This window comes from Choloepus didactylus, chromosome X, assembly GCF_015220235.1.
Source record: "Choloepus didactylus isolate mChoDid1 chromosome X, mChoDid1.pri, whole genome shotgun sequence".
Lineage (NCBI taxonomy): Eukaryota > Metazoa > Chordata > Mammalia > Pilosa > Megalonychidae > Choloepus > Choloepus didactylus.
The window spans coordinates 100,636,461-100,708,549 of record NC_051334.1 but is presented as its reverse complement, the minus strand read 5'-3'; positions in this window follow the sequence as shown (position 1 = coordinate 100,708,549).

The window sequence follows — 72,089 nt, the reverse complement described above, 5'->3', positions numbered from 1 at the left end:
GGAGCTGCAATTTTTATTTACAGATTTTATGCTGCAGTCTTGGGCATTCCTCCCTATTCAGGTTGGTGTATGAGTGGATGGTCATGTTTGTCCCCCCACAGTTATTCTGTATTATTTACTAGTTGTTCCCTGTTGTTTATTAGTTGTTCCAGGGGGACTAACTAGCTTCCACTCCTCTCTATGCCACCATCTTAGACCTCCCCCATCACACTGCTTTCTGCTATCATTGTTTCTGATGCTAAATCATCACATAATCTTATTGGGATTCCTGGGTGCATGACATATTGATTTTCTCTTGAAGCTATCAGGTCTCTCTCTTTGTTCTTGGTATTTCACAGTTTGACTACTTTGTCACTGGGTATGATTTCCTTTGTGTTTATCCTGTTTGGGGTTGTTGGGCTTCTTGAATCTGTATTCATTTATCTGCTCAATTTGAGAAATTTTCTGCTATTACTTTTTTGGATATTCCTTCTCCCTTTTTCTCAGACTCCCATTATGCACATATTGGAATGCTTGGTGGTTTCCCACTGGTCTCTTAAGATCAGTTCACCTTTCCATTCTTTTTCCTTTCTGCTTCTCAGCTTGAATCATTTCTATTGTCTTGTCTTTGTCTCATGCCAGTTCTGAGATGGCATGCCTGAGAAGAGCATCCTGGTCCAGTCTTTCAGGTTGCCACCTAATAATGCTGACACAGATTATTTATTCTGCCAACTGCAATCTGCTGTTGAAACCCTTTAGGGAGATTTTTATTTCACTTATTGTGGTATTCAAATCCAGTATTTCTGTTTGGTTCTCACATTGTTCATTTATAATTCTTTATACATTTTAGTTCTTTCCCCATGTTTTCCTTTTTCTCTTTTAGTATATTGAAGATAATTTTTCAAAAGTGTTTTCCTGATTTGTTCAAAGTATGATCTTCTTCATTGTTTGTTTCTGAAATTTTATATTCTTCCTTTGGATGGGCCACCATTTCTTGTTTCTTTGTTTCTTGTAATCTGTTTTTTGCATACTGAACATTTTAAAAATTATTATGGCAACTCTGTGATTTGTCCCTGAGCTGTCTATTCTTAAGGTTTATATGCATCTAGTAATATGGCAGTGCTATCTTTGAGTGCCAGCAGACAACAAAACCAAATAAATGTAAGAATCACCTTTCACAGTCTTTGCAAATTGGATCAGTGTTGTCAGGTGCCTTCCATCAGAGTCTATCTCTCCTATCAAAAAGATGAGCTGGAGGTGAAAATCAGTGCCCTCTGTATCTTTTCTGAGCCTGTTTTTCCCTGTGCTTGAGCTCATGGCCTTAATAATTCCCCTGTTTGTAGGAGTTTTAATACTCCCTCTACTCCCTATGAAATAGAATTTTGTCCTGGTACTCTATTTTATTTATAAAAGCCAGTAATCCTTTTGCCACACACCACCATAATTTAACTTTTTTTTTACCCTGGATGCATTGCTGGCCACAAGCTTCTTCTGTCTGCAGGACCAGTTCTGAGATGGCATGCCTGAGAAGAGCATCCTGGTCCAGTCTTTCAGGTTACCACCTAATAGACTGGTACCAACATAAAATCTCCCCAATATTCACAGAGGCATTACTTTGCTCTCTCCAGAACTGAGTCAGGGGCCCACAGTAGGGGAAAGGCCAGATTCACACTCTGCCAGGGAGGTGGTGGAGCTGGGACAAGCAAGGGCATCACAAGCTTCTCCTATGGCTTTAATTTTAGTTTTCTTGATTCAGCACTTACCCAGTTACTGCAACCCTTCAATGTTATTCCAGAATTATGAGGAAAGTAGTTCTGCCAGTGTTTTCTAATTTTCAGAGATTCTGTAGAGGAACAGAACTGTGAACATCTTCATCTTGGTCAAGCAGAAGTCTAGCTATTATGTTTTAAAACAATAGTTAAGAACATGGACTCTGGAACGTGAGTGTAGGGATGCAAGTTCCAGTTTTACCACTTACTGTTTGTGGTATTTTCCCTCAGTTTTCTCTCGTTGCCTCATTCCTCATCTATAAGAGAGATACTGATAGTGTGTAACTCAGAGGTTATTAGAAAAGTTATGAATTATATATATATATATATATATATAACTTAAAACAGTAACTGTTATATAGAAAGCACTTTATGCATTAGATGTCATTATTAATAATTTATGCTTAATATTTTTCAAGAATATTTCAAGAATATTATTTGTTCCCCTGCTATGTTCCTCACATGATGGGATACAGTCTGTTGGGGGGTGTAGGCAAATAAACAAGCAATCTGCAGTGGCATTAATGATATGCTGTGGGAAATAACAATGTATTTTGGGATCACACTAAAAAGCCATCTAATGTGTGTGTGGGGTGTAAGGAGGTGGTTAAATAAGTCATCCTGGAGGTGATTACTTTTAATTTGAGAGAAAAAGCATGAATGGGATTTAATATTGAGTGAGAAGGATGGAAGGAAGAGAGAACTCGTGAGCAACAGAGGTTAGAGAAAGCAGAGTAAAGTGCAAGGGAACAAAGTAATTTCCAAATGGCTGGGGCATTGTAGATAATATGTGAAGTGATGGATGAGACTGAACAATGAGTTAGGATTCATATCAGATCATAGCAAGGCCCTATAAGCCATGATGAAGAGTAGAGGGGGACTAGAGAGTCAGTTAATGGTTTTAAGAAAGGGAATAAAATGATAAGATTTATGTTTTGAAAATATTAATTTGGCTGCAATTTGGAAAATAGAATTAACTTGAGGAAGGTTGGAGGTAGAAGACAGTCACAGAAATTAAGGTGAAAGGTGATAGTAGCCTATACTAGGGAAGAAGAAATAAGAAAGAGAGATGCAGATTCCAGAGGTATTTAAAAGATTGATCAAAGTTAGATAATAAATTGGATGTAGGAAATGGGAAGAGTCAGAGATGATTCCCAAATTATTGGCCTGTGAAACCTAATACATGGTGGTACCATCCTCTGAGATATGGAAGACACAAAAAGGAACACATTGTGAAGGTGAGGTAGAGATGGAGAATATCATTTTAATTTTGAGATATTTTAGTAGAGATGTGAGATAAATAGTGGGATATATGGATATGGAACTTAGCTGAGAGATTGAAGTTGGAGATTTTGGAGTCATCAGTGTAAAAGATGATAAATGAAGTCATGGGAAATATTGAGATGATCTAGAGAGAATGCATAACTTACAAGAGAAAATGTTTTAGGATAGAGTCAAGGGTTCTTAACATTTTCTGTCCTATCAGCATTTTTTGCAGTCCAGTGAAGCCTATGGATCACTTTTCAGAATTCTGTTCCTTAATTATATATTTGCATGTATATATGAGAGTATATGATATATACACACATACACAATATATTATAATGCAGTTATATTTATTTGTATATATAATTAAATATATAATAATAATATAATTTCATAAAACAATTATATTAAAGTTATAAAAATATTTTAAAACACATATTTGTTATAAACAAGTATATGTGTCTTTTATTAACACATTAAATGACAAGATCTAGTGAGTCTAATAACCAACTTAATTTCAAAGTAGCAAGGACTATAACTTTGCATTTTGTTATATCTTTACAAACCATAATGAAATATGAAATTATCTGATTTATACTGGTGACAAATTTACAGATACTATTAATACTATTGATTTTTCAAGGTAATGCAAACTTTTCTTTAGACTCTAAGTAATGAAAATAAAGATGCTATTTGTCCCCATCAAAGTTCAAATCCTTCTGATTACTATTCTTAAATTCTTGAGGGGTCTGTGGGCTCCAGGTTGAGAACAATGCTTTAGAGCCTTGAAAAACCAGGGCAGTTAAGAGATGGGCAGAGTAAGAGGAGCTCATAAAGGAGACCAAACAAGTGGCATGAGAAACATAGGAGAAAAAAACAGGATACTGTAGTGTTTTAAGGGAAACCAAGGAAGAGAGCATTTCCAAAAGAATGCCAGAATTAAATGCTACAAGGAGGTCAAGGAAGTTAAGGTCTGGGAAGTGTCTTTCAGATTTAGCAGGAAGGAGGTCAGTGGTACACTTGACCAGAGCAGGCAGTTTCAATGGGGTGATAGTAGTAGTTGGTACTACTGATGGCAGTGGTAATGGTGAGCTAAATTGCACTAAAACAAAGAGTGATTGATGAGTGATGGAAGACAGATGGCAAATTAGATGCTTTTCTGGAAAGGCAAAGATATAAAGAACAGTATTTGTATGGAAAGATTGGGTCAAAAGAAGGAAAATTTTTTAAGATAGGAGGGAGCTCAGCATACTTAAATGCTTTCAGAACAGTTAGTGTGAAAAGGAAGATAATTACTTTGAGTGATTTACTTGAGAAGGGACAGGGAGGGGATGGACTAAGAGAATTTAAAATATTTTAAAGTTTCACAAAGTAAAATGTTATCCAGGACAAATAATGACAATATCTATTTAAAGACTGAGATGTCTGTGATATTACAACCCTTCTTTTATCAGTGGTGTACATCTCCTAGCCCTTTCTCTATGCTCTACATTCTCCTCTGCCTTCTCTTTTGCTCAATATACATTTCTTGAAGGTGACCTTAAACCTACAGAAATATTTTTTCTTGTGTATCCTGATATTACCTCTGTGAGATTTAATCTTTGTTTATACCACCATAGTCTGAAAATGCAAAACTCTACCCTGGGATTCACCTTTTTATAACTGACTTATCTGCAGTTTTCCTCAACTTATGATTTTTTTCAATATTATTGAAGTTTTCCTAAGTTAGATGAAAGTCCAGAGAAAAACAGGCAAGGAGTATATAGGGCATTGCTTCCTTAATTGTTCTGCAAGTGCCACTAGTAGCAAGAATATATTGGTTTTTAGATACTATTTTAGGCATACCTTTTAGTATACTTTTCTACCTCTAATCTAACACAGATTCATGTAATATATAAAGCACATTTTACAGTAAGTTAAATACACACTGCAGTTTTCAAGTACTGTTTGTAGATAATGTACCTTTTTGTCTCTTACCTTAAAAGTTGTCTCCTATATTTTCCCACTTGACATATACATATACTAATATCCTGGGACATGTTTGAGTTACTTGTGTTTGTTTGGTCTTTTTTTTCTTCATGTCACTAGGCATCTTGTTTGACTTTTTTTCTCTGAATTGACTTCCATAGTGTTTTTGGATTGGGTAGAGGGCACCATGTTCAGAGTTATATTATCGACATACATGAAGAAAAAAAAATTTAGATCTCACATTAAGCTTTTTAGAATGTTTTAAATCTTTACTATTATTGTTCAAATCATCATTTTTTTTAGTGGACAAAGAACTATTTGTTTGGAAATTGCACATCATGTGATTTCAAACTTTATTCTTTTGACATAATTGCTTTTCTTAATTCACCTCTCTTAGCTTTTTGGTATATATTGATTTAACTAATCACCTTCTGATCTGTTTTCATTTTGCTTTACTCCTCCACCCTTGAATCCTTTCATTTCTTGTCCTAAGGTGATCAACCACCATATTGTTTTAAACTCTTTTACTGTCTTACATTTCAAAATATTTTCATATAAATTCTAATTTGACCCATATGTTAACTCTGAGGTAATCATATTAGAATTATCATGGCTATCTTAGATGAGAAAATTGATGCTTACAAAAGCAAAAATAGCAGAGATAGGCTTTGAACTGTGTTTAATTTTTTTTCTATCACTTCGAATTAACTGTTTTGGCCCAGTGCTTCTCAAAAATTTGTGGACACACAAATCACCAGGGGAACGTGTTAAAATATACATTATGAGTCAGTACATTTGGGTGTGGCCTGAGATTCTGCATTTCTCTCAAGTTCTCAGGTGCTGCTGGTGCTACTAGTCTGCAGAGCACAGAGCACACTTTAAGGAGCAAGAAGGGTTTAGATGATAGATTTATAACAGAAATTAGAAATCCTAACTGCAAAATTATAAAAAAAAAACTATGGCTTTAAAGCATTTATTTCCTATTTGTGGCCATGTTCATACAGAGAAAGGAAATTATAGATATCTAGATGTCAAAAAATTCAAGCATAAAAATCATTTTTAAAGTGCTCCAAACTTTCCTCTGACAATTTCTTTCAGATGTTGATGAAAGCAGTCCTGAAAAAGTAAGATATTTATCATGTGTTTGTTTATACAAGGCATACTATTAACTGATTATACAATTTTTGAATAAAAATGGATGTGGCATTTAAACCCTTAAAGTGTTTGTAATACAGTCAATGATACTGTATTTTTAAAAACTCCTCTTAACACTGACCGGGTTAGTTGTTCATTGAACCCATTTGCCCTTTATGAAACATTGTGTTAGTATTGCATTAGTTTACATATTGTTTTAGTATGACTTGGAACAGTAGGGTGTATAACTGTTTGAATGTTTCTTTCCACTGACTACACCACATTGCTTCTTCCTGAACCTGAGAAAGTGTTTTCTTCTATCTGACATTTAACAAGCAAATTTCAGCCATTTGCCAACAAATGCATTCAATTTAGAACACATCTCATTTATACAATTAGAATTTTAAATGAAACAGATTGTCAATAGTATTAGGACAGCAGAAATGCAGGGACTTGTTATTCTGCATTTGATTATGCATTCATCTTGTCTTTATCCCATGTCTCACCCCCCATATCATAGAAGTGAATTAAGCCAATGAATCAGTTTTGCTTCTCATCAAGACAGTAATGCTAGCAAAATAAAGAAAATGACTAAAGGTAAGTAACTCTTTCTTAGTTTTCCCTTGTAGTTCCAATTATTTTAAGATGTAATAGAAAGGATCTTGAAATTTGTGTTTAAGTAGGGACTTACAGTACCCTTCAGGATGAAATCAAGTACTTCTGTTGCAACAATAATATATTCACTTGAGAAATGGTGGACATTACTTTTCACATTATAAAAAATAGTCCTTCAAAACATCGATGACTAGGACATCACTCAGCCACAGTGGAGGGTTATGTCCTTGAGTCTTTGTACAAGGGTGTTTTCTTCAACTCAATGTCACTGGGAGAAGCAGCAGTAATAAAACTCTAGTTATCTTAAAGGTTACTTGGGTGTCAATGAATTCATCATATATTTAACCATTCCCAATTTAAAAACACAATCTATTTTCTCATTAGTATTTGCATTTGCTATTTTTATCTTCAGAAGGCCAGAGATTTTTTGTAAACATTTACCTACTAGTGTAGTAGCATGCAAAAGTCATATGAAAAGATATGGTTAAAAGACTTCCTCATATTCCACAAAATATAAAGAGGAGAGCAACCCTCCTTCTTGTACTAAAGAATTCATAATGAAAATATTCTGTCTCCTGAACTAATTTGTTTCTACCTAACTGTTGCTTTGTTCACTTACCCCAGAGTGTTTTGAAAGATGGAAAGTAGGCTTCCTTACTGTTCTTGACATAGATTTGTCTTCCCTCCTGGAAATATCTAAATCAGATGGAAAGAGGAGATAGGACTTCAAAATGTCCCCAATTTAAACATGAACAGTGGGATATGTCTGGTGACAGGAAAAAAGACAGTGATTTGAAATTGATATTGCTGCACAAATTCTAACATGCAAATGCTTATTTCTTTCTAAATATACACAGCTTTGAGTAAAATGCTAACAATTCCTCATTTAATTCTCTTGACCTGAAATCCCTATATTTATAAATTATTAATTTTCCTTCATTCTTATATACTAGTTCATCATATATACATTATTGATAAACTGTTAGTATAATATTTTAATAGACTATCCACTTCACAAGACACTCATTGTAAAACTGGAAGATTCTTTAATAAACAGACTTCTCTTAGCATTAAGCAAAAGTCAATTTCTTGATGTTGTGAATTACAAAAACCCTCAAAATTGTGCATGCATATGGCAAAATAAATGTTTGATATGCTGAATTAAGAGAGAAAGATAAGCATTTTGGTTGATTGGAGACTTTTTCTTTGAGGAAAATATTTCAGAAGATCATTTCATATTAAATTATTTGGGGGTTAGTGTGACAGATGTTAGCCATTGCACTTGGAAAGTAGGCGTTTCTGTAAAATGAAGCAATACATGCTAAACTTTTCTAATACAATTTTCTTCCATTTTTGAAGGCACAACATTGATTGCCACCAGCTCCTTCATCTTTGATTAATATTAAACAAACTGTACTATATACACTGTTTACTATATAGCAAAGAGATAACTTACTATATAGTTAGTGAGACTATATAGAGAGATAATATATACTACATTGTCAATAGTTTAAGGCTTTTATTAATTAATGCATCAATTTTGAGTTTGAAAACCATCCCCCAAATTATAGCCATTCTCTCAGATTGAGCATAATTTGAAGAGATGTTGATTGGGGAGCTTTTCTTAGAATTAATGAGGCAAAGAAAGTAATAGGGATTAATTGAGATGTCTTTCAAACCCCTGGGAGCAAAGTGTAGTCTCTTGTTGTGAAATAAGGGAGCCCACTTCATCCTCTGTGTTCATGCAAAAGAAAGTTTTATTCTACTCATTCCTACAGGTTTTTATAGCATACAAGGTAGTCTCCTACGTGACTGTTTTCAGGTATTTTGGGGAGGGTACATCTTTTCTAAAGCCATAAGGTGTGTTTACATGTCTTTAATCTCAAGGGATGATTTCTTTGGGGCTAGACAGGAAACAGCAGGAGCAGGAGACAGGAGCACAGAAGGAGCCCAGCAAGGAGCCCAGCTACTATTCCCTTATCTAAATTGCTGTCTGCCTTCAGGCATGCAAAGCTTTTAGCCTTCCCCCAGCCTAGTGCCCACCTTCAGGCATCCAGAGCTTGGGAGCGGCCTCCCTGTATAAGTTACCAGCCAGGAAACTTTCTGTGTCTACACATCTCCCCCCTTTTTATTATGATTACAATTTGGTGTAGTGACATAAAACTCATTCGTAGGGATATCATGGGGGTTCTGGGAATGGGTGACATGTTTTCTTAGGCTGGTCCATCTGCACTGGAGTTAGCTTTGGGAGGTATCTTCTTTGTACAGTTGTTATAGCACAGCACCATTGGTTCTCTGGGAAACAGGACAGTGGGCTCCAGGGTTCCATTGGGCTGTTTTTTGACAGATAACCTTTTAAAAATAACTGAGATTATAATTAGCAGTATTACATTGTTGTTTGATGTTATACACATTAGGAGCCAAAAGAAGTTTAGAAGTTTTTAATTTTTATAACATTGTCTAAACATTTTTTTTTCAATTTATAACATATTACATGAATTTAATTATTTTTAGTAGTTTATTTTTCAAGATGAAAGAACAAATTTTTTGTAACTGTTGGGAATAAAAAGATATTCTTTAGGGTTTGACCTTGGGAAAGTAAAATGTTAAAAGTTATTAGGTTTGAAGCAGTATATATATATTTTTTTATTTAGTTAAAGTTAAGGAAAAGACAGCTTTTTTAAAAGTGAGAAGACAGTATTTTTAAACAAACAAGGACATGATGAACTTAACATACGTTGAGTGCAAGAAGTTATTTTGATAAGAGACTTTTTGCATCCTGTACTGATTACTTAGAAAAACACTTCTACAACCTTTTATCAAGAAATAACACCTCAATAATTTAAGGAAATCTTTTTTTCTTAATAAAAACAGCAGGAGACCTTAACATGAGGAGCTTGCAGTATGGTGAGGAATGTTTATATTTTGTGAATTATTAGGCACATACTCACAACATTGAATATTAATTACTGCTTTGGGTGGTGGTTAAAATATTTAATGCTATTTTGTTTTATAAAACCACCCTTTTTCCTTTAAGTTGTGAGGTTCTATTGTTAAGCAGTGCTATTACTAGCTTTTACCATTTTTTAACTTTGACTACAGAAATAATTGTTTTCACAAACTTTTTACAGCTTTTTGTATTTATTTTTCAACCTTGACTACAGAAATAAATTTTCCATTTTACAAACCTTCTATAAAACTTTTTGTATTCATCTTGGCTTCATTCCACATTTCTCAGTTATTTGGGACAAAGCTACTTTCCTTTCCCCCTCAATTAGAAAAACATTCTTTACAGAGAGAGGGAGATAAAGTTCTTATTACTAGATTCCTTAGTAGAGATATTATTTGATGACACTGGTTTTTCACACAAATGCAAACTGTGCAAACTGCACAAAATTTAAAAGGACAACTACAAATCTGGGGTTATAGCTAGTGAGGCTGAAACTCACTGAGTTTGCATGCACAACTCTTGGATTAACTTAATTAGCTTTACTACACAATAGACTAATTGAAACAAATGAAAGCAAAGTGAAGACAATAAACAAAAAATTACACACTTACCCAGCACAGGGAAAGTTTGAATTGCAAAGCTACCTTAAGTCAGATGTGTTTGGTGTTTGTCTGTGGCAGGCACTTTCATCTGGACTTCCCAGTCCTGGTACTCTAGGAAAAATTTCTGGGCAGCTGGTTAAGCATAATGGGGCAAACAAAATCTCTGGCTCATTCTGCCTTGTGAAGACAGCATTGCAAAACTGGTGTGGCATCTCTAGGGAGGGAAGGCAGTGGTGGTGGCAATAAAGGAGGAAAGGGAGGGAGCAAGGCTATAGTCATTTCCCCACTGCCTTTATCAGCTGGTGGTATGGGGACTGAGGACTTGGGAGGTGGGAGACCTTTATCGGAGGGAGCGGTAGTCTCTTTCTCAGGTACTTTAGTTTCCAAAGCCTCAGTTTTGGCAATATGAAGAAGGGCCAGGGCAGTGCAAATAAAAGCCCATGTAGTAAATGTTTTAGAGGAAACTTTCTGTCCTCACTCAAAGTGGTGCTTTAAATTTCATCCAGTGCACTCCCACACATCTAAGTCTAATGTGCCTTCCTCAGGAAACCAAGGGTTATGTTGAACAACATCACACAGTAAAGAGTACAGATTATTTTCTGAAACAGAAACTCCACTAGCCTGCAGCAGCTGTTGTAAAACTAAAACATACCAGCACTGGGGAACACTGAGAGACTGACCCATACCATTGAGTGGCTGAAACTTCTGACCCACCGTGAGACAACTCACTTGTACTTACTGTGCAGCTTCCAAACATTATGGTCAGGACTGGAACACCTCACATGGGGCACCAATTGTGAAAGAAGGGAGCCCACTCCATCCTCTGTGTTCATGCAAAAGAAAGTTTTATTCTACTCATTCCTACAGATTTTTATAGCATACAAGGTAGTCTCCTACATGACTGTTTTCAGGTATTTCAGGGAGAGTACATTTTTTTTCTAAAGCCATAAGGTGTGTTTACATGTCTTTAATCTCAAGGGGCAATTTCTTTGAGGCTAGATTGGAAACAGCAGGAGCAGGAGACAGGAGCACAGAAGGAACCTGGCAAGGAGCCCTTATCTAGATTGCTGCCTGCCTTCAGGCATGCAAAGCTTTGGCCTTCTCCCAGCCTGGTGCCCACCTTCAGGCATCTGAGGCTAGGAAGTGGTCCTGCTGCATAACCTATCAAGCCAGGGAACCTTCCATGTCTCCACATCCTCCCCCCTTTTTATTATGATTACAATTTGGTGTAGTGACATAAAACTCATTCATAGGGATATCATGACAGGCACAATTACCCTTATTGAAGGGAGAATGATGGAAAACATAATATTTAGGGACTTATTCTGGCCACTGTATTTTAGTATGTGACAATTTCTTTGAAGTCCTGGCACAGATGATAGTCCAGAGGAGTAGAAAATGTCACTTTGGGTGACTACACAAGGTCTACATTATTGTTGATTCTGAGTTCTGTGGTTGACCGATGTATCTAGTTTTAGTGAAGTTCTCAGACAGAGAAAATCTTCAAAAGGTAGAACACTGTCTTTCATCATGAAGAGAAAGGATTTTCTTGAAAATGTTAATCATTGGGTCTTGTAGAACACATTTTCAGCCTTTCCTGTAAGATCCTTTTGTTATGAAAGGCTGGCTTATAGAGTGTTAAAAAGACAAACCCAATTTCAGTAGCTTAAGAAAAACTAATTTTATTCATTGCTCATAGACACTGTCCTGTGCAGGCAACTACATAAGAAACTGTCCTCCATATGTTGACTTGGCATTCCAGATGGTTATGGCAACTTTATGTCATGGCATGTTTCTATAGTCACTATAATGTGGAAAAAGCAGGGTGGAAAATCAAGCACCAACACATTTTATCAGTTAAAACATGTCATCTAGCAAAAGCTGTATTGTTTCATCCATGATTTTTCCTAGCTCATTACACTTTTGTGTCACCATGTAACTGCAGCTTAACCAAAGTATGCTAATAAAGCCTAATGTGGCAATCACATAAAACTACTGTATCTTACACAATGCCCATTCTTGCTATTAACTTCCTTCAAGTTCAATATGGCCATGGTCTGACTTGGAAGTGTTTGTTACATGTCTCTTCTGGATTTTTGTGCATTCTGGCCTTGTTTCCAAAACTTAACACATCAAACTCCCCTTAGATGCTTCCATCAATCTGTCTTCACATTTTCATTTTAAAATAAACTCCTATATTTACTGCTGCATTTCTTAATTTATTAAGAGTTCAATGTATCTTTTTAAAATCATTATTTTACTAGGATTGTTATTACTTTCATCTGCTTTTTTAAGGAGTGCTTTTTCAGAATGTGAGGTTTTCTTAGTAATGCATATATTGCTTGTAGCATAAATACTTGTACTGCTGTCAGTGCTGCCAGAATAAGAAAAAGTAGATCTAGCCAGCATATGAAGAGCTTTGCTCCAGCAACCATTCCATCTCATTTTTGAGGGGCATATGCTAGGTTTTATGTAAATCAGAGTCCTTAGGAGTTGTAAATAGGACTAGAGTAGTCCACAATTTTGGCTAACAATGATTTCAACAACTTTTTGAAACCCAATCAATTGTTTTGCTATGCCAGTGAGTGTTTGCCTAATGCAAAATGCTGAATATTTTGTAGTTTTATTTAAATAAAACCTCTTTTCTCATATTATGACCATAGTGCTTATAGTTTGAAAACATTGCATCTTTTCTTAGGCTGTTCAGTATAGAAGTGCCTTGCTCCCCTATTTTTACTGGGAGGCTTATTCTGATGAGGGGTAACCATGTAAAACTTAATGCAGATGAGCTAAGATGGTGGCATAGAGAGGAGTGGACGACTGCTAGTCCCCCCCTGGAACAATTCATAAATGACCAAAAAAGTAGTAAATAACCTGGAATAACTGTGGGGAAACTAACGTGACTGTCCACTCATCCACCAACCTGAATTGGGAGGAATGCCCAAGATCACAGCATAAAATCTGTAAGTAAAACTTCAGACCCACACTGAGAGCTGAGAGCCCAGAGCCCTCCCCACAGAAGCCTCATGGTGCTAGAGAGCAGCACTTTCTCAGCCCAGCTCCAACTGGGGTTTTAGTGTTAACTGCTCAATACAGACAGTGAATCCTCAACAAGCAGAGGCTTTTGGTGACAAGTGACCTTGGGAGAGTTGGGGGACATATCTGTCTCAGGACAGGGAGCCCAGAGGATCAGGTGCTATCTCTGGCTGATGGGTGAACCTGGGAGATTTTCTGTCCCTTTCTCTCTCTGTGGAGAAAACCTCAGCTGTTTTCAGCCCATAGCACTTTGCACTAAATACAGCCTCAGCCATTTTAAAATCAAAACACTTTGATCAGCAGAGTCAGAGAAACAAAGAACTTATTGATATTCAGATGACATTTCTGGAGGGGGCATAGCTTCCCAAAAGGAAAGGGAGGGGCCCAGCTCTACTGCCTGCCTTTCCAGAACCAGACCCCAAAGCCTGGGAGAGGAGAGCCACAGGCCACAACCTCTTACACAGGTGGTGACAGGCTGACAGGTGCACTGGCTGGGCAGAAAAGCACAGGTGTATCAACCCTCTAAGAAAAACCATCAGGGAAACCAGATACTGAATATAACCTCCTTCTGTGACCTGAGCCTGTTCTCATCTGGGAAAACCTGACTGGGGTGGCCAAGGAGGTCAGATGCCTAGACAACAGAAAACTACAACCTACACTAAGAAAAAGAAAGCTATGGCCCAGTCAAAGGAACAAACATACACTTCAACTGAGATACAGGAATTTAAACAACTAAAGCAAAATCAATTCAAAAAGTTTAGAGAATATTTCACAAAAGAGGTAGAGGCTATAAAGAAGACACTGGGCATACATAAGGCAGAAATCGAAAATTCAGAAAACAACTAGTAGAATCTATGGAAATGAAAGGCACAACACAAGAGATGAAAGACACAATGGAAACATACAACAGCAGATCTCAAGAGGCAGAAGAAAACACTCAGGAACTGGAGAACAAAACACCTGAAAGCCTACACACAAAGGAGCAGATGGAGAAAAGAATGAAAAAATATGAGCAACATCTCTGGGAACCTAAAGATGAAACAAAGTACAAGAAAGTATGTATCATTGGTGTCCCAGAAAGAGAAGAGAAGGGAAAAGGGGCAGAGGCAATATTGGAGGAAATAATGAAAATTTCCCATCTCTTACGAAAGACATAAAATTCCAGATCCAAGAAGTGCAGCATACTCCAAACAGAATAGATCTGAATAGGCCTATGCCAAGACACTTAATAATCAGATTATCAAATGTCAAAGACAGAGAGAATTCTGAAAGCAGCAAGTGAAAAGTAATCCATCACATACAAAGGAAGCTTAATGAGACTATGTGCAGATCTCTCAGCAGAAACCATGGAGGCAAGAAGGAAGTGGTGTGATATATTTAAGATACTGAAAGAGAAAAACCGCCAACCAAGAATCCTATATCCAGCAAAGCTGTCCTTCAAATATGAAGGAGAGCTCAAAATATTTTCTGACAAACAGACAATGAGAGACTTTGTGAATAAGACACCCACCCTACAGTAAATACTAAAGGGAGCACTACAGAGTGATAGAAGAAGACAGGAGTGCATGGTTTGGAATACAATTTTGGGAGATGGTAGCACAGCAATGTAAGTATACTGAACAAAGATAACTATGAATACAGTTGAGAGAGGAAGGTTGGGAGCATGTGAGATATCATAAGAAAGGAGGAAAGATAAAGAATGGGACTGTGTAACTCGGTGAAATCTGGAGTGTGCAACAATTGTGATAAAAAGTACAAATATGTTCTTTTATGAAGGATAACAAGCAAATGTCAACCTTGCAAGGTGTTAAAAATGGGAAGGCATTGGGGGAGGGATGCAATCAACATAAACTAGAGACTGTAACTAACAGAATCATTGTATTATGCTTCCTTTGATGTAACAAAGGCAATACACCAAGGTAAATGCAGATAAGGGGGGGATAAGGGAGGCATGTTAGACACTTGACATTGGCGGTGTTGTCTGACTCTTTACTTTGATTTAAGGTTACTTTTCCTTTTGCTACTTCCTAGCTGTCATTTTTTTTTGCCTCTTTCTTTTGCCTCTCTACCTTCTTTGACTCTCCCTCCTGCTTTGTGGAAGAAATGTAGATGCCCTTGTATAGATAGTGGTGAAGTTGGTGAACACATAAATATGTGACCATATAGAGAACCATTGATTGTTTACTTAGGATGGAATGTATGGTGTGTGGAGAAAACCATCTTAAAAAAAAAAATGAGTCAATGACAAAACCTCAAGGGCAATATACTGAGTGAAATAAGCCAGACACATAAGGACAAATATTGCAGGTTCTCACTGATAAGAACTAATTATAATATGTAAACTCATAGACATGAAATATAAGGTACCAAGCTATAGGATGAGGCTTAAGAATGGGGAGTAGTTGCTTAGTATGAGCAGAATGTTCAACTAGGATGAACTTAAATGTTTGGAAAGGAACAGAGGTGTTGGTAGCAAGATGTGAGAATAACTAACAGTGCTGAATGGTGCATGAATGAGGTGGAAAGGGGAAGTGCAGAGTCATATATGTCACCAGAAGGAAAGTTGGCAGTCAAAAGATGGGAATGTATGATTAACTGTACAAATATTAGAAAACTCTTCCATGAACCAGAACAAATGTATGAAAATACAACTAGAAGTTAATAATAGAGGAGCATATAGGGAAGAAATATATACCTATTGCAAACTATATACTACAGTTAGTAGTACTTCAACATTCTTTCATAAACAGTAACAAATGTACTAAACCAACACTATGAGTCAACAATTGAGGGGGGCTGGTTAGGGATATGGGAGGATTTGAGTTTCCTTTTTTTTTTTTTTTTTCTTTTTACATCTTTCACTTTATTTCTTGTCTGGAGTAATGAAAGGTTTTAAAAATTGAACAAAAATTAAGTGTGGTGATGGATGCACAGCTGTATGAAGGTACTGGGGGCAACTGATTGTACACTTTGGATCTTTTGACAGTTGTATGGTATCTGAACAATCCCAATAAAAATTAAAAAAAACTTAATGCAAACAGATTTTTTTGTCTCTGTTTCTCTGATCCAATCATTATATGTATACTTTCATTAGCATTGCTAACTTTCAATAAAAATGTTCTTTTAAATGTGAGATTTTTACACCAAATGTTAATAATATAATAATGACTTTAAGTACCTTTCACAGAATATCTCAAAGTTCTTTAAAATTATGACTTCTTTTTTAAATTCAATGAGACATATAGAAAGAAAAGTAACTTGACCATAAAAGAATGAGAATAAATTAAATGACTGATCATTTGTTTCTAAACTTAGTAATTATTTTCAATGGTCACCTTTATTCTCTCTCCCCATAGTAAGATAGTGTGAATGCATTAATATAGTATTGGTAGTTCTATAAGAGCCATTATTTTTTATAAAGAGGCTTTTGTAAGCTCCATCACATTTCAGGTAGGACCACATTCACAGTGGTCACTAGTCAGCTATTTCTTGGTAGTGAAAATTCGAAGACAATGAAATAGGAAGTATTTGCTAATTTAAAATTGCTTTCAATTAGAACACAAATACTTAAAAGCATGTAATATGCTTAAATAACATATTCCATTTCTTTTTCTAATTTGCTTTTGGTGAAGGAAATGATAAATGCACAAACCTAGGGTGCATTTACAATTATTAGACTGAAGGAGAATTCTTGTAACCCAAATTTCTGTTTGTTAGATATACTGCAGATGTACAATGATAAACCTTCTCAGAGAGATTTATTCTACTTTTGCTTTTTCAGGATTCTGTGACTGAAGGGAGGGGTATAAAAAAGGCTTAAAAATAATTTACTGTAAAATATAGTCCTTGACTACTAAACTAGGTAGTAGCACTAGGAATGTCATCATATTTTATAAGATGACCCTAAAACAGTAGATGAACAAGCTCTGGAGTCTGCATAGGTCTCTTCATCAGTTACTGAATTTATCCTGGAGAAAGTAGTCGTGAATCCTCCAAAGCAGTTATATCCAATGGCTTTCTATGCCAGACTACTACAAGAGTTTATATTGTTGAAATATAGTCTCCTCAGTGGAAAATTATTTGCTAGGTTCTTCTATTTTAAAAAGGATTAGGAACAGTAGTGTACATGAAGAGCTGTTTATTGGTAGTTCTTACTTTAGAGGGTAATTTAATTCCTATTAGAAGTGAACAATTAGGGTTTTAAATGGAAGGTAGTGTAAAAAGTAACAGTGGCATTTGAATATCTACCAGATTCTGTAGAAATATACACTGAATGTTTAATATACAGCGTTTCAACTGTTCTCCATTAGTACCAATCACAGTGAATAAAACTGCAGTAGAAAAAAACATGGCTGAGGCATAGGGGAAGGATTCCATACTTCACATAGCCTTATTGTAAAGTGGTAAAAATATTTCCTCACAGATTTGCTGGGGAACCAAATAAAATAGTATATTTTAAAAGTGCTTTGTGAATTGTAAAGTTATCTGTAGATATTAATCTTAATTCCTATGTCACATACAATCAGCATTATTAGTCTTTTTAAAACTAGTAACTGTCTTCTAATCACCAGGTAGGAGAAAAATACTTTTTTTTTTTTTACCATTCTCTGGGATTTTCATGTTAATCAGGTTTCTGTCTCTGCTCTTTAATCACAGTAAGAGAGTAAATAGAACATATTCTTTATAGCCAATAGGATATCTGTCTTGTGAATGGGAAAGGGAGTAACACTAGAGCTAGTTCCAGGCATCTTAGGCATTGTTCACTAGATGGTCCCATCTTTAATATACTCCTGGAATTTTTGTTACATTGTTCTCTATTTCTGGACAAATATAAGGGAGCAGGAAAAAAATATTCTCCTTTACTTTGGTCCTTCTATTTAGCTTTCTGGATCATTCTCCCCTGGGGAAAATTTCAAAGCAGTGTACAATCACTGTGGCCATATACATGCTCTGCAGAAATATACGAGTTCTCAAGGATGAAAAAGAAAAATGGAACTGGGAAATTTTTAAATTAATATATCTTACAAATATAACATTGTCTTACTGTTGAATAATTTCAGTGAATAATGTATAAAATAATCATAATTCCCAAGACATATATATTTGAATTCTACAACTTCTGTCTTATAAATTTAGCAATTTATTTTATATTTCTTTCATGTGAAGTGTATTATTCTGAATTCAGTCATTATTTGTTCAGAAGCTAGTTTTATAAAAATTATATATATGTAAAGTAGGAGCCATGTATCAACAATTTCTGCAGGGTACCTAATTAAATATCTGGGGATATACTATAGAATATACTACACAATTTTAAACTACATATTCACAGTTTTAAAGAAAGATTTTAATTTTATTTGTGAAATCATGGTTTCAGTTCTTTCCCCCCATCTTATCCTAAATTAGTTTAATCCTTATGAAGACTCTACCAAAATTAGAACCTTCTGAAATTTGCTATCCAACCTGATGATTATATTAAACTATCTATTATTAAAACATATAATTTGTTTACTTTGAATACAAAAGCAAATACTTTTCACTTATTACTAAAGAGAAAGTTGAAATAATTATTGTCTTGTACTGGGATAAGAAACTAGATCCTATGTATTCTTCCTTATTTCAGTATTGGCTAAAGCTGTGATGTTGACCAAAAGCTTTCACAAACACTGACTTCCTATTCACTAGCAAGTGACTTCATACATAAGTGCTGTTGATGGTCACAAGGATGAGAGAGTATGATTTCATAATCCTACACAATCCCATTTTCTGCCTGGGAGAACCAAGCATTTTTATTGGAGGAAGAGGGACTTGCACAGTGCCTTTCCCATTTTAGGTATTCCATAAATTTATTCATTGAACAGATGTAAAATATTTGAAAATTCCTCTGAATTGTCTTATGTCTCATGTTCTGCATCATAACACACATTCTTCTTAATGTATGTATATACAAAAGCATCAATACAATAAAAATACTGCATCTTTATTTGAATTGTTTAATTTTAGAGAAGTAGCAAGCAATCAAGAATATAAATTTCTGGGGAATGATGCATCTGTGGTAAGTTATGCAGTAGAATGATATGTTTGAGTACTGCAAGAAGAAGAGAATTTCAGCAGTTCATATTGGTGTGAAAATGCATGGCTGTGGGAGTCATGTAAAAGTCACACAGAAGGGGGAGGTGGGGCAAGATGGCGGCATAGAGAGGAGTGGAAGCTAAGAAGTCCCCCTGGAACAACTACAAAAAACCAGAAACAACCAGTAAATAATCCAGAATAACTGCGGGGGGACAAACGAGATCATCCATTCATCATACACCAACCTGAATTGGGAGGAATGCCTGAGAACACAGCATAAAATCTGTAAGTACAACCTGCAGATCCAAGTCGTGAGACCCCCTCCCCCATAGCCTGAGCTGCAAAGCCTCGTGGTGCCAGAGAGAAGCTCGCTCCCAGCAAGCGAATATAGCTCAGCTGAGCTCCAACTGGGGTTTTAAGTAGCAAGTGTGAACTGCTCACTACAGGTACACATCCCCAAAAAACAGACAGAGGCTTTGGGTGATGACTGACCTTGGAGAGACAGAGGGTCACCTTGGACTGGGTCTGAAGGAGATTGTCTGTTTCTTTTTTGGCTCAGTGGAGAAAGCCCCAGTCATATTCAGTTTCCAGGGCTGTGATTCGGGGAAGGGTGGAGATAGCACAAGCAGAGAGCGAGACCATTGAAATGCTAGTGACCTCCACCTGGGGGGTCTGTCTTCTCTAGGAGGAAAGGGGTGGGGCCCTTTCCATTCAGAACCAGACCCCAGAGCCTGGGGGAACACGGCCATACTTCCTCACACCAGTCAAGAATTATAGGCTAACAGGCGTCACCTGCTGGGCAGAAAAAGCACAGTGACCTGAGGCATCAAAGGGTGGAGCAATTTTCTAAGACACACCCGCAGGGAAACCAGATACTGAATATTTCTTCCCTCTGGGACCTGAGCCTGTTCTGGTCTGGGAAAACCTGATTTGGATAACCAAGGAAACCATGCCTAGACAACAGAAAATTACAACCTACACTAAGAAAAAAAAAGTTATGGCCCAGTCAAAGGAACAAATATACACTTCAACTGAGATACAGGAATTTAAACAACTAATGCTAAATCAAATCAAAAACTTTAGAGAAGATATTGCAAAAGAGATAGAGGCTGTAAAGGAAACACTGGGCATATATACAGCAGAAATCAAAAGTTCAATAAAACAAGTAGTAGAATCTATGGAAATGAAGGGCACAACACAGGAGATGAAAGACACAATGGAAACATACAACAGCAGATCTCAAGAGGCAGAAGAAAACACTCAGGAACTTGAGAACAAAACACCTGAAAGCCTACACACAAAGGAGCAGATGGAGAAAAGAATGAAAAAATATGAGCAACGTCTCCGGGAACTCAAGGATGAAACAAAGTACAATAATGTACGTATCATTGGTGTCCCAGAAGGACAAGAGAAGGGAAAGGGGGCAGAAGGAATAATAGAGGAAATAATTAATGAAAATTTCCCATCTCTTATGAAAGACATAAAATTACAGATCCAAGAAGCGCAGCGTACTACAAACAGAAGAGATATGCATAGGCCTACACCAAGACACTTAATAATCAGATTATCAAATGTCAAAGACAAAGAGAGAATCCTGAAAGCAGCAAGAGAAAAGTGATCCATTACATACAAAGGAAGCTTAATAAGACTATGTGTGGATCTCTCAGCAGAAACCATGGAGGCAAGAAGGAAGTGGTGTGATGTATTTAAGATACTGAAAGAGAAAAACCACCAACCAAGAATCCTGTATCCAGCAAAGCTGTCCTTCAAATATGAGGGAGAGCTCAAAATATTTTCTGACAAACAGACAATGAGAGACTTTGTGAGCAAGACACCTGCCCTACAGGAAATACTGAAGGGAGCACTACAGGGTGATAGAAGACAGGAGTGTGTGGTTTAGAACACAATTTTGGGAGATGGTAGCACAGCAATGTAAGTACACTGAACAAAGGTAACTATGAATACCGTTGAGAGAAGAAGGTGGGGAGCATGTGAGACACCACAAGAAAGGAGGAAAGATAAAGACTGGGACTGTGTAACTTGGTGAAATCTAGAGTATTCAACAATTGTGATAAAATGTACAAATATGTTCTTTTATGAGGGAGAACAAGCAAATGTCAACCTTGCAAGGTGTTAAAAATGAGGAGGCATTAGGGGAGGGATGCAATCAGCATAAACTAGAGACTGTAGCTAATAGAATCATTGTATTATGCTTCCTTTAATGTAACAAAGGTGATGTACCAAGGTAAATGCAGATAAGAGGAGGGGATAGGGGAGGCATGTTAGACACTTGACATTGGTGGTATTGTCTGATTCTTTATTCTACTTTGATTTAATGTTATTTTTCCTTTTGCTGGTTCCTAGCTGTCATTTTTTTTGCCTCTTTCTTTTGCCTCTCTACCTTCTTTGACTCTCCCTCCTGCCTTGTGGAAGAAATGTAGATGCCCTTATATAGATAGTGGTGAAGGTGGTGAACACATAAACGTATGACCATGCAGAGAACCTTCGATTATTTACTTGGGATTGAATGTATGGTGAGTGAACAAAACCATATTAAAAAAAAATGGGTTGATGACAAAACCTCGAGGGCAATATAGTGAGTGAAATAAGCCAGACACATAAGGACAATTATTGCAGGTTCTCACTGACAAGAACTAATTATAATATGTAAACTCATAGACATGAAATATAAGGTACCAAGATATAGGACGAGGCTTAAGAATGGGGAGTGATTGCTTAGTATGAGCAGAATGTTCAATTTGGATGAACTTAAATGTTTGGAAATGAACAAGGGTGTTGGTAGCAAGATGTGAGAATGACTAACAGCACTGAATGGCATGTGAATGAGGTGGAAAGGGGAAGCTCAGAGTCATATATCTCATCAGAAGGAAAGTTGGATGTCAAAAGATGGGAATGTATAAAACTGAATCCTATGGTGGGCAATGTCCATGATCAACTGCGCAAATACTAGAAATCACTTCCATGAACCAGAACAAATGTATGACAGTACAATTAGAAGTTAATAATAGAGGGGCATATAGGGAATAACTGCATACCTATTACAAACTATATACTACAGTTAGTAGTATTTCAACATTTTTTCATAAACAGTAACAAATGTACTATATCAATACTACGAGTCAACAATTGAGGGGGGTTGGTTAGGGATAGGGGAGGATTAGAGTTTCCTTTTCTTTTTTTCTTTTTTCATCTTTCACTTTATTTCTGGTCTGGAGTAATGAAAAGTTTCTAAAAATTGAACAAAAATTAAGTGTGATGGATGCACAGCTGTATGAGGGTACCCAGGGGCAAGTGATTGTACACTTTGGATCTTTGGATAATTGTATGGTATCTGAACAATCTCAATAAAAATGGAAAAAAAAAAGTCACACAGAAGGTAGAAGAGAGGGAAAATGAAATAAGAAAAAGCCAGCTGGCAAAAACCATGTTTCCATTTGTTTATTAGCTTTATTGAAATAAAAATTAAAGATATATTTTACCTAGGACATTTAAAATAATTTGTTTCCATTACTGTTATCTCAATGACTCTTGTTCATGAACTTATTTTTAATTTAAAATACAAATAGCTAATTTATATGCAGTTACTGAAATCAGATCTTTAAAAGCTTTTTTTTGGCATATTATTTAGTGTGGGACATGGCACCTTTTATTATTTCTATACTGGCCATAGTAACAGAAGGGGTTCACATTTATGTAGATGTCACTGATTGTATAATGCATTTCAATTGATTTTTTTTTCATTTGTCAAATACATCTTGAAATACTTGCTTCATGTGGTAATGATGAAACAAGTTAATCTATGTAAAGGGTTAACCAAGAGCCTAGTGCTGAATAAATTGTAGCTGTCATGATCATCATCATCACTTTCAAAGGTCAAAGAGTACACATTAATTCTATTGTGTTCTTGATCTTTTCTTAAGTTTAATTTATATAGAAAAAAACAACATCCTTTGAATTCCTTCATATGTCCTTTTGATCTTCCTTGCTCAATTTCTGATTCTCTGATAGCAGTCACCAAATCTAATGTGCTTTGCATGCAACTGAAACACTATATTATACAGGAATACTACAGTAAGGTAGAGTTCTTTTTTCCATTATTTTTCAGGTTAATACACAGACAACATTTCTAGGCCTTAAATGACAGCATGGGTAAAATAGGGTCTTTTTTCTGAATTGTATTATATCACTTTACTTATCTTTAAACTTTCCTTAAGGTTTATCTGACACTTTTCTGTCAACTCACATAGCCATGTAGTATCTTCTCATGGTTTAAGACACTCGCATAAATTGGCATTTTTCTCTTGTTCCATTTCACTCTGTGCCATTTAAGTTATCTAGAGGGTAGGTAATAGAGCCACATAACAGTGTACTCTGTTATGCAGACTTCATAAAGATCTTTCCTAAAATAACTTTAGAAGGGGCTGTCATATAAATAGGCAGAATATAGGCCACATTTGTGCTATCATTTGAGGGATGCCATAACTCCTCCCCTGTCCTCAGTCACTCTGTCTCTGTGGTGGATTGAATTGTGGACCCCAGTTTGTACATGTTCTTGGTCTTTGTCTGCATGATGGTAGGTGTGGACCCATCATAAATAGTATTTCAAGATGTTACTTCAGTGAATGCTTGACCCAACTGAATCAGGTCAGACTTTAACCTGGATTACTGGAGTCCTTCATAAGCAGAATGAAAGTCACATTAAAAGAGAAGCCACCAGGGAACAGCCAGAAGCAGGAAATCAATGGAACTGAGGAGAGAAAGGGGAATATGCAAGGATGTGCTTTACCATAAGACATAAAAGCCAAGGACTAAGGATCTCCAGCAGCCAGTCCCAGAATGCCAGTCTTCATGGAGAAAGCATTGCCTTACTAATACCTCAATTTTGGACTTCTTCTAGCATCAAAATCATGAGCCAATAAATTCCCATTTTTCAAGCCAAACCATTGAATCATATTTGTTTTAGCAGCTAGGAAATTAGAACACTCTCACACTCAAGATGGCTCTATACACAACTTTCTGAATGGTGAATATGTTTAAGAAAATTTTAGAACACTTTAGGTCCTAATAGCTTTGCTGGCTTCAGAAGACCTGTACTAATCATTGAAAAGACCCATCTTAAATTTCCTTTTCTTTAAGAATGCTTTATTGACTCCTCCTGGAGTTTAGGCTTTACCTCATTCTCCTACAGATCCCTGTCCACACTTAAGTTGCAGAATCAGATGGATGTATTTGTCTTCACAATAGTTAATACAGTGCCTAGAAGAGAAATGCTCAATACATATCTGTGAACAATTGAAAAGAATGAGACAAATGCTTACTGGAAAGGTTTCATCTGTGTGTGAGTTAGTGGTTCATTAAGAATGAGGAGTTCTGAGGGCTGAGGTGGGTGAAGAATGAGTCTCAAAGAAATGAGAAGAGAGGTCCCTTTTAGTGTGAAATATAGAAAGACAGGTAGATAGCTCTTACAGTTTTGCTTAGAGCCTGCCCTGAACTAAGCCATGTCTCTGTATGCTACCATATCCTTCTCTTCTCCATTACACAATATATTCCTATACCCTCGTCTTACAATCTCTCCCAACTCCTTTTCATAGTATTGCCTTCATATAATAGATTTATCTACCTGTAGTGGGATCAAATGCAGACTAATATTCGCTATTGATATAGAGAAGGTATAGAAACAAGTAAACATATTAAGAAACAAAAAAAGAGTGACAAAATTTAAAGTTTCCATATTCTTATTTGTAAATATCCATTTAGGAGGATTCATTTCTTTTGGAACAAAGCTGCAATTTAACTTTACATAAAGTGTTACATTAAATATTAACAAAATCTTTTAAACATGAATGCTATATAAACAAAATAAAAGGTCATAGTGTTGCCCTTGGATATATGCCTGTCACTCAGATACATGGTTTCATACTAATCCACCCATATAGGGGAATCAATGGATTTTTTTCTTTTTCTTTTCTTTTTTTAGCAGTTTGTCACTAGAATAGAGATGTTTAAGTGGGCTAATATCCTTTGAATGACAAATGCCTTTAACTTTATTACTGTGTGCCCACTACTGTTTTGTTTATAGAACAATTTTTTCTATGAGGTTTTCATTAAATTTTTGTGTGTTTTACTCTATTAGAAATAAAATAAATAACACATTTTTCCACTTTGGGAATATTTTTCAAAATGGGGTTCAATTATAATAAAATGAAAAATGACACAGATGAATAGATTTGATGTTGAATATTGAATATTGAAATCAAGGAAAGAAAAATATCATTAGGATTATGAGTGTGGAACAATGAAGCATGTGTAACAAAAATTTTCAAATGTATATTTGAATATTTCAGGTAAAATGTCACTCCCTGGTACTTAATCTCTCATATGTTTTCTGGATTTTGGTCATGTTTCCCCGAGGAGTGCCAACCTTAACTGAGTCCCTCACTAACTGAATTTCTGATGCTGTCAGACTTTTCAGACTAAATTTCAGTACTAGTGGCATTTTCACAAAGTTAACATACGGAAAGTAGAGTATAATTAGTAGACAATGTGTGCTTTTTTCCTTAGCTGCAGTTATAGAACATCTTTCAAGCTTCTAGCATCAGTCTACCTCATCCCACCAGTAGCAAACAGCCCATTTTATTCTTTCATGACCTGAATCATATGGCCCAGCCTTATGAGTGAATGACTATGTGGCATGGTGTGAAGAATACTGATATGCCCTTTAGTTCCTGAATATCTCCCTTATGCAGCTGGCCAGTATTCCTTTTTTTTGTATTTACTATTTTAATGTAAGTATTTTCTGTTTTCCTACACAGTTCTTTTTTTAATGCAATTTTATTGACATATACACACACACACACACACAATATAATCCATCCAAAGTACACAATCTGTGGCTCACAGTATCATCATATAGCTGTGCATTCATTGCCACAATCAATTTTCAAACATTTTCATTACTCCAAAATAAAGAAAAAATATATGAAAAATAAAAATAAAAGTAAAAAAGAACACCCAAAATATCCCTTACCTCATATCACACCCTATTATCTATTTTTGTAATTATTTTATTACTCATCTGTCCCTACAATGGTCAAAGGGAGTGCCAGTCACCAGAATTTCACTATCACATGGCCACATGAAAAAAGCTATATGGTTATACAATTATCATCAAGAATCAAGTCTTCAAGGTTACTGTTCAACAAATTCAGGTATTCCTTCTAGCTATTCTAATACACTAGAAACTAAAAATTATATCTTTATATTGTATAAGAATAATTTCCAGATTGACCTCTCGATTCTATTTGAGATCTCTCAGCCACTGAAGCTTTATTTTGTTTCATTTGTTTTCCCCCTTTTGGTCAAGATGGCATTCTCAATCCCCTCAATCCCATGATGCCAGGGCCAGGCTCATCCCTGGAAGTCCTGTGTGTCCCTAATACCCAGGGATACTTATAACTCTGGGAGACATGTTCCAAGTAGGGGGGAGGGTAGTGAGTTTGTTTGAAGAGTTTGATGAGAGAAAAGGCCACATCTATGCAAAAAAAGAGGTTCTCTGTGGGTGATTCTTAACCATAATTAATAGTTGGCTTAGCTTCTCCATTGCAGGAATAAGTTTCATAAAGTCAAGCCCCAAATTCGAGAGCTTGGCTTATTAAATTGGAATTCCCTAATGTTTGCAGGAATATCAGGAATTCCCCAGGTGAGGAAATTTAAATTTCCAAAATTTCCAATTTCCAAAATTTCCAAATTTCCAAAATTTAAATTTCCAAGATTTTCCCCAGTCCCTCAATGGGCTTTTTTTTTTTTTTTTTTTTTATGATGTAAAGCACTTGCTTTTATTTCTTTTTTTTATTGTTTTTTTAAATTAACTCTTTTTTATTAAATTAACTAAATATATCAAGAAAATCAAAAAAGAAAACATACAATAAAAATCTTTTCAAACAAATCATAACAAGGGGGTGAGAAAAAGTCAACTAACCTAAAATAACTACTTTACTTCCAACATGTTCCTACTCTACCCCAAGAAAATAACCTAATATAGCAACATTTCTGTCAACTTGTTCCTACCATACCCACCAGAAATTAACAAGCCATAGTATTTCCTGGGCATTCCCAGAACATTAAATTTACCCACGATAGCTTATCTGTTCTTATTGGGTTATCATTCCCCCTTCATTAATTGCTCTCTATTGCTAGTTCCCCCTTTTGCAATTACTTCATTATTTTCTGCCCAAAGTACTTGGAGTACATCAGTATTATATTAACCTGTAGAGAATAACAAAGATCACATTCCCTATTCTAGGTTCCATGTGACCATGAAGCTTATATTAGAAAGTGTGCTATAGAGAATGTAAATTCTGTACCACATGAACATCTCCTAACTAACAGTCCAAACTCAGGAATAGGTGTCATTACCATAAGAACTTACAATCTATGAACCTTTACAACAAGCTTCAATGAACACTCTGCACTACTGCATCATTGATTGTCCAGTCTCTGTGCACAATCTATCCCCTGGTACATGTGCTGTTTGAATTTGATTCTCAGCATTTGCTCATCATAGTAATTTTATATTAGTGAGATCTTACAATATTTGTCCTTTTATTTCTGGCTTATTTCACTAAACATAATGTCCTCAAGGCTCATTCACCTAGTTGCATGACTCACAACTTCACTCCTTCTTGCAGCCATTCAATATTCCATTGTTGGTATACACCACGCTTCACCCTTCTGTTCATCCATTGATGTACCTTAGGACACCTCCATCATTGTAAATCATGAAACTGCACAATAAGCACCAGTGTGTAAATGTCCACTCATGTCCCTGCTTTCAGTTCTTCCAAGCATATACCAAATAATGGGGTTGCTGGATCATATGGCAACCCTATACATAGCCTCCTGTGGAATCACCACACTGCCCTCCAGAGGGGCGGCAGCATTTTGCTTCCCTACCAACAATAGGTATATCTATCCACATTTTCTCCAGCACTTGTATCTCTCTGTTTATTTTGAGACAGTTTTGTTTCCACACCATGCAATCCATCCTGAGTGACCAATCAATAGCTCCCAGTATAATCACATAATTATGCTTTCACAACCACAGTCTCTATGAGAACAATTCCATTTCTTCCACAATAAAAGAAGAGGAAGAATAAAAAGAAAAAGATAAAACATAAGGAATGAAATATAAAATAAAAATGAAATGAAATAAAATAAAGGAGAAGCAACAAAAGAATCCGATATCCCTCCCTTATATTCCCCTTTGCTGACATTAGCTTTGGTGTATGTGCCGGTTTGAGTGTATTGTGCCCCCCAAATGCCATTATCTTTGTGGTCTTGTGTGGGGCAGGCATTTTGGTGATAGTTGGATTTGCTTGGAATGTGCCCCACCCAGCTGTGGGTAATGAGATGTTCCCATGGAGGCATGGCCCCACCCATTCAGGGTGGGCCTTTATCTGTGGAGCTATATAAATGAGCTGACTCAGGGGGAGGAAAGAGAGTGCAGCTGGGAGTGATGTTTTGAAGAGGAGCAAGCTTGCTAGAGAGGAACGTCCTGGGAGAAAGCCGTTTTGAGGCCGGAGCTTTGGAGCAGACGCCAGCTGCCTTCCTAGCTAGCAGAGGTTTTCCGGACGCCATTGGCCATCCTCCGGTGAAGGTACCCGATTGCTGAGGTGTTACCTTGGATGCTTTGTGGCCTTAAGACTGTAACTGTGTAGTGAAATAAACCCCCGTTTTATAAAAGCCTATCCATCTCTGGTGTTTTGCATTCTGCAGCATTAGCAAACTAGAACAGATTTTGGTACCAGAGAAGTGGGGTGCTTTTGCTGCTGAGTCTGCAAATACCAAACATGTTGGAGTGGCTTTTCAAATGGATAAGGGGAAGATTCTGGAAGAATTGTGAGGAGCTTGATAGAAAAGGCCAAAACTGCTTTAAAGAGACTGTGGAAATATGGACTCTAAAGATACTTCTGATGAGGACTTGAGCAGAAATGATGAATGTGTTGTAAACTGGAAGAAAGGCGATCCTTGTTTTAAAGTGGCAGAGAATTTGGGAAAATTGAGTCCTGGTGTCAGATGGAAGGAAGAATCTGGAAGCAACAACTTGGAATACTTAGCTGAGGAGATCTCCAGACTACATGTGGAGGAGATACCCTGGATTCTCCTTGCAGCTTATAGTAAAATGTGAGTGGAGAGAGATAAACTTAGAACTGAACTCTTGGGTTCAAAGAGACCAGAAGCTGATGGCTTGGAAAATTATGAGCTTCCAGGGGGTGGAATCCCAGAAGCTACAGCCCAATGTGAGGATGTAACCAAACATGGAACCCAGCCACCATTTCAGTACAAGCCAAGATTGGAGATGGAATTATCCAGAAAGGATTTGTGGAAAGTCCTATTGTCTAATGGCTTTGATCCCTGTGTGCTTCATGCAAAGCCAACAGAATTTTTGCGAGATCTTTATAGACAGAGCCATTGCCGGTCTGGGCTGGAGGAGACAGACAAGGAACAAATTGAAGGAAAAATTTCTTCAAAGACAGAGCCATGGAGGTTGAGGTCTGGAGTCAAGGGGTTTAGGGCTGGGAGAGCGGAGCAGCCCACATGCATGGAAAGGGTGAGTTTGCCCTGGAGGTCGAGGGCGGGCTTTCCGCCTTGATGCTCTGGAAGAGTTTTGCCACCTCAGGTCCCAAAGAGGGTGGAGCACATTTCCAGGGAATTGAGGAGAGCCTGGCTGCCACCCCACTGTTCTGAAGGGGTTGAGCGTGTGCCCCGGAGATGGAAGGGAATCCGGGAGCTGCCCCGAGGTTTGAGGAGGGTGGAGCCGAGAAGGTGGTCTCCCCAATGTGTGGAAATGTTGGAGCACTCACCCAAGCATTTGGAGAAGAAACAGCTGCCAGAAAGGCCCTTGGGAAGGGTTAGGCTCCCGCTCTCTCAAGCCCCAAGGATGCAACGTTGTTTTGTTAGTGACTCTCAGACTTTGAAATCTAATGGAGTTTGTCCTGCGGGTTTTAGGAACAGTTTTGCTCCTGTTAACCCTGTTTTCCTTACTGTTTCTCCTTATGGCAATGGAAATGTTCATCCTATGAATGTCTCTCCTTTGTATATTGGAAGCACATAACTTGTTCTAGGTTCACAGATCCACAGCTAGAGGGGAATTGTGCCTTAGGACTGACCATGCCTAAATTGATTTTGATGGGATTTTGTACTTGACTATTGTTACTGAGATGATGTAAGTTTCTGTGATGTTGTTGTGGAATGAATATATTTTGTATTTGGAAAGATGATGTCATTTTGGGGTCCAGGGGGTGGAATGTGCCGGTTTGAGTGTATTGTGTCCCCCAAATGCCATTATCTTTGTGGTCTTGTGTGGGGCAGGCATTTTGGTGATAGTTGGATTTGCTTGGAATGTGCCCCACCCAGCTGTGGGTAATGAGATGTTCCCATGGAGGCATGGCCCCACCCATTCAGGGTGGGCCTTTATCTGTGGAGCTATATAAATGAGCTGACTCAGGGGGAGGAAAGAGAGTGCAGCTGGGAGTGATGTTTTGAAGAGGAGCAAGCTTGCTAGAGAGGAACGTCCTGGGAGAAAGCCGTTTTGAGGCCGGAGCTTTGGAGCAGACGCCAGCTGCCTTCCTAGCTAGCAGAGGTTTTCCGGACGCCATTGGCCATCCTCCGGTGAAGGTACCCGATTGCTGAGGTGTTACCTTGGATGCTTTGTGGCCTTAAGACTGTAACTGTGTAGTGAAATAAACCCCCGTTTTATAAAAGCCTATCCATCTCTGGTGTTTTGCATTCTGCAGCATTAGCAAACTAGAACACCTTTGTTACAATTAATGGAAGAATATTACAATATTATTGTTAACTATAGACAATAGTGTTAATTAGTGTATTTTTTCTTAAATACCAACCCATTTTCAATACCTTGCAATGGTTGACATTAACTTGTTCTCCCTCATATAAAAACTTTCTTATATTTCTACATTTAATCACCATCATTGTCCACTCTGGTTTTTGCTAAGTTATACAGTTCCAGTTTTATCCTCTATCTTTCCTTCTGGTTTAGTACATGCCCCTAGCCTTCCTCTTTCAACCATACTTTCACTCATTTGCCAGTATTCTTGACAAGTTCCTTTATTCTCTTTTTTTAAATTCATTTTATTGAGATATATTCACATACCATGCAGTCATACAAAACAAAGTGTACATTCAATTGTTCACAGTACCATTGCATAGTTGTGCATTCATCACCAAAATCAATCCCTGACACCTTCATTACCACACATGCAAAAATAACAAGAATTATAATTAAAGTGAAAAAAAGAAATTAAAGTAAAAAAGAACACTGGGTGCCTTTGTTTGTTTGTTTGCTTTTCCTTCCCCAATTTTTCTAGTCATCCATTCATAAACTAGACAAAGGGGAGTGTGGTCCCTATGGCTTTTCCAATCACATTGTCACCCCTCATAAGCTACATTTTCATACAATTGTCTTCAAGATTCATGGGTTCTGGGTTGTAGTTTGATAGTTTCAGGTATTTTATTTTATCATTCTTTTTGAAATTTTGAACAAACATTTTAACCTTTATTAGCTACAGTTTTATTTGGATAATTTATTTCCTATTAATGCTATTGTTTGAAATACACATGGAGTTGGGGTAAAAATATTTGCTTCCTTATATATTTTTTCTCAGCTTTCCACTTCCTTCCTATACACAGTCACTAGTAATATTTCAGTATATGTTTTGTACTTATTTAATTTTGTTTACTTTGAAATTACAAACAATTGTGCATGTTTTATTACTTTATACAATGTGAAATGTGTAAGGCTGACAGTTTTATCAGGTTAGAAAAATATTCTGCCTCTTGAAATCAGATGTAGAGAGTTCATAAAGAGTATTCACCTCTGTGTCAAACTAGAATAAAACAGTGTATTATAATTTTTGTTTCTGGTTCCATGCACTTATCCTCTGTTTTATGAAAATTGCCTGCAAACAGTAAGTATTGCTAGGCTTTGGATATTTCCAAATTTGGTATAAGGAACCACATATGAAGGTGCCAATATTGTACGTCCATATGACAAATGTAAAATTTAACATTCTTTCCAATACTTCCTGGAAAGACTTTTGGTGTACTCAGTAGAATGTAAAGGGATGCTTATAAATTCATACACTTTTTCTGCCTGAGGAGAGAGATAAATTGATTGATTTACATTATTATTAAATATTTCTTACTAGATTGCACACACCTGTGCTATTCCATCTCATTTACCTGGTAGTTGCTGTTACAGATAGTCATTAAATGGGAAATATGAAACAAAAGGCCATGTACATTGAATATATAGAAGAAAAATAAAGTAAAATATGAAAAATAAATGGACAAGTAGTATTCTTGTCATAAGAAAAAACAAATACAAAGCAAGCAAAACAAGCTTTTAAGGAATTTCAGATTTATATTTTCTATTTAATTATGTTGAAATACATCCAAACTCTCTAAAGTTTTGTTGAATTTTAGATTTAAATATGATTCAGGCTTTCTTTTCCTCTGTAAAACAAAAGAAAAAGTAGGAAATGTGTTCTAGGTGATTTTATAATGCCTTTATTTTAAAATGGCAATTCCTATTAGTAGTATGACTTGAAGATTGTTTCTAGCTATCAAAGTTATTTTTTGTACATCTTTACCTGTAACATTCATTTCAGAGTGACAAAGTTAAAGATATAATCATACACAAGTCCATGAATTTAAAAATAGAATAAATATCTGGAAGACATCTATCTTTTTTATACATAAGAGTAACTTCTTTAGAAACTTATTGATTGAGTGATCATGAGAAGGTTATTTATTTTTTCTAAGCCTCAGATGGAAATCAATAACACTTATCTCATGTAATTCACTTTTATGAGAATCACATATGGCTATCTATTTCTATTTGATGGTTAATTCAGTGTCTGGCTGATAATAGAAATTCTCTCAAATATCAGTATTTTCATTCCAGTTTTCTCCAACCCACAATATCCTAAATCTCTTGAAGAACTAAAAATTCTGGTAATCTTCTTAGTATCATGATATGTAACACTTGACTAATGGAGAAGGTAAGTAACTGCCTATGAAGACATGTGATTATGTTCCAGGTTATATTAGTGATATATTACTTACATTTGATATGTACTCTGTTGCTTCCAGGGAAAAACAAAATGTGTTAGCAAAGTATGCTAAGTTATATATTCATAAATATAACTGTAATTATAACTATAACTATATATATAGAGGGAGCAATGTTATATGGCAATTATCAAGAAAGAACAACTTTGATTAAGTCTCAAAATAAATTTTTATGCCTCAATATATTTCTACCAGTAAATGAATGAATGAATGAAGCCTTATTTCAATCAGTATCTAATATTAACTTTTTTGGAGTTTGATTTTAAGAGGTTTTTCATTATATATTTTTTCAGAATGACAATACCCAGATAATAAATTGCGTCTTTCTTTTTGTTTGAAGTCTGTCTGTTCATGGTTGAAATTGGATTCTGAATTTTAAAAATGGTGAAGCAAGTTTATGATATACATTGTGAGCCTGAAATCTCATCTTATGAGTGAAATGTCAAAGGTATCACAAACAATATATGCTATCCCAAAAGGTGTTTACAATTTACTTACCTCAAAAATCAAAGACTCTGTACATCCTTAGGAAACTCAGCTAAGGATAAAGATGATCCAATAACACCAAGTCTTATTTTATTAAAAATAAAATGATAATAGATTGCACTATTATATTGCTACTTGTCCCCTTCAATACAGTCCAAGCATGGAACCATTGTAGATTTCAAAAAGAGACATAATAAAAAATGGCATAGCTTCCAAGTACAAATGATTCCACAAGGTTTGGATTCAGTACATGATAACTGTCCAACTAATTGTTCCAAGTAATTGTCCAATTACTATGTAAATTTGCATACTTTTACATATTATTTATAAAAAGGGATGAACTGTGAAAATTTTTTGTAAGTGAACAGTACTTCAGTGTTTTTTGTTCTCATCAGACAATATGTTTGGCTTTGCTGACACCCACTATATTATATTTATTATGCTGCTGCATTTAATAGAAGGTATTAGCAGATATTCAAAAGTCAGAGAAGTTTGAAAAATTAGAGATTTAGAAAAGTTTTAGTAGTGGAGGTTGTAGTAGGATATTTTAGACATTATGTAAACCAATGTCCCAGCTAAGAAGATATGCAATAATGTGAATGTTTTAGTACCTTGGCTAAGAAATATTTTAAGAGGAAGACATGATTTAAGTAAAAGTGTTTTTTTTTTCAGATTTCTTTAATCATGAGATGTTATTAACCCATATTTCCAGATTTATTTTTCCCAAAAGTTTAGTGCATTCATTTTCTGTTGCTGCTAAACTCAACCAGCTGTGTAAAAATTACCACAAATGCAGTGGCTTAAAACAATGTCCATTATTTAGTCCAAAATTCTGTAGGTGAGAAGCCTGGAATGTCATGGCTGGGTTCTCTGCTCAAGGTAACAGAAGGTTAAAATCAAAGTGTCAACCATGTTAAGTCTTCCTCTTGAGACTCTGTGGGAAAATATGCTATCAAGCTCATTCAGGATGTTGCCAGAATTCAGTTCCATGTGTTTGTAGGACTAAGGTCACATTTCCATGGTGGCTGTCAGCCAGGAGTTTCTCTTACTTAATAGAAGCCACCCACATTCTGTCTCATGTAACCCTCTCCAGCAACAGTGTCTTGAATCTTTCTCAGGCTTTGATTTCTGACTTCCTTCTCCTTGGTTAGCTAGAGATAAGTATATTTTTAAAGGGCTCCTATGACTGAGTCACACCAACCAAGATAATCTCCCTATTTTATCATCAACTGTGCCATATAACATAACCTAATCATGGGAGAAAAATCCAACAAATTTACAGTCCTGGTGGTGATATGGAATGTGTACCTCAAGGGGTAGGAAATCATGGGGGCCATCCATCTTAGAATTCTGCTGAACTTGATTTAGCTCCTGATGCTTTATATTATTATTTGTTTTAGAGTAAAGAGAAGGGTTAAACAGAAGAAATGAATTAATTATGTTCTTCTTTCTCTTTTATAATGATACTTCTCTTTATTTTATTATTTGCTACATAAAAATATATTTTATTCATCATGATATGTAAATATATGCATATATATACCATACAAATATATACAATCATAATAATAAAATTAACACCCCTGAACACATCTTGCAACCTATGTACTTGAACCTTGATTTGCATCTATTTTATGTGAAGCAATCATTTAAGAGTTTCTCTTCTAAACTAGATTGAAAAGTTGTAGTCATATTTGGGTCTTAAATATGCTGTGATGTGCCATTAATATTCCTTTATGGCCTTTGCAGATAAGATTTGGATACACTGGTGAGAATATTATGTTCAGAGTAGTTCAGGGAAGAAAGATATTAGCTTAAGGAGTTAGGAAATTTTATGATAGAGCAGAGGTTTGATCTGACACCAGAAGGGTGATGAATACTACTTTATGATCAATGAGAAGACAGTGAAAAAAAATTCGCCATTAACTTGGGGAAAACATCATGAGAAATACTGCAGATTTGTGAATGAATATTTCTTTTCAAAAGATAGTTGGACTTCCCTGACTATATTAAAAAGTTTGTGTTGGGTAGTAATGAAAGAGAAGTATGTAAAAATAGTAGAACCTCAAATAGAAAATACTTCAAATTAAAAAATTTGAAATAACTCAAAAAGATGTGGAGGTTGAAATTGTCTCAGAAACAGTGGGACTTCTGGGAGACAGCTGATTAGGGAGTTGTGGGGTGCACTTCTCTCCCAGATTAACCATTATAGGTTAGGCAGAAACTGTCTGGAACAATAGTTCAAGGGCTCTGGAGATCAGGGGGAGTACTGTGAAGCACCAGGAAAATGTAGGATGAAGAGATGGAGAAACCACAGTGACAGATTTTGAGCAACAACCTCAACCCCAGCTCCAGGTTCCTAGACCCCACTCCTGATGAAAACAGCTTTGGGTTGTCTAGTCCCTGACTGGTGGGCAGCTACAGATTGAGAAAGCTGTGGAAATCCACTATCCCAAGTACAGGGCAGGTCACAGTCCAACAATATACCAGCTTTTGGCTGGTGAAATTACACTGCTGGGTTCTCCAGTTTCAAAACACCTGGCCAATTGTTGATTTGCCATTTTTTCCACTGGCATCAGGGAGCCAGCAGAGAGTTAAGAATAGTGTGCTTTTTGAGGGCCAAGGGGAATGGGTTGCTGAAGGGTGCCATCTGCTTGGCAGGCCAGGTAAGTGCATGCTTGGGGAGTGGAATAAAAAAGTTTTTGGCATTTTTACATGACCCTCTCAACAGGGCCCTGTGGAAGTTGTGTGAGTTAGTGGGTTGCTGGCCTTGCCTTGATTGGGTAATACTGACAAACCAAGTGTCAAAGAAAACCATTAACATGAAAACAACCAACAACAAAATATTAGACAAGAGAGAGAATCTGACCTTCAGAGTAAATTCATGAAGATAATCTGATGCCCAGACATCAGCAAACAATTACAAGCCATACTAAGAAACAAGAATATATGGCCCAAAGGAGCAAATTAAAAATCATAGGAGGCACAGAAATTGGAACAACGCATCAAAGATGTTAAAAAAAATCTGCTAAATAAATTCAAGTAGATGGGTAAAGAGATGAAGGATATTAAGAAGACACCAGGTGAGCATAAAGAAGAAAAAATTTGAAAGCCCACAAGAAATAGAACATATTATGGGAATAAAAGCACAATAGATAAAGTTAAAATACACTAAAGGCAAACAACAGCAAGATTTGAAGAGGCAGAAGAAAGGATTAGCAAGCTGGAAGGCACAGCATCTGAATTTGAACCAAAAAACAACAGATAAAATAATAGAAAACATAGGGCAGGGTCTTAAGGAATTGATTGACAACATGAAGCATGTAGACATATGTGCCACTGATGTCCTAGAAGGAAGAAAGAAGGGAAAATGGGCAGAAAACATTTGATGAAATAATTATTGAAGATTTCCCAACTCTTATGAAATACATGGATATCCATGTCCAAGAAGTGCAACATATTCCAAACTGAATGGATCCAAATAGACCTACTCCAAATCACATACTAACCAGAATGTCAAATGCCAAAGATAAGGAGAGAATTATGGAAGCAGAAACAAAAAAGTAATTGATCACATACAAGGGATGCCAAGTAAGACTAAGTTCTGATTCCACACCAGAAACTATGGAGGTGAGAAAGCAATGGTATGATATATTTAAGGTACTGAAAAAGAAAAACTGCCAGCCAAGGATTCTCTATCCATAAAACTGCCCTTTAGAAATGAGGGAGAGTTTAATTCATTTATATGTAAACAGAAACTGAGAGACTTCATTGACCAGGGGAACTGCCCTACAAGAAAGGGGGCCCTGCAGGCTGAATGGAAAAAATAGAAAATAGAGGCTTGGAAGAGTGTAGAAATGAAGGTTATCAGTAAAGTAAAAAGAGAGACAAAAATATAATGACATATAAAACCAAAAGGTAAAATTGTTAAATTCTGTCTTTAGTGTAATAACATTGAATGTTGACGGATTAATCTCCATATTTAGAAGACACAGAGTAGCAGAATGGATAAAAATTTTTCAACCATCTATATGTTGTCTACAAGAGCTTCACCTTAGATCCAAGATACAAATAAGTTGAAAGTGAATGACTGGAATAAGATATTCCATGCAAACAGTAACCAAAGAAAAGCTGGGGCAGCTATAATAATATCAGACAAAATAGACTTTCAATGCAAAGCTGTTATAAGAGACAAAGAAGGACATTATATACAAATAAAAGTGGCAATTCACCAAAGAGTAATTACAATAAAAAATATTTATGCACCTAATCATGGTGCCCATAAAACATGAGGCAAACACTGGCATCACTGAAGGGAGAAATAGACATCTTTACAATAATGGTTAGAGACTTCACCACAACACTCACACCAATATATAGAACTTCTAGACAGAAGATCAATAAGGAAACAGAGAATTTAAATAACATAGATGAAATAGACTGAACAGATATATGCAGAAAAATGTACCCCACAACAGCAGGATATATATTCTGCTCAAGTACTCATGTGTCATATCTAGGAGAGACCACATGTTGGGTAAAAAAGCAGATCTCAGTAAATTCTGAAAGATTGAAATTTTAAAATCACTTTTTCTGATGATAATGGAATAAGGTCAGAAATCAATAAACATCAGAAGACTGGAAAATTCACAAATTTTTGGAGGCTAAACAACACACTCTTAAACAATCAGTGGGTCAAAGAAGGTACTGCAAGATAAATCAGTAAATACCTTGATATGAATGAAAATGAGAACACAATATAGCCAAACTTATAGAAGGCAGAAAGAGCAGGGGAATTTATAACCCAAAATATGTGAAAAACCTCAACTAAATACTTGCAAAGTGAATGCAACAGCACATTTAAAGAATTATAGACCACGATTAAGTAGGTTTTCTCTCAACTATGCATGGGTGGTTCAACACAAGAAAATCACCTAATATAATACACCATATTAAAACAAAGGAGAAAACTACATTGATCATTTCTATTGAAACAGAAAATACATTTGACAAAAGCCAGCATCCTTTCCTGATTTAAAACAAATAAAAAAAAAAAAACACTTCCAAAGATAGGAATAGAAGGAAATTTTCTCAACATGATAAAGGGCATATATGAAAAAAAACACACAACTAACATTGTACTCAATGGTGAAAGCCTGAAAACTCACCCATTGAGACAGGGAACAAGGGAAGAATGGCCACTGTCAGCACTGTTTTCAACATTGTGCTAGAAGTGCTAGCTAGAGCAATTAGGCAAGAAAAAGAATTGAAAGGTATCCAAATCAGAAAGGAAGAAGTAAAACTTTCACTATTTGCAGATGAGATAATCCTATACCTAGAAAGTTCCAAATAATCTACAAGAAAGATACTAGAGCTAATAAACAAGTTCAGCAAAGTGACAGGGTACATGATTAACATGATAAATCAGTGGTGTTTCTATACACTCATAATGAACAATCCAAGGGGGTAATCAGGAAAAAATTCCATTAAAATAGAAACTAAAAGAATCCAATATCAAGAAATAAATTTAACCAAGGATGTAAAGGAATTGTATTCAGTTAACAATAAAACATTGTTAAAAATTTCAATAAGAAATAAATGTAAGGACATTCCATGTTCATAGATTGGAGGACTTAATATACTTAAAATACCAATTCTACCCAAATTGACACAGATTCAATGCAATCCCAATCAAAATTCCAACAGCCTTCTTTGCAAAATTGGAAAAGCCAATTATCAAATATATTTGGAAGGATAAGGGGCCATGTATAGCCAAAAACATCTTGAAAAATATGCAAAAAGTTTGAGGACTCTCACTACCTTGACTTTAAAGCATATTACAAAGGTGTAGTTGCCCAAACAACATGGCACCATAGAAATAGACAAATTGACGAGTGAAATTGAATTGAGAGTTCAGATATAGACCCTCACATCTATGGTCAATTGATTTTTGGCAAGGCTTCAAAGTCCACCTAACTAGGATGGAACAGTTTCTTCAACAAATGGTGCTGGAAGAACTGGATATCCATTCCAAAAGAATGAAAGAGGACCCTTATTTCACACCTTATAAAAAAATTAACTCAAGATTGGTCAAAGTCCTAAATATAAAAGCCAGAATCATAAATTTGCAATAGAAAAGTTAGGGGAGCATCTTCAAGATCTTGTCATAGGAGGTGGTTTCTTAGACCTTTCACCAAATGCATGAGCAATGAAAGAAAAAAATAGATAAATGGGACCTACTCAAAATTGAATAATTTGTGCTTCAAAGGATTTTGTCTAGAAGGTGAATTGGCAGCCTACTAAATGGGATAAAATATTTGTAAACCACATATCTGATAAGGGTTTAATAATTCAGGATATATAAAGAGATCATACAACTCAACAATAGAAAGATGAGCAATCCAATTAAAAAAAAAAGGCAAAAGACTTGAATAGATATTTTTCCAAAGAGGATATACAAATGGCTGAAAAAACACATTAAAATATGTTCAACATTACTAGCTATTAGGGAAATGCAAATCAAAACTACATTAAGATATTAGTTCACACCTATTAGAATGGCCACTATTAAAACAGAAAACCGTAAGTATTAGGATGTGGAGAAATAGGAAGATTTATTCTCTGTTGAGGTAGATGTAGAATGGTACAGCCATTGTGGAAGACACTTTGGTGGTTCCTCAGGAAGCTAAATGTAGAACTGCCATATGATTCATCAATCCTTCATCTAGGTATATACTCAGAAGAACTGAAGGCAGGGACATGAACAGACATCTGTACACTGATATTCATAGCAGCATTATTCACAATTGCCAAAAGGTGGAAATGACCAAAGTGTCCACCAACTGATGAATGGAAATACAAATATGGTATACACATTTGATGGAATGTTATGCCACTGTATGAAGAAACGAAGTCTAAACATGTGACAACATGGATGGAAATTGAAGTCATACTGTTGTGTGAAATGAGTCAAACACAAAAAGGGCAAATATAGTATGACCTTGCTAAAATGAACTAAATAAAATGAACAAACTAATGGAGTTAATATCTAGAATATGGGTCACCAGAAGATGGAATGAGGACAGAGAATGGGGGCTTGATGCTTAATTTGTGCAGAATATGTAATAAGGTTTATTATAAATGTTTGGAAATGGATAGAGGTGATGATAGCACATTATGGTGAGTATAATTAACAACTATGATATATTGGTGTGATTGTATTTGAAAAGGAATGTTTAGGGTCATATATGTCAATAGAATGAAAGCTGAAGAATGAAACATGGGACTGTATAACATAGCAAACCCACTTGTGGTTGATGAGTATGGTCAGTAGTACAAATAAATGAATAGATCAAATTTTCAAATGTATGATACTATAATAAGATGTTAATAATAGGAAGGTAATGGGTAAAAACACACCTAATGTAAACTATGAACTGTAATGAGTAATAGTATATGAATATTCTTTCATAAATTGCAAAAAAAAAACCCCACAGAACATTATGCTAACTTAAAGAAACCAGACACAAGGTAATACATATTGACTCAATTTATATAAAATATAAATATGAATAAATTTATAGAGTTAAAAAAAGTGTTTGCCCTGATAGAAATAGATTAGTGGTGATGTAGGGCTAGAGAAGGATAGCAGGATTGAGAAGCAACTGCTAAGAGGGTATGGGATTTTTCTTTTTGGAGTAGTGACAATGTTCTAAAATTGATTGTTGTGATGAGTGCACAACCCTGTGAATAAACAAAGAGTCATTGTACACTTTGTATGGATTGTAAGGTAAGTGAATATATCTTAATTAAAAAATAAAACAGAACAATAAAAGGGAGATATTTTATGTTTTTGATTTGAGGCATTCTCAGACTATAAACTTCATGAGAACATCAAGCAATGTCTTTTTTGCTTGCCAACATATCCACAAGGCTTGGCACCTAATAATTACTCAATGAATATTTGTTGAATGAAATATGTTAATATGAACCCAATGATGTGAAAGTTATATTAAAAATGGAATAGGCTAGATGCAGTGAGACCAGTTTTGAGGCCATTTCTTAAAGTTAATTGGGCTTTGCTGAGTAATTTGAGGACCAAGTGAGGAGGTAGAGCAGTTTTAGCAGGTTTTGGGATTTAGATATCTTTGTTCTTTCATTTTGGGAACCTGAATGACCTGAAGAATGATCTTAATTATTAGCACACTAAACAACACATTTCAGACTTCTTAATTTTTGTCAGTCTTTCAAATATGAGGCATTCTGGCAGTGAACAGACTGACATTAGTGTCATCCTCATCTGTAAAGTGAGAATGATAATAGTTACTTCATAGGGTTTAAGGATTAAATGAATTAATAAATATAAGGCATTTAGTAGGGTACCTGGTACATAAAGAGTATGACAATTATTTTCTAATATAATAATTATTTTTATTAATTTCTAGATGAACATTTATTTGATCAAATGTTAGTAAAGCTCAATCAGTATTACATATTTTGGGACATCTTAAGTTTGGAGCAGAATATAACTAATTCACACCCTTCTTTTACTCTTTTTGGACTTGGGTTGGACCTATAATAAAACAATTGTTTGGTGTCCTTGTTCAAAGATTGCTGCTGACAGTGCTTGGGGAAAATAAATTAATGCTTTTTAAAATAGTCATCTTATAAATTATTTGTTTGTCTGAGTAGAATGTATTTGTTGTTTGAAGTCATTTAGGCATCATGCCATTGGGTTTTGTATTTCTGCCAACATTGTATTCTGCTTCTCATTTCTTGAAAAATAAAGTAGCCTTGAATCTTTTGAGTAACAATAAACTAAGTTGCTTCCTTTAATTTAAAGGTCTTTCTATTAGAGGAAAACATAATAATTATGCTTTTGGTTATTTTCAGAAATTGAGGCAAGTTTGGAGATTAATTGATATAGAATTTCAAAGGATGATTACACTGTGATTAATGATTTACCTGTATTTTAAGCCATTCTTTGACTTATGCCTAGATATAATTATGAAATTCCTCAGGGGTGATTCCTGTAGTTATTTATTGTAAACTTTGCACTAATGTTTCTTTTATTGAATTTCTCCCCAAATGTTGATTTCACATAAAGAAGAATATATAGCTCAATTTTTAAGTCAGTTGGAGGAGGAAACAGACTGCCAGCTTTGAATCCTGCATCAACACTTTCACTGTGTGTGTTTGGATAAATAGCTTATTTTCTCAGGGCATCATTTTTCTCATTTCAGAAATTGGCATAAATTATAATACCAATCCCCTAGTTCTGTTGTGAAGATCAAGAACAGTAATACATGTAAATCACTTAAAACACTGCTCTGCATACATTAAATGCTTTATGAATATTACCTGCTATTATCAGCAATTTTAGCAAATTATCACCCTTAAGTGTCTTTTTCTTAAAGGTTCTCATTTTATAATATTTGTGTGTGTGTGTGTGTTTGTGTGTATGTGTTTGTATTTGTATGTATGCCAGTAGTATAAGTGGCTATTTCAGGATGTTAATTTTTAAGATCTAGCTTGGTTTAAAAATGCTACTTGAAACATAAGAAAAATTTCTCAATGCTAAAGATTGAATATCCATATACCTTATATATTTGAAAGTTTTCATTATTCATACTAACAACTGGATACACTTGATTACCTCTAAATTTTCCTTACTTCAGAAAATTCTTAAATAGCATAAAAGATATTATTCATAATTGCCTATGGGCATTGAGAAGAAGTTACTTTTTGAAGGTGCAGTCATTTTCTTTAGTTGAATAGCAAATTTCTTATTTTAAACCATCTTATATCTTTTTCTTGTGTATAAGGAGAGCATTTACACTATATGCTGTAGGCCAGAGGAAAGGTTTTTCAATACATCTTTATGGTTAGGAGCAGACATTTACAACCTCATAACAGGGATGATTGTGTAAAAAGTTTGTAATGGACTATAAAATTTGATTTCATAAGTATGACCAGTTTTTATCATTATCCCTTAACATAGTTATGCTTGATTCTTGGCCCCCTGTGGCAATTATACGTCATTCTATGGAGGCTGATCTTTGGTTCTTAGGACATCATCTTCACTGTGAATAAGTGTTCTTTACTATTTACTATGGTTTCCCATATATTTTTTTGGATCTATTATATCCAATTTCCTTCTTCCGTGTATTCTGGATTTTATCAGGCACAAAGACTATATTCATCATCCTTAAAAATTTTTAAAGATAATGCAATTTGCAATGGGTTTATCACCAGAGAGGAAAAAGCTTTTTTTTTTTTGCAGCTGATAGAAATGGATTTACTTTAGTAACTTCAAGTGGAATATGATAGCCACTGACAACCAATGAAAAATGTTCAAGTACTCTGTCATCAACTTTTTATTTCAAAATTTTAAAGTTTAGATATTTTAATTATGAAAAATTCATGAAACAACCCAAAATGTTACATAAAGCTATAAATTTATATATATATATGTGTATATATATACATATATATATGTGTGTATATATATACATATATATGTATATATATGTATATATATACATATATATAGGATTCTTACCCATGACAGTTGCTAAATATGCATAACACATATAAACAGCTTGACTTATATAATATTTAAATAAATTCAAAATGTACCATATTATTCCATGTACTTGTTTAAAATTTCACAACCAAGACCATTGATTTTACATTTAATACACTCTTTAGTTACAGAGTGTGGAAGATTGTTTTTATTAGAGAGCTTGTGGATTCATAGGATAAAGTCTTTTGATGTAGAAAAGCTTTGAATTTTGATGAAGCCTCATTTAACTTTTTTTTTCATTTGTTGCTTGCGCTTTGGGTGTAAGATCTCAGAAGACATTGTCTAGCATAAGTTCCTGAAAAGGTTTCTCTGCACTTTTTTGTAGTTTTATAGTTTTGTTTCTTATAATTAAGTCTTCAACCCATTTTGAGTTAATTTTTTAAATTCATTTTTATTGATATATATTTACATACCATGCAGTCATACAAAACAAAGTGTACATTCAATTGTTTATGGTACCATTTTATAGCTGTGCATTCATCACCAAAATTAATTTTTGACATTTTCATTACCATACACACAAAAATAATAACAATAAAAATTAAAGTGAAAAAGAACAATTAAGGTAAATAGGAACACTGGTTGCTTTTGTTTCTCCCTTCCCCAATTTTTGTACTCATCCATCCCTAAACTAGAGACAAAGGGCAGTGTGGTCAATCTGGCTTTCCCAATCACATTGTCACCCCTCATAAGCTATAAATTTATACAATGGTCTTCAAGATTCATGGCTCTGAGTTGTAGTTTGATAGTTTCAGGTATTTACTGCCAGCTATTGCAATTCATTAGAACCTAAAAAGGGTTGTCTATATTGTGTATAAGAGTGCCCACCAGAGTGACCTCTCAGCCCCTTTTGGAATCTCTCTGCCACTGAAGCTTATTTCATTTCCTTTCACATCCCCCTTTTGGTCAAGAAGATGTACTCCATTCCATGATGCTGAGTCTATATTCCTCCCCAGGAGTCATATTCCACATTGCCAGAGAGATTCAGTCCCCTGGGTGACAGATCCCATGTATGGGGAAGGACAGTGATTTCACCTCCCAAGTTGGCTTAGCTAGAGAGAGAGGGCCACATCTGAGCAACAAAGAGGCATTTGGGAGGAGGTTCTTAAGCCCAATTATAGGATGGCCTAGCCTCTCCTTTGCAGCAACAGTCTTCCCAAGGGCAAGTCCTGTGGTAGAGGGCTCAGCCCATCAAACCACCAGTCCCCTATATCTGTGAGTACATCAGCAACCATTGAGGTGGGGAAGGCCAACACCCCTGCATTCTACATCAGCTCCTCAAGGGGGCTCTGCATAGTGTTTCTTCATTGTTTTTCTTAATTAACTCTTTTTTTAAATCAACTATAAAAAAATTTTAAAAACACACAATAAAAAAACGTTTCAAACAACCATAACAAGGGAGTAAGAAAAAGACAACTCACCTAAGATAACTACTTTACTTCCAACATGTTCCTACCCTACCTCAAGAAAATAACCTGATATAGCAACATTTCTGTCAACTTGTTCCTACCATACCCATCAGAAATTAACAGACCAGAGTCATTCCTGGGCATTCCCAGAACATTAAATTTACCCATGATAGCTTATCTGTTCTTATTGTGTTATCATTTCCCCTTCCTTAATTACTCTCTATCACTAGTTCCCCTACATTCTACATTGAAAAACTTTGCTTTACATTTTTCAATGTTCACGTTAGTGGTAGCATATAATATTTCTCTTTTTGTGCCTGGCTTATTTCGCTCAGCATTATGTCTTCAAGGTTCATCCACGTTGTCATGTGTTTCATGACATCATTCCTTCTTAGAGCCGTACAGTATTCCATCACGTGTATATACCACATTTTATTTATCCACTCATTTGTTGAAGGATATTTGGGTGGTTTCCATCTCTTGGCAATTGTGAATAATGCTGCTATGAATATTGGCATGCAGGTATCTGTTCATGTCATTGCTTTCAGATCTTCCAGGTATGTACTGAGAAACGTAATCGCTGGATTGAAGGGTAACTCTATATCTAGTTTTCTAAGGAAGTGCCAGACTGACTTCCAGAGTGGCTGAATCATTATACAGTCCCACTAACAATGAATAAGAGTTCCAATTTCTCCACATCTTCTCCAGCATTTGTAATATCCTGTTTGTTTAATGGCAGCCATTCTAATTGCTGTGAGATGGTATCTCATTGTGGTCTTAATTTGCATCTATCTAATAGCTAGTGAAGGTGAACATTTTTTGCATTTCTTTGCCATTTGTATTTCCCCTTCAGAGAACTGTCTTTCCATATCTTTTACCATTTTATAACTGGGCTGTCTGTACTCTTGTCATTGAGTTGTAGGATTTCTTTATATATGCAAGATATCAGTGTTTTGTGAGATACATGGTTTCTAAAATTTTTTCCCATTGAGTTGGCTGCCTCTTTACCTTTTTGACAAATTCCTTTGAGGTAAAGAAACTTCTAAGCTTGAGGAGTTCCCATTTATCTGTTTTTTTCTTTTGTTGCTTGTGCTTTGGGTGTAAAGTCTAAGAAGTGGCCTCCTAATACAAGGTCTTGAAGATGTTTCCCTACATTATATTCTAGGAGTTTTATGGTACTGTCTTTTATATTGAGATCTTTGATCCACTTTGAGTTAATTTTTGTGTAGGGTTTGAGGTAGGGGTCCTCTTTCATTCTTTTGTATATGGATATCCAACTGTCCCAGCCCCATTTGTTGAAAAGACTGTTATGTCTCAGTTCAGTGGCTTTGGGGGCCTTATCAAAGATCAGTCAGCTGTAGATCTGGGGGTCTATCTCTGAATTCTCAATTTGATTCCATTGATCTATATGTCTATCTTTGTGCCAGTACCATGCTGTTTTGACAACTGTGGCTTTATAATAAGCTTCAAAGTCTAGGAGTGTAAGTCCTCCCACTTTGTTTTTCTTTTTAGAGTGTTTTTAGCAATTTCAGGCATCTAACATTTCCAAATAAATTTGATAACTAGCTTTTCCAAGTCTGCAAAGTAGGTTGTTGGAATTTTGATTGGGATTGCATTGAATCTGTAGATGAGTTTGGGTAGAATTGACATCTTAATGGCATTTAGCCTTCTTATCCATGAACATGGAATATTTTTCCATCTTTAAGGTCCCCTTCCATTTCTTTTAGTAGTGCTATGTAGTTTTCTTTGTATAGGTTTTTTACATCTTTGGTTAAGTTTATTCCTAGGTACTTGATTTTTTTGTTGCTGTTAAAAATGGTATCTTTTTCTTGAGTGTCTCTTCAATTTGTTCATTTCTAGCATATAGAAACATTACTGACTTATGTGCATTAATCTTGTATCCCACTACTTTGCTAAATTTGTTTATTAGCTCTAGAAGCTATATCATCAATTTCTCAGGGTTTTCCAGATATAAGATCATATCATCTGCAAACAATGACAGTTTTAATTCTTCCTTTCCAATTTGGATGACATTTATTTCTTTTTCTTGCTGGATTACCCTGGTGAGCACTTCCAGCACGATGCTGAATAACAGTGGTGACAGCGGGCATCCTTGTCTTGTTCTTGATCTTAGAGGGAAGGCTTTCAGTCTCTCACCATTGAGTACCATGCTGGCTGTGGGTGTTTCATATATGTGCTTTACCATATTGAGGAAGTTTCCTTCAATTCCTACCTTTTGAAATGTTTTTATGAAAAACAGATGTTCAATTTTGTTGAATGCCTTTTCAGCATCTATTGAGGTATTGAGGTGATCATTTGATTATTCTCTTTTGATTTGTTAATCTGTTGTAATACATTGATTCATTTTCTTATGTTGAACCATACTTGCATGCCTGGAATGAACCCTGCTTGGTCATGGTGTATGATTTTTTTAATGTGTCTTTGGATTCGATTTGCAAGTATTTTGTTGAGAATTTTTACATCTTTATTCATTAGGGAGATAGGCCTTTAGTTTTCCTTTCTTTAGCATCTTTGCCTGGTTTTGGTATTAGATTGATGTTAGCTTCATAAAATGAGTTAGGTAGTGCTCCATTTTCTTTGATGTTTTGTAAGCATTTAAGTAAGATTGGTGACAGTTCTTTTTGGAAAGTTTGGTAGAATTCCCCTGTGAAGGCATCTGGCCCTGGGCATTCATTTGTTGGAAGCTTTTTGATGACTGATTGGATCTCTTTGCTGGTGATTGGTTTGTTGAGGTCTTCTATTTCTTCTCTGGTCAGTCTAGGTTGTTCATATGTTTCCAGTAAATTGTGCATTTCCTCTATATTTTCCAGTTTGTTGCCATACAGTTGTTCATAGTATCTCTTATAATTTTTTTATTTCCTGAGGATCCACAGTAATGTCACCTTTCTCATTCATTATTTTGTTTTTATGGGTCTTCTTTCCTTTTGATTTTGTCAGTCTAGCTAGGGCCTTGTCAATATTGTTGATCTCCTCAAAGAACCAACTTTTGGTGTGGTTTAATCTCTCTATTGTTTATTTGTTCTCTATGTCATTTATTTCTTCTTCAATTCTTCTTATTTCTGTTCTTCTACTTGGTTTAGGATTGCATTGCTATTTGTTTTCTAGCTTCTTCAGTTGATCCATTAGCTCTTTGATTTCAGCTCTTTCTTCCTTTTTAATGTATGCATTTAGTGCTATAAACTTCCCCCTCAGTACTGCTTTTGCTGCATCCCATAGGTTTTGGTATGTTGTGTTCTCATTTTCATTCGTCTCTATATATTTAGCAATTTCTCTTGCTTTTTCTTCTTTAACCCACTGAGTGTTTAGGAATGCATTGTGTAACCTCCAGGTATTTGTGAATTTTCTAAGTCTCCAATGTTTATTGACTTCTAATTGTATTCCACTGTGGTCAGAGAATGTGCCTTGAATAATTTCATTTTTTTAAAAAATTTATTGGGGCTTGTTTTATGTCCCAGCACATGATTTATTCTTGAGAAAGTTCTGTAAGCACTAGAGAAGAATGCGTATCCTGGTGATTTGGGATATAATGTTTTTATATATGTCTGTTAAATCCAATCCATTTATCAGATTGTTTAGGCTTTCAATTTTCTTACTGGTCTTCTGTCTGGTTGCTCTATCTATAGGAGAGAGTGATGTGTTGAAATCTCCCACAATTATTGTGGAAACATCAATTGTTTCCTTTAGTTTTGTCAGTGTTTCTCTCATGTATTTTTTGGCACCTTGATTGGGTGCGTAAACATATATGATTGTTATTTCTTCTTGTTGAATTGCCCCTTTTATTAGTATGTAGTGGCCTTCTATGTCTCTTATAAAATCCTTGCATTTAAATTCTATTTTATCTGAGCTTAATAATGATATTCCTGCTTTCTTTTGGCTGAGACTTGCATGAAATATTTTTCCATCCTTTCACTTTCAATTTCTTTGTGTCCCTGTGCCTAAGATGAGTCTCTTGTATGCAACATATTGATGGTTCACTTTTTTGATCACTTCTGCCAATGTGTATCCTTTAATTGGGGAGTTTAATCCATTTACATTAAACATTATATCCATGAAGGCATTTCTTGAATCAGCCATCTTATCGTTTGGCTTATGTTTTTCAGATATATATTTTTTCCCTCTCTCTCTTAATGTCCTTTAACATACCCATACTGAATCTCATTAGTACTGAACCTTTCTCCATATGTCTCTCTCCTTTCTTTGTTTCTCCATTGGTAGGGCTCCCTTTAGTATCTCAAATAGGGCCTGTTTCTTGTTAGCAAATTCAGCATTTGTTTGTCTGTGAAAAGTTTAAGCTCTCCATCACATTTGAAGGACAGCTTTTCTGGATAAAGAATTCTTGGTTGGCAGTTTTTCTCTCTCAGAATTTTAAATATGTCATGCCACTGCCTTCTCACCTCCATGGTGGCTGCTGAGTAGTCACTACTTAGTCTTATGCTGTTTCCTTTTTATGTGGTGAATTTCTTTTCTCTTGCTACTTTCAGAACTTGCTCCTCTTCAGTATTTGGCAGTCTGATCAGAATATGTCACAGAATGTGTTTATTTGGATTTATTCTATTTGGAGTTCACTGGGCATTTATGATTTGTATATTTATGGTGTTTAGAAGATTTGAGACATTTTCCCCAGTAATTTCTCTGAATACTCTTTCTAGACCTTTACCCTTCTCTTCCCTTTATGGGAAACCAATGTGTCTTATATTTGGATGTTTTAAATTATCTGTCATATCCCTGAGGTCCATTTTGATTTTTTTCATTTTATCCCCATTGTTTCTTCTGTTCTTTCATTTTCCATTCTGTTGTCCTCTAGGTCACTGATTCACTGTTCAGCTTCCTCTAGTCTTGTACTATGTGTATCCAGAATCTTTTTAATTTGGTCAACAGTTTCTTTTCTTTCCATAAGATCATCTATTTTTTTATTTACTCTTGCAATTTATTCTTTACACTCTTCTAGGGTCTTCTTGATGTCCTTTATATCCTGTGCCATGCTCTTCTTCATGTTCTTTATATCCTGTGCCATGTTCTCATTGTTTGTCTTTAGTTCTATGATTAATTGCTCTAAGTACTGTGTCTCATCTGATCTTTTTAATTGGGTGTTCAGCTTGGGTTATCCATATAATCTGTTTTTTCCATATGCTTTAAAATTTTCTGTTGTTTTTGGCCTCTTTGCATTTGCTTAACTTGATAGGGTTCTTTTAGGTTATGTAGACTGATTCAAACCATTATCTCTAACCAGCAGGTGGCATCCACGAGCCACCTATACCCCTCAAGCCAATTCTCCCCCACTTTGTCTTTGTAGTGAGAGGGGTGTGAGTATTGTGGGGTCCAATTGGTGCACCATGCTTGCATGTTTAATTGGTTTTGCTCACCCTGCATATGTGGCATCTGTCTGATTGGTTAGAGAGGGGGTGGCTTTAAAAATCAAATCTCCCATGTGTTCCTGGAGATTTAAAGCTGTTGCAATAGCCTAATCCTTCAGTTCAGTCTTGCCACAGTTTGTTTCTGCTGGTGACCCACATGTCCTTGGTATTGGCATATGGTCCCTGTTATTTGCCATTTGGTCCCTCTTCCAAGCTGTGCCATCCTAGATCCTCTGCTGAGGAAAGACTGTCCTACATCACAGGTGAGTGCTATCCCCCAAGGAGGGTTCTGGGCTGCAGGGCTGTGTAGGGGCATTCCCAGTCTGCTGAAAGGATGGCTGAATGGGGTGTATTAATTTCCCTCTTTTCACACAGCTCCACCTTCCCAGCTCTGGGTCAATTAACTGAGGGTGCAGGACAGGCTATTGTCAATGCCTGATATTGTGGTGTGTGCATGTGTTGTTGGAAACACTTCCCATCACACAGAGTTCTTTGGGGCAGCTCTGGGCTGTGGTGCTTGCACTGGGCAGGAGCATTCCCAGCCCACCAGGAAGATGGTTATAAGGGGATACCCCCCTTTTCTTGGGATGTTGTGGTGTTTAACAAATTTTCTCAGTCACTGGACTTATTGCTTTGTGTCTCAGAGCTCTCTTAGCTCTGCTCTTGCCTGGGCCCAAATTGCAAGTCTTTGAGGCTTTCTGTAATGGGCTTCTTAGAGTAATTTTTTTTAGAAAAAGGATAAAGATAAAAAAAGAATGGCCCTCCTTGCAGTTCTAATGGGCTGTTGAAATGATAAGAGACAAGGAGTTTAAGGCCATTAAGGAACAATCAAGAAAGCAGAGAAACTGGCTCTTCAGACAAGGAAACTCGCCCTCAGGATTTGCATGTGAGCCTGACTCTGTTTGAGCCTTGTGCTTCTCCATTCTATGTTCACCAGAATGGAGTCTCTGTTTTTATTTTTGGGATTTTTTTTGCTGTTTTTGCTAGCCCTATCTCCTCCCCACCAGGCTGACTGCTCCTGGATTCTCCAGTGTCTGGTTTCTATCTATGTTTGGGGTTTGGATCAGCAGTCTGAATTTTCAGTGAGAGCCACAACTGCAGTTCTCCCTCCTTGTTGCCATCACTGATGTCCCCTCCTCCCATGGGACTGAGCCTGGCAGGGAGGGGCATGGCTCCCCTGTCCACAAGAACCTAGAGATTTCACTGATCTCAGCTGTTCCACATGTTCATGAGTGTTGTATGAAGTATGCCCCAAATCAAATTTCTCTCCAGTGTCTGGTCCATGCAATTCCTGGCTTTCTAACTACTGCCCTGGAGGAGTAACTAAAACCTACACCTCACCACTTTGCCATTTTGCCCTGCCTTGTGCTGAGTTAATTTTTGTATATGGTATGAGATAAGGGTCCAACTTCATTCCTTTAAATATGGCTGCCCAATTCTCTGAACACCATTTGTTGAAGAAACTATTATTTCCAGGATGAGTGGCCTTACCAGCTTTGTCAATAATCAATTGGCCATACATGTGAAGGTTTATTTACGAACTGTCAAATTTGATTCCATTGGTCTATATGCCTATATTTGTGCCATTACAAGATTTTTTATTTTTTATTAGAACAGTTGTAGGTTTAGATAAAAAATACAGAAGGTACAGAGTTTCCATATACCTCTTTCTCACACACACAGCTTTCTCTAATCACATTTTGCATTAGGGATGTACCTTTTTACAATTGAGGAAATACTGTTATTATGATTAAACTAATAACTATACTCCATAATTTTTATTAGGGTTCACTCTTTATGCTGTTCAATTATGTTTTTTTCTGATATTATATATGCAACCAAAAACATACCATTTTATCCACTGTCAATTATAAAATTCAGTGGTGTTAATATACATTTTCAAAGTTGTGCCTCCACTATACTGAACTCATTTATTAGCTTTAGTAGCTTTGTTGTGGAATTTTCATGATTCTCTATATACAGAATAATGTCATGTGCAAATAAGGAAAGTTTTACTGTTCTGTTCCAATTTAGATGCCTTTTATTTTTTCTCTTGCTTAATTGCTGTGGCTTGAACTCCCAGTAAAATGTTTAGTAATGGTGGTGATGGTAGGCAGTCTTCTCTTTTTCCTTATCATAGAAGGAAAGTTTTCAATATTTGGCCATTGAAAATGAAGTTAGCTGTGAGTTTTTCATATATTCCCTTTATCATGTTGAAGATGTCTTCTTCTATTTCTAATTTTTGATTGCTTATATCAACAAGTGGTGCTAGAATTTGACAAATGCCTCTTCTGCGTCAGTAGAAATGACCATGTGTTTTTATTTACCTTTGTTCTATCAATGTTGTATACTACATTGATTGATTTTCTTACATTGAAGCACCCTTGCATATGTGGGGTAAATCCCACTTAATTATGATGTATATTTGTTATAATATGCTGTTGGATTCAGTTTTCTATTTTGTTGAGAATTTTTGCATCTATATTCATAAGGGATATTGGTCTGTAATATTCTTTTCTTGTGGTATCTTTATCTGGCTTTGGTATTAGTTTGATGCTGTCCTTGCGGAGTAATTTAGAAAGTTTTCCCTCCTCTTCAAAATTTTTGGAAAATTTTGAACAATATAGGTGTTAATTACTCTTTTAATATTTGGCAAAATTCACTGGTACTGCCATCTGGTCTTGGGATTTTCTTGGTTGGTAGGTTTTTGATTACCGATTCTATTTCTTTACTTGTTATTGGTCTATTGAGATCTATTTCTTCTTTAACAGCGTATGTATTTTGTGATATTCTAGGAATTAATCCATTTTGTCTAGTTTTGTTTTTTTGTTTTTTTTGTTTTTGGCATATAGCTTTTCATAGTATCCTCTTTAAAGTCCTTTTTATTTCTGTGTTATTGGTAGTGTATTAGTTAGGGTTCTCCTTGGAAACAGAATCAATGAGAGATGTCTCTTATTATCAAATTGTAAAAGTGACTCACGCAACTGCGGGAGCGCACGAGTCCAAATTCTGCAGAGCCGTCAACAAGCTGTCAACTCCAAGGAAGACGTCTGATGAACTCCTCGGGAAACGAACCGACAACTTTGACGAACTCCTCAGGAAACGAACCGACAACTTTGACGAACTCCTCAGGAAACAAACTGGCAACTTCGACGAGCTCCCCAGGAAAAGCTTCACTGAGCAGCTGAAGAAGAAGTGAAGGTTCTCTAACCGTCCGGCTTATAAGCCTCCAACTGATCACCCGGACCAAATCCAGCCAATTGCATTCTCTCACTGTGGAAGCACGCCCCTTGATGAGTCATCAGTCAGCTGCAGTCAATTGACTGATGATCCGACAAACCAACCAGCCTCAAATAGCCTCACAGGAATCGTCAGGCCAGTGCCCGCTTGACCGGACAGCTAGGCCACCTAGCCAAGTTGACACATGAACCCAACCATCACAGTCCACCCCTTTTCAACTTGGCAGTTGTACACATCACCTAAAACCATATCTTCAAAATGAACATTACAGCTTATGCCATATGATAAGGGGATAAGACAGAGAAGAAAGCAAAAATATTTTCTTCACAGACAAATACAAACATAATCATCACAAAATGAGGAGGAAATATTCATATCATCATAGTCCTCGTTTCTGTAACTGGTCACGTGGCCGTAGTTCATATTTATCATGACCTTTTTCCACTACCCATTCCATGTTCCCTTTACCCTCAGCAAGCACTTCAGCTGGCCGTGGTTCTTTGCCTGGTGGGGTGACCCAAACCTTCATTCCTGAAGTTTCTTGGCCATTGGTAGTCCTGCCTGGATTGGGTTGTTGCAGTTTTCCATTGACTTGAATCACGGGGCATGGTAGTACTAAGAGACGCCCCAGGGGATCTCCTGTATGCCAGGAAAACTCTTCTTTACTTCCATTGTGTAGTTGCAGTGCTATTTCCCCTTGATAGTCAGGATCAATCACCCCAGCCAGTACAGTAATCCCCTTACTTGCCTGTTGATTCAGAGGCATAAGAAGCCCAAAGTGGCCAGGTGGCAGCCTTAACTTCCAGTTCAATGGGATTATTGTTGTGTTTCCTGGTGGAAGCACTCCTCCTTTTGGAACCAAGACTTGTACACCAGCAGAGCTTAAACTTGCATGGACAAGAAGCAAAAATTTCCCTAGTGGATCACTAGGAGTGATAGTGAGTGGTGCTACTCCTGTTTCCACCCCTTGATTCCTGGACCCATGAATCCTGGCTATGGGAGAAACAGCACCATAGAGTGGATGCTGATTCAGAGCATACACAGCCTCCTGGAGAACACTGCCCCAGCCCTGCAAGGTATTGCCACCTAGTTGGCGCCGTAATTGAGTCTTCAATAGGCCATTCCACTGTTCTATCAACCCAGCTGCTTCTGGATGATGGGGAACATGGTAAGACCACAGAATTCCATGAGCATGTGCCCATCCCCTCACTTCATTTGCTGTGAAGTGGGTTCCTTGGTCCGAAGCAATGCTGTGTGGAATACCATGATGGTGGATGAGGCATTCTGTAAGTCCACGTATTGTAGTTTTGGCAGAAGCATGTCGTGCAGGGAAGGCAAACCCATATCCGGAGTATGTGTCTATTCCAGTAAGAACAAATCGCTGCCCTTTCCATGATGGAAGTGGTCCGATGTAATCAACCTGCCACCAGGTAGCAGGCTGATCACCCCGAGGAATGGTGCCATATCGGGGACTGAGTGTGGGTCTCTGCTGCTGGCAAATTGGACACTCAGCAGTGGCTGTGGCCAGGTCAGCCTTGGTGAGTGGAAGTCCATGTTGCTGAGCCCATGCATAACCTCCATCCCTACCACCATGACCACTTTGTTCATGAGCCCATTGGGCAATGACAGGAGTTGCTGGGGAAAGAGGCTGATTGGTATCCACCAAACGGGTCATTTTATCCACTTGATTATTAAAACCTTCTTCTGCTGAAGTCACCCTCTGGTGAGCATTCACATGGGACACAAATATCTTCATGTTGTTTGCCCACTCAGAAAGGTCTATCCACATACCCCTTCCCCAGACTTCTTTGTCACCAATCTTCCAATCATGTTCCTTCCAAGTCCCTGACCATCCAGCCAAACCATTAGCAAAAGCCCAGGAATCAGTATACAGACGCACCTCTGGCCAGTTCTCCTTCCAAGCAAAGTGAACAACCAGGTGCACTGCTCGAAGTTCTGCCCACTGGGAGGATTTCCCCTCACCACTGTCCTTCAGGGATATCCCAGAAAGGGGCTGCAGTGCTGCAGCTGTCCACTTTTGGGTGGTACCTGCATATCGTGCAGAACCATCTGTAAACCAGGCCCGAGTCTTCTCTTCCTCAGTCAACTGACTGTAAGGAACTCCCCAAGATGCCATAGCTGTGGGCTGGGAAAGAGAAGGTAACGTGGAAGGAGTGGGGGCCATGGGCATTTGGGCCACTTCCTCATGTAACTTACTTGTACCTTCAGGACCTGCTCGAGCTCTATCTCGTATATACCATTTCCATTCTGTGATGGAGTGCTGCTGTGCACGCCCAACTTTATGGCTTGGTGGGTCAGATAACACCCAGCTCATGATAGGTAACTCAGGTCTCATGGTAACTTGGTGGCCCATGGTTAAGCGTTCTGTCTCTACTAAGGCCCAGTAGCAGGCCAACAGTTGTTTCTCAAATGGACAGTAGTTATCTGCAGAAGATGGTAAAGCTTTACTCCAAAATCCTAAGGGCCTGCATTGTGATTCTCCTATAGGAGCCTGCCAAAGGCTCCAAACAGCATCTCTATTTGCCACTGACACTTCCAGCACCATTGGATCAGCTGGATCATATGGTCCAAGCGGCAGAGCAGCTTGCACAGCAGCCTGGACCTGTTGCAGAGCCTCATCTTGCTCCGGTCCCCACTCAAAACTAGAAGCTTTTCTAGTCACTCGGTAAATGGGCCGGAGTAGCACACCTAAATGAGGAATATGTTGTCTCCAAAACCCAAAGAGGCCAACTAAACGTTGTGCCTCTTTTTTGGTTGTAGGAGGGGCCAGATGCAGCAGCTTATCCTTCACCTTAGAAGGAATATCTCGACAGGCCCCACACCACTGAACACCTAGAAATTTTACTGAGGTGGAAGGGCTTGTATTTTTGTTGGATTTATCTCCCATCCTCTGCCACGCAAATACCTTACCAACAAATCTAGAGTAGTTGCTACTTCTTGCTCACTAGGTCCAATCAACATGATATCATCAATATAATGGACCAGTGTGATGTCTTGTGGGAGGGAGAAATGATCAAGATCCTTGCGGACAATATTATGACATAGGGCTGGAGAGTTGATATAACCCTGAGGTAGCACGGTGAATGTAAACTGCTGGCCTTGCCAGCTAAATGCAAACTGTTTCTGGTGGTCCTTGCTGACAGCAATTGAGAAAAAAGCATTTGCCAGATCAATAGCTGCATACCAGGTACCAGGGGATGTGTTGATTTGCTCAAGCAATGGTACCACATCTGGGACAGCAGCTGCATTTGGAGTCACCACCTGGTTAAGCTTACAATAATCCACAGTCATCCTCCAAGACCCATCTGTTTTCTGCACAGGCCAAATAGGAGAGTTGAATGGGGATGTGGTGGGAATCACCACCCCTGCATCCTTCAAGTCCTTAAGAGTGGCATTAATCTCTGCAATCCCTCCAGGAATCCGGTATTGCTTCTGGTTCACTACTTTGCTAGGCAGAGGCAGCTCTAGTGGCTTCCACTTAGCCTTTCCCACCATTATAGCCCTCACTCCAGGAGTCAGGGAACCAATGTGAGGATTCTGCCAGTTGCTGAGTATGTCTATTCCAATTATGCATTCCAGCACTGGGGAAATAACCACAGAATGGGTCCGGGGACCCACTGGACCCACTGTGAGACGGACCTGGGCTAAAACTCCATCAATCATCTGACCTCCATAAGCCCCAACTCTGACTGGTGGACCAGAGTGACGTTTTGGGTCTCCGGGAATTAATGTCACTTCTGACCCAGTGTCTAATAATCCACGAAATATCTGATCATTTCCTTTTCCCCAATGCACAGTCACCCTGGTAAAAGGCCGTAGGTCCCCCTGGGGAAGGCTGGGAGGAAGATTAACAGTGTAAATTTTTGGCAGTGTGACAGGGTCCTTCTCCAAGGGTACCCGGCCTTCCCTTCATTCAAGAGGCTCTGGATCTGTAAACTGTCTGAAGTCTGGGAATTGATTAAGGGGCCGTGACTCTCTGTTTTTGTAATTCAAGGGAGATTTTTGTTCACGTGGCCTAGAATTCTTCTGCTTATATAGTTCAAACAAGAATTTAGTCGATTGCCCATCTATTTTACTACTTGGTACTCCATGATCCACTAGCCAACGCCATAAGTCTCTGCAAGTCATATTATTTTGATTGCTGCTTTGAGCCTGTTTTCCATTATGGTAGCCCTGTCCACCTTGTCTGTGGCGATTAACTGCAGCCACTTGGCTTCTGCTGACTCCGGACCCGATTATCCCCATTGTGTTTAAGGATTCCAGTTCAGTGACAGCAGTTCCTACAGTAATATCTGACCTACAGAGAAGGGCGACTACAGAGCTCTTCAGGGATGATGGAGCTAGTTTCACAAATTTATTCCTTACAGTCCTGGTAAAAGGTGTGTCCTCTGGACATTCCAGGGCTGTGTGAGCAGGTTTTCCATGATAAATCCACTCTAGCATTCCAATCTCTCTAAGCCTTTGAATCCCCTCCTCCACATTATACCAGGGCAGTTCTGGCATTTCAACTTCTGGTAATGCCGGCCACCTTTTGATCCATGTTTCAGCCAGCCACCCAAACAAACTGTTAACACCCTTTCTAACCCCTCGAGCTACAACATTGAATGCAGAATCTCTGCTTAGTGGGCCCATATCAGTAAATTCAGCTTGATCCAACCTTATATTCCTTCCACCATTATCCCACACTCTCAATATCCATTCCCACACATATTCCCCTGGTTTCTGTCTGTATAAGTTGGAAAACTCATACAGTTCTTTTGGAGTATAGCGTACTTCCTCATGGGTCACACTTTGTACCTCACCCTTTGGGGCTTGTTGGGACTTGAGCCTAGTTATAGGTCTTGAAGCAAAAACTGGTGGTGGGGGTGGGTCATGAAAAGAGTTAGAATTATCTCTCAAGCCATTCACCTCAGGGCACTCTGTTGCATTTTCATCTCTTAAAACAGGATTAGTCTCTCCAGATAGAGGAGTGAGGGCTGCTTCCTCAGGGGAGGTGATTACAGGATTAGCAGGCATTGAAGGGTCAATCTCTTTAGGTGGGATTTGCGTGGCAGGCTCCTTAGGGCAGACTGGAGGCAGAGAAGCTGTTTCCCCAGGACAGCCCTCTACAGGTAAATCTAACAATGACCCAGCAGAATCCAGGGTTCCAATGTCCTCACTGTCATTATTATCAATCCATATGTCTCTATCCCAAGTTTCCGGGTCCCATTCTTTTCCAATCAATGCCTTTACTTTAACAGCAGACACCCTGAGAGGTTGAGATTTTAGTTTACGCTGTAAATGTGCTACTCGCACAATAAGAGACTGCGTCTGATTTTCAGAAACCTCCAGTCTGCGGGCACAGGAAATAAGATTTTCTTTCAGGGCACAGATGGAACCCTTTACATCTGTCATACGGCATTCAAGTTTTGAATTTGAAGCTTTTAGCTCATCCCTTTCTCTTACAACTGTATCCAAAGTATCTAAGAGCAGCCAGCCAACATCATTATACTTCTTAATACTGCAAAACTCCGTGAAAGTGTCGAAAACGCTGTCACCCAGAGCCTCGCTTCGTACTAGAGCACAATTAGGAGAATCAAATGGTGCTATTTTGCGTATTTCCTTTGCCAACTCCTGCCATGGACTCTTAGTACCCTCTTGATTATTGGAAATAGAGTCATTAGTGCCTCTGAATCTAATCAGAGTAGAAAACAAGTTGTAAAAGCCCATTTTAAGATTCCGTTTCTCAAGAACCACTCTCGGTACCAAGTTGTATTAGTTAGGGTTCTCCTTGGAAACAGAATCAATGAGAGATGTCTCTTATTATCAAACTGTAAAAATGACTCACGCAACTGCGGGAGCGCACGAGTCCAAATTCTGCAGAGCCGTCAACAAGCTGTCAACTCCAAGGAAGACGTCTGGCGAACTCCTCGGGAAACGAACCGACAACTTTGACGAACTCCTCAGGAAACGAACTGGCAACTTTGAAGAACTCCTCAGGAAACGAACAGACAACTTTGACGAACTCCTCAGGAAACGAACTGGCAACTTCGACGAGCTCCCCAGGAAAAGCTTCACTGAACAGCTGAAGAAGAAGTGAAGGTTCTCTAACCGTCCGGCTTATAAGCCTCCAACTGATCACCCGGACCAAATCCAGCCAATTGCATTCTCTCACTGTGGAAGCACGCCCCTTGATGAGTCATCAGTCAGCTGCAGTCAATTGACTGATGATCCGACAAACCAACCAGCCTCAAATAGCCTCACAGGAATCGTCAGGCCAGTGCCCGCTTGACCAGACAGCTAGGCCACCTACCCAAGTTGACACATGAACCCAACCATCACAGGTAGTAATTTCCAACTTTCATTTCTGATTTTATTATTTGCATCCTCTTTCTTTTTCTCTTTGTTGACTTTATTAATCTTTTAAAAACCCACTTTTGGACACCTTAGTTCTCCTTCATTTTACTCTGCTCTAATCTTTATTTCCTTTCTTTTGTCACATTTTGGTTTTTTGCTCTTATTTTCTTCTTCCTCTAACGAAGTTAGGTCTCTGATTTGAGATATTTTTTTTAATTTAGACACTTAGAGCTTTACATTTCCTTCTCATCGACATTCCTGCATGCCATAAGTTTTGGTATGTTGTTTTTTCATTTTCATTGGCTTCAAGGTATTTACTAAATACCTTGGTGATTTCTTATTTCATTCATTACTTGTTTAAGATTGCACTTTCTAATTTCTACATTTATTTGAATTTTTCAGTTATCAATTTCTAGCTTCATTCCATTGTGTTCCAAGGAGATATATCATATGATTTCAATATTTTTTGATTTATTGAAACTTGTTTTGTTACCTTATATACAGTCTACCGAGGAGAATAACATTGTGCAGTAGAGAAGAATGTGTATTCTGCTGTTGTTAGTTGAAGTTTTCTATGTAATTCTGTTCAGTCTAGTTGGTTTATAGAATTGCTTGAGTCTTCTATGTCCTTAATGAAGTTTTATATAGATGTACTCTGCCTTACAAAAAGGATATATTGAAGTCTCCTATTATTAGTGTAAAACCTTCTGTTTCTCCCTTGAAATCTATCACTAATTGTTTCATATAATTCATGGTTCTGCTATTAGTGTGTGTGTGTGTGTGTATATATATATATTCATACACACACACATTTAAGTGTTATATATTCTTGTTGAATTGATCCCTTTTTCAATATTTAGTAGCCTTCTTTGCCCCATGTTCTAGTTTGCTAATGCTGCTGGAATGCAAAACACCAGAGATGGATTGGCTTTTATAAAAGGGGGTTTATTTGGTTACACAGTTACAGTCTTAAGGCCATAAAGTGTCCAAGGTAACACATCAACAATCAGGAACCTTCACAGGAAGATGGGCAGTGGCATCCAGAAAACTTCTGTTAGCTGGAAATGCATGTGACCAGCATCTTCTCCAAGTTCTGGTTTCAAAATGGCTTTCTCCCAGGATGTTCCTCTCTAGGCTTCAGCTCCTCAAAAATGTCACTCTTAGTTGCTCTTGGGGTCTTTGTCCTCTCTTAGCTCCTCTGGAGCAAAAGTCTGCTTTCAACAGCCATCTTCAAACTGTCTCTCATCTGCAGCTACTCTCTCAGCTTTCTGTGCATTCTTCAAAGTGTACCTCTTGGCTGTAGCTCCTCTTCAAAATGTCACTCTCAGCTGCACTGAGTTCCCTCTGTCCATCAGCTCATTTATATTGCTCCAGTGATTTAATCTAGACCCACCCTGAATGGGTGGGGTAACACCTCCATGGAAATTATCCAATCAGAGTCATCACTCACAGTAGGGCAGGGTGAATCTCCATGGAAACACTCAAAGAATCACAATCTAGTTAACACTGATATGTCTGCCCATCCAAGATTACATCAAAGAACATGGCTTTTTCTGGAGGACATAATATATGCAAACTGGTACATTCCACCCTCTGGACCCCAGAAAAACATGATATTTCCATATACAAAATACATTCATCCCATCACAATATCACAGAAAATTAAATCATTTCAGTAACAATAGTTAAGTTCAAAATCCCATCAAAATCAGTTACAAGCATGGTCTGTCCTAAAGCAAAATTCCCCTCTGACTGTGGACCTTTAAACTTAGAACAAGTTATGTGCTTCCAATATACAAAGGAGGGACATTCATAGGATAAGCATTCCTATTGCCATAAGGAGAAATAGTAAAGAAAACAAGGTTAACAGGACCAAAACAATTCCTAAAACCCACAGGGAAAACTCCATTAGATTTCAAAGACTGAGAGTCATTAACAGAATGACGTTGTATCCTTGGGACTTGAGACAGCGAGAGTCTAACCCTTCCTAAGGGCCTTTTTGGCATCCCTTTCATCTCCAAATGCTGGGGTGAGTTCTCCAAGACATCCACACATTGGGGAGGCCACTTCTTGGCCCCACCCTCCTCAAACATTGGCGCAGCACCAAGATTCCCTTCCATATCCAGGGCTCATGCTCAACCCCTTCAGAACAGTGTGGTGGCAGCCAGGCTCTCCCCAATTCCCTGGGAATGTGATCCAACCTCTTTGGGACCTGGGGTGGCAAAACTCTTCCAGAACATTGAGGCAGAATGCCCACCCTTGACCTCCAGGGCAAATTCATCCTTTCCATGCATGTGGGCCACTCCGCTCTCCCAGCCCAAGACTTCTTGACTCCAGACCTCAACCTCCATGGCTCTGTCTTTGAAGAAATTTTTCCTTCAGTTTGTTCCTTGTCTGTATTCTCCAGCCTAGATCAGCAATGGTTCTATCTATAAAGATCTCACAAAAATTCTGTTGGCTTTGCATGAAGCACACAGGGGTCAAAGCCATCAGACAATAGGACTTTCCACAAATCCTTTCTGCTTAACTCCTTTCCCAATCTTGACTTGTACTGAAATGGTGGCTGGGCTCCGTGTTTGGTTACATCCTCACATTGAGCTGTAGCTTCTGGGATTCAACCCCTTGGAAGCCCATAATTTTCCAAGCCATCAGCTTCTGGTTTCTTTGATTCCAAGAGTTCAGTTCTAAGTTTATCTTTCCCTGCTCACATTTTACTATAAGCTGCAAGGAGAAGCCAGGGTACATCCTCTACATATAGTCTGCATATCTCCTCAGCTAAGTATTCCAGGTTGTTGCTTTCAAATTCTTCCTTCCATCTGACACCAGGACTCAATTTTTACAAATTCTCTGCCACTTTAAAACAAGGATTGCCTCTCTTCCAGTTCACAACAATGCATTCATCATTTCTGTTCAAGGTCTCATCAGAAGTATCTTTAGAGTCCACATTTCCACAAACAGTCTCTTCAAAGCAGTTTAGGCCTTTTCTATCCTCACAATTCTTCCAGAATCTTCCCCTTATCCATTTAAAAAGCTGTTCCAACATGTTTGGTATTTGCAAACACAGCAGCACCAGCATCCCACTTCTCTGGTACCAAAATCTCTTCTAGTTTGCTAATGCTGCTGGAATGCAAAACACCAGAGATGGATTGGCTTTTATAAAAGGGGGTTTATTTGGTTACACAGTTACAGTCTTAAGGCCATAAAGTGTCCAAGGTAACACATCAGCAATTGGGTACCTTCACTGGAAGATGGGCAATTGCACCCGGAAAACTTCTGTTAGCTGGGAAGGCACGTGGCCAACGTATTCTTCAAGTTCTGGTTTCAAAATGGCTTTCTCCCAGGATGTTCCTCTCTAGGCTTCAGCTCCTCAAAAATGTCACTCTTAGTTGCTCTTGGGGCATTTGTCCTCTCTTAGCTTCTCCAGAGCAAAATTCTGCTTTCAGCGGCCATCTTCAAACTGTCTCTCATTTGCAGCTACTCTCTCAGCTTTCTGTACATTTTTCAAAGTGTCCCTCTTGGCTGTAGCTCCTCTTCAAAATGTCACTCTCAGCTGCACTGAGTTCCCTCTGTCCATCAGCTCATTTATATGGCTCCAGTGATTTAATTTAGACCCACCCTGAATGAGTGGGGTAACACCTCCATGGAAATTATCCAATCAGAGTCATCACCCACAGTTGGGCAGGGTGAATCTCCATGGAAACACTCAAAGAATCACAATCTAGCTAACACTGGTACATCTTCCCATCCAAGATTACATCAAAGAACATGGCTTTCTCTGGGGGACATAACATATACAAAGTTGTACACCCTGTAACAGTTTCTATAAAACAATTTTACTCACACACCACACAACTCATCCAAAATATGCAATCAATTGGCTCTCAGTATAATCACAGAGTTGTGCATTCATCATCAAAATCAATTTGAGAACATACTTATTGCTCCAAAAAGAAAAATCCCATACCTTCTTACCCCGTATTATTGACATTTAGCATTGGTATAGTACCTTTGTTACAACTGATGAAAGGATGAGCCCATAGCTTGTTCCAGAGGAGCTAAGAGAGGATCCTGATGCTTAGATGCACAGGAGCTGAAGAAGCTAAGAGAGACCCAGAGACATTTTGGAGAAAGCCATTTTGAAACACAACCTGGGAGCATGGGACAAGCAGATGCCAGCCACTTGCTTTCCCAGATGAGTGAGGTGTTCCAGATGCCATCAGCTGTTCTTCAGTGAAGGCATCATCTTGTTGATTCCTCAGTTTGGACACTTTTATGGCCTTAGAACTGTAAATTTGTAACTGAATAAACTCCCTTTATAAAATCCAATCCATTTGTTGTATTTTGCATAAAGGCAGCATTAGCAAACCAGAACACTCACAAAATTTTAATCTGGTAGATGGCAAGAACTTTTGTACTTAATTTCAAAGCCTGAGAATTAAAATAAGATAATTACGAGAGCAAGACTATTCAATAAAATTGAAGATTATTATAGGAAAATTTTGTAACTTAAAAACTATTAACTTGAATGAGAAATTTGGAATCAAAGGCACAACTCTATATTTATTTATTCTTTTGTATATGGAATAGTTTTAGAAGTGTGGGGGAAAAGAAATGCTTAAAATAGAATTTCAGAAGTAACAAAAGATATATATTCATCATGTCCACATCTTTAAAATTCACTATTACTTATCATTTATAGGGAAAAAGAAGATGAAATTAAGAGGAGTAGAAAAAGGAGATGTCACCATCAAAGTAGGGCAAAGAAGTAGTAACAGAAAGCAATCTTACTTTCAGAGTACCTCATCTGAAGCACATTTGGTGCAATTGAAAAAGGAAACCAATATTTAAATTTTAAGTTGTCCAAAAGTCTAAGAGAACTTCAACAACATTGTGTTGGACAAAATCAAATTTAAAAATAAATAAAAGGAAATGTTTTAGTTTCCTAGTTGACCCACAGGACCAAAAGTTGGGACCTGAGCAGACCTTTTGTGGGGAATGGGATCCAGTTCTCAACAGGTATCCAGGAATTCTACACTATTTTTAAACTAAATGTCTGTTGTTTCTGAACATAAATTGTTTATGTAGTTATTTGGATATTTGTTTGCTGTCATTTACATTGTAGCAATTATAGAACAGTAACTTTGATTAAATTAAAGTCAATACTTTTATTTTCCCAAATTCTGGAGAGTATTTCTACTTTAAATTGTTTTATTGTTATTTACTAAAAAGAGAAGCTGTAGAGAAGGCAAAATAAAGGTATATCTAAATGGGAATTTACATCAGTTACTATTAGATGATAAATTTAAAACTTTGTAGTAATTTTCTAGTTTTTTATTATTCATTATTATAAATGGGACAGAAAGTGATATTTCTACTCTTTCATATAACAGGCATTCACAGGGGGTACTTTACTGTTCAAATTAATGAATTATTTATCAAGATAATAACTAGGACTGGGCATTTTGTAACTTTAAGTAGAGATGTTTATTACTTCAAACTGAGTAAATGATTAATTTGTTGATGACATATTTAATTGTATACTTTAATTCTCTCAATTTTCATATATCAATTTATGAGATTGAGTTCAATTGTAATAAAATAAAATGTTACTTATTGTTCTAGTTTGCTAATGCTGCGAGAATGCAAAACACCAGAGATGGATTAGCTTTTATAAAAGGGGGTTTATTTGGTTACACAGTTACAGTCTTAAGGCCATAAAGTGTCCAAGGTAACAAATCAGCAATTGGGTACAATCACTGGAGGATGGCCAATGGTGTCAGGAAAACCTCTGTTAGCTGGGAAAGCACATGACTGGCGTCTGCTCCAAAGTTCTGGTTTCAAAATGGCTTTCTCCCAGGATGTTCCTCTCTAGGCTGAAGTTCCTCAAAAATGTCACTCTTAGTTGCACTTGGGATATCTGTCCTCTCTCAGCTTCTCTGGAGCAAGAGTCTGCTTTCAACAGCCATCTTCAAACTGTCTCTCATCTGCAGCTCCTGTGCTTTCTTCAAAGTGTCCCTCTTGGCTGTAGCTCCTCTTCAAAACATCACTAACAGCTGCACTGAGTTCCTTCTGCCTGTCAGGCCATTTATATAGCTCCAGTGATCAAGGCCAACCCTGAATGGGTAGGGCCATGCCTCCATGGAAATATCTAATCAGAGTTCTCACCTACAGTTGGGTGGGGCACATCTCCGTGGAAAGAATTCCAATCTAATCAGCACTAAAATGTCTGCCCCACAAGATTGCATCAAAGATAATGGCATTTGGGGGACATAATACATTCAAACTGGCACACTTATATTATTTTTAGACAGTCTAGAGCAGTGTATTACTATAATTTTATCTTTCTTTAATTTCCATCTAAATCCCTGCTGAAACTTTCATCAAAACCTTTAAAATAAGTCAGTTTTATGTTTCATACCATTCTCATAAAGCTTGAATGAGGCTTGATCATTGAAAATAGTATCTAAACAGGAGATTGCTGCTGTATAATGATAAGATTCATTTCCAAAATATGGCACCAAGAGAAAAATGGCAAGTGTAGGGATGCTGGCAAGAAGAAAACTATAGTAGGACACACTAGGCATTTTGCTAAATTAATGCAAATTTTCTAATTCTGATGTGTGTTTGTTTTGGGAGATCCAGATGAAGAATCAAATCAATGGAGTATGAAGAGAGGAATGGTATGTGGTTTCCTATGGACGGTAATACCAAGCAGTGTCACATGTAGAAAAGCTCATGGCAGATTTTCAGGAATGAAAGGGAGAAAAACAAGGTAAATTGATATATAGTCTTTATTTCACAACTCTCTCTTAGCAATGTGTGTAAACACATGCATGCACATCACACACCCATTCTCCCCATATCCACTTCTTTACTCATTCTTAAGTTAAATGCTATGATTGCATTAGAAATCAACCTCAAATTTAAACATTTTATCAAATATTTACTTTATTATAAAACATTCCAAAAGTGAGTCAGTTAACATAGTATAATATGTTGTAAGAGAATGGCAGTGTTTTTCCTCCAGTAATTGTGGAAAAGAATGAAAATATTACCATTTCAATAGATAATGTTACAGAAAATCATGCAAGTGCTAGAGAAATTTCTTGGCTATATGACACATTGTACACAGTCAATTATCTAAAGTGTTTCAGTCAACACTGGTCATTCAGATGAAATAATATAGGAGTAAATAAAAATTCTAGTTCCAACTATTGTTCTTATTATATGACACTCACCAATATTTGATTTCTAGATCTTTAAAACAGATACATTAAAATTTCTATTTTCCATGGGATAGTTGTGAAAATTCAAAAAATGAATAAAATGTGTAAGAGCACTCTGCAAAGATTAATGTCTTAAAGTAATGTCAGTTACTTTTATTAACCCAGCAGCTCTAATTACTCAGGGATTCTGATTAACACAGTGGTATATAAATGGCATGTCTCTCAAAATGCTCTAAAATTCAGTTAAAAATATTAAATTTATGCTTTGTAATAACACATTAAGGAAAAGCATCATAGAAATAGAAAGTTGTCCTCTAGTATGGAAAAATCACTATAGCAATTTAAATACATGTGCTGTAGATGACATGATCAGACACATATGATATGGGCTTAGTATTTAACAGAGAAATAAATAAAGAGACATGAAAAGGGGAAACAATCTAATTTTTATTTATGACTCTTTAGCTATATATGTGAGGTTGAGTCTGAGCCAACCAACATTAGACCATTTCCTTCTTCAACACTTTCAGCACTGCTAGATTGTCTTTTGTCTCTTCAACCCTGGGAGAAATTTAGGGCTATAATTTCTGGGAAGAACAAGCATAAAGTAAAAATATTTCAGCTTATTTTTTTCTTATAGCAATTCAGTTCAGCATGTACTATATTTCTGACAAATGTAAGAATATTTTTATCTCTGTGGTTTATTGCACCACCTTAGAAGTAATCATAATTATTAAATTTATGCAAATTCCTAACTTAGCCAACAGAAATGTATTAACTGTTAAATTATATATACTGTAGAAAAATTAAAATTGCTACAGAAAATAGGTCTTGATTGACAGACATCATAATTAGATATTTGAAAACAAAATGGAAAGGGAGAATAAAGAGATAAAATATTAAATTAAAATGTAGGAGGGTGAAGTCATCAACATGGTGGCATAAATGGCTACTGAAATCTTCTCCCCATGTATTCCGCAAAATAGAGGGATAACCCTGAGTTTTTTGGAACTCTGGAACAGGGTATGGATGGGAGAAGGACCCTACAGAGTCCAAATTGAAGAAGAGAGATATCAGGTAGTACTCTGATCTGGGCTGGCAGGTCCTTTCCCATTCTCTTCACTCAGTTTCACAGCAAAGAAGGAACACAGAACCAGCAGGTAGGATTCTTCTCATCTCCCTCCAGAGATACAGATTATAAAATTGCTCACAGCAGTGAGACAGAGCCCCACCATTTGGATATCAGGAGGATAGGGGAGGGGATTTCAAGGTCCAGATCACTGAGGGATGAGAAGTCTGAGAAAACTTGGGCAGAGACTATTTCCAGCCCTCAGTCTGAAAGCCCTTCCCCCATCCTTGAGGGCCATAGTAACTGGTGCTCTGATACATGCCTGGGGATGGCTGAAAACTGGCAGCTAAGGGAGTCCTCTGCTTCAGAGAGTGTGGGGGATACAACTACACATTGACTCAGACTTTACCTGGCAAAGTGAAGGCACAGGAAACCTGCAGCTTCAGCCCCACATAGTCAGATGGGGTCACAGGAGGCAATTCAGCCCCTCCCAGCCAGACTCAGCTGAACTCCAAGATGTAACTCAGTCTGGCCCAGACAGACCCAGCTGGACTCCAAGAGGTAATTCAGCCTCACATGGTCAAACACAGAATTGGACCCCAAACATAAACACCTCCTCAGGACAATTAAGTCACCAAACAGTGCCATGTGCTGGGAAGACTGGAAAGTGCAAGGGAATTTTAGGAATTCTTAGAACCTCTCCAAACCTTGTCCCAGGCCCAGTGGAACTAATCTGCAACCCTGCATGGGAAGCCAGCCCTGTTTAAGTTGAGACATATGGAAGAATGAACAGATAAAGCAGTGTTTTAAAACAAAACCAGGGCTTGCTGGCTGGCAAAAAAATGGAACATCACAAGAAGCCAGCAGACTTGTTTTACCCACATGCAGAGAACTTGCTGTGGTGCCCAGTGCCTATCCTCTAAGAGGCAGGTTGCTCTGGGCACCTAGTTATAGAGGGAGACTTGGGGCCAGAGTTAATCTCACAACTGGCTGTTGAGAAATACATATAGGCAGGGCAAGAAGCAGAACAAGAGCTAAAAAATTCTGATCAGTTAAACAGAAGCTATGTTAAAGGTCTAGAATAAGATGCACTGGGCACAAAAGAACAGACAGATAACAAAGCCAACCAACAAGAAAACACAAAGTAAAAGACTGAAAAAGACATCTAGAAAAACCAATTAGGAAACCAGATGACCAGACACCAACAAAAAATTATGAGTCTCACTAGAAGAAATGAAGATATGGCATAGTCAAAGGAACAAATAAACACTTAAAACAAGATTCAGGGGTTGAAACAATTAAAGATGTTCAAACTACCATGCTAAATTAATTAAAATATAAAATTCAGTGAGTTGAGGGGAGATATGGCAAAAGAGATGAAGGATATAAAGAAGATACAGGGTGATCATAAGGAAGAACTCACAAGTGTGAAAAAATAAATGGCAGAACTTATGGGAATAAAAGGCTCAATACTTACAGTAGCAGATTTGAAGAGGCAGAAGTTAGGATTAGAGAACTAGAGTACAGTACATATGAAATCCTACACACAAAGAAACAGGGAAAAATGGAAAAATATAATCAGGATCTCAGGGAATTGAATGGCAAAATCATGCATGGGAATATTCATAATATGTGTGTCCCAGTAGGAGAAGAGAAGGGAAAAGGGGCAGAAAAAAATGAATAATGGAGGAAATAATCATTGAAAATTTCCAATCTCTTACAAAAGATATAAACTTAAGATCCAAGAAGAACAGTGTGCCACAAACAGAATAGACTGAAATGACATACTCTAAGACATTTACTACTCTGTCTGTCAAATGTTAAAGACAAAGAATTATAAAAGCAGTGAGAGAAAAGTGATCCATTACATAGAAGGCAACTTTGATAAGACTATGTGTGGATTTCTCAGCAGAAACTATGGAGGCAAGAAGGCAGTAGTATGACAAATTTAAGATCCTGAAGGAGAAAAACTACCAACCAAGAATTCTACGTCCAGCAAAACTGTCCTTCAAACATGATGGAGAGTTTAAAACATTTTCAGACAAACAGACACAGAGAGTTTGTGAAAAAAATACCTGCTCCGAAAGAAATACTAAAGGAAGACCTACAGGCTGAAAGGAAAAGATGAGAGAGAGAGGTTTAGAAAAGAGTGTAGAAATGGTGACTATCAATAAGGGTAAAAGAAAGCCAGAAAAAATAAGATATGACATATAAAATCCACAAGAAAAAATGGTAGAAAAAAGTACTGCCCTTACTGTAATAGCATTAAATGTTAATGGATTAACCTCACCAATGAAAAGACAGATTGACAGAATGGATTAAAAAAGAAACAAGAGACACACATTAGACACAAGGAGAAAATTAGATTGAAAGTGAAAAGTTGGAAAAAGTTATTTCATGCAAACAAAACCAGAAAAGAGTGCAGGTAGTTATACTAATAGCAGAAAAATTAGACATCAAATGTAAACAACTTAAAACAAAGAAGACAATTCATCAAGCATAAATATTTATGCACTGAGCCAGAGCACACCAAAATACATGAGACACACACTGACAGCACTGAAGGCAGAAGTAGACACCTCTACAATATTAGAGACTTCAATATGCTACTCTCATCAGTGGATAGAACATCTAGACAGAAGATAAGTAAGGAAAAGATATGTTGAATAGTATGATAAATGTATTAGACTTAGGCATTTATATAACACTACACTCCACAACAACAGGATACACATTTTTCTCAAGTGCACATGAATCATTCTCCAGGATATACCACATG